Source organism: Salmo trutta, chromosome 18 (assembly GCF_901001165.1).
Source record: "Salmo trutta chromosome 18, fSalTru1.1, whole genome shotgun sequence".
NCBI classification, from domain to species: Eukaryota; Metazoa; Chordata; class Actinopteri; order Salmoniformes; family Salmonidae; genus Salmo; species Salmo trutta.
This window is the reverse complement of record NC_042974.1, coordinates 51880376-51941323: the sequence shown is the minus strand read 5'-3', so window position 1 is coordinate 51941323 and position 60948 is coordinate 51880376. Positions and strand designations below refer to the sequence as shown.

The window sequence follows — 60948 nt, the reverse complement described above, 5'->3', positions numbered from 1 at the left end:
CCTCCTCTCCCCTGTAACTATTCCCCAGGTCGTTGCTGTAAATGAGAATGTGTTCTCAGTCAACTTACCTGGTTAAATAAAAATGTTACTGGCCACATGATTTTTTAAATGATGAGTAATCCTAAAGATAGATTGTCTCAACATTACAGAGCAAAAGTTTGAAAAGGTTTGATATGTTTTGGGGACGGGGAAGGTTTGTTAGAAGTTATTATGGATTTTTGTAGTACAGAATTATACAAACCATGATCAATCGCACACTCCAGCACAGTAGGTGGCGGCAGGCATGCACCTTAAACGTGTTTGCGGACGGCCATTATACCATAAAGAAGAAGAAACAATGAAGCCAAAGATTTATTTTTAAGCGAATTGAACGCACCCCAATCGGTGGGGCGAAACAGAAACTGTCAGCTGAAGAATAGAGGATGCGTGTTGGTAAGTTTGTAGGCTGTACAATACAAGGCTTTCCATATTTGATCATACTGTACAATAACTTTTATCGTAAACATAGGTCGCACGTTTATTGCAAGTGTTCGTTTGAAGTCACTTGTTTAATTGTCGTTCGTCCGTCACCATTTTTTGCCAGTCTTGGGCGGCCAAATTCAATGTCGTAGAAAAAAAACTTTACGTACACTAGGAGACTTCAACTGGTGACTATCCGGGAGAAAAACATTTAATAACACTGTTTGCGTAAATCTGACAGATGTATTGACGGCACAAACAAACAATATTTGCTTACGTTTCGGTATGAATCGCCTTAATCAGAGCCTCTGATTAAATTTGTTTCTCCCGTAAATAAATCGGTCAGATTTACGCCGCAACTGATTGCTCCTTGTTCTTTATTCTCCCGGATAATCTTCAATAGAAGTGTTCTGGGGTTAATTCATTTTGGGGGGATTTTGAAATCCCTCAGTCAAGCACCAGCTGATTCCCTTTTTTGTTTCAACTGGGCAGGGCTGAAGCGCGTTTGGGTAGTTTATACTTTTTTCCAAAGTTCTATGTCGTGTTTAAAAGTGCTATATATTTATTTTTTTAACTATATGGATTTACATGTGGTTACCGTCGGGATAGATGATATCGCGGCTACCAGTTAAAGTTTATATATTGGGAAGAGTGGATTTTGTCAGTTTAGAGTGGAGTTGTTTATTTGTCGATGTGTGGTGACGTCATCAAGCAGCTGGTTAGGTTCTGAGAGCTGGGGAGTCTTGAGTAATTAGATGAAAGGTGACTTATTTTTTTTTTTTTTAATCTTTATTTAACTAGGCAAATCAGTTAAGAACAAATGCTAATTTACAATGACGGCCTACCCCGGACAAACCTTAACCCGGGCGACGCTGGGCCAATTGTGCGCCGCCCTATGGGACTCCCAATCACGGCCGGTTGTGATAGAGCCTGGTTCGATTCCAGGCTCTATCAGTGACTCCTTTATCACTGATTTGCAGTGCCTTAGACCGCTGTGCCACTCGGGGAAACGAAGGAAGTTTAAGAATGCATTAATAATGGACATTGAACAGGGCTCAGTTTCCCGATAGCGATGGAGTTTAGTTTATGCCGGGCATACATACATTTTCATGATCGGGGGGAATCCAATGAATTTGGACTAGGATCAGTACTCCGGGATTCTGGTAGTTTGAGCGGGTGAAGGACTACCGACTTTGGCTGTTCCGTTCTCCAGACACCTGTCAGATGTCAGTAAATGTTGGCTGTGCATATTGTTGTATGGCGAAGAGGAAATGAACAACAACACGCACCATGCGGACTGCGGTGATAGAAGACAGATTGGTGGAACTGTGGAGAAAACCCAATGCCTTTTCAATGGGAAAGTTCGTTTTACATGGCCCAGTGCCCCGGTTGAGTGGATTTGTTGTTTTAGACCGTTTCAAGTGAAATTTCCACCGAACCGGGCCATGCAAAACGAACTACCAATATTACATCTGCTTCCCTACCATGACAAAAACCAATTATCATTATTATTGCATATTAAGTCTATATTCTGGGCCTCGTCTCGTTTCTGCACAGAATGTGCACACTAATAAAGCAGCTCACTGTTTTGTGTATCAGATTTTTTTTTTTCCTACGACAACCGAGACGCAGGGTATGATCAACTAGGGAATCATCGTAATATGTGAGCACCCACGTCCTGGGGTTGAGGATGGACGGAATGAAATATTTGGGAGCACGTCCAAAAGTCGTGTAGTGTTTTAACGATACATATTTCCTTCAACGGCCGAATATGACGGATAACATACGTTTCCCAAAACGCCACACAGAGAGAACGTTCGCTATGCGTTAGTAACTTGAGCTAGGATCAGTACGTCAGGACTCGCGGGTCAAAGGATGCACCGGTGATGGCGGTTCCGTTCTCCAGAACCCAGTCTGATGCACTAGTGTTCAACTGCAACACGCAATTCCGGGGTTCCTGCATGAACACCCCATTGGACCCCCCCTCTAGCACAAGATCTTCATGCTTGTGTGACACTTTTTTAAAATATTAAATCCATGTTTTGTATCGAGTGACATACCTTTTGCATGTGTGTCGATCTTTGTTTTGGTCGCACTGTGTGACGCACTGTCAACTACGTCAACACGTGGCCGCGTCGCATAGAATAGTTCCTGCAAAGATGCTGGAAAACGCTAGATGCGGGGCAGCAAGGGTGCGTTCGTAAATTTACTCTGGCCATCCACACCGATTTCAGAGGACACTCGTCTCGTCTGAGTGTGCCAGAGCGAAGAATAACTGATGAATTTACGAACGCTCAACACCCGTTGAATATGGCCGGTGTCGGTAAACCTCGGCAAAAACGCGTAATTAAATGGTTGCCAGCAGCACAGTGACAGTCACCAGTGCTCTGGATAACATGAAAACAGCCTAACCAGCTCTGCTATAGTGTCTGGAAGTAGCTAGCCAACGTTAGCCAGTTAGCGTGGATGCTTGACTACCGTTGTGAGGTCAGAACGCACGTATAAACGCTACTCCCCGATTAGAGCCTCCCCAGAGCGCACATCTGGCACTCCAGATTGAATTTACGAACACACCCTAAAATGGCTAGGAACCTCCTCGACGTACAAAACATGAATTTAATGTTTTTTAATTTTCGCTTTTTTGTAGAACCCACTGCAACTGGACACGGACATTTATAAGGCACCCTTTCACCGATCGAGAACGAAGACGGTGTCGCAAGAGCAGGTTAGTTGAAAAATCAATTTCAACGTTTTGTATAAGCTAACGTTAACCTGTAATGGAAACATGGTTATTACATATCTGGCGTACATATAGCTTACATAACTTGTCAGTCATATATACCGGAGCAAGGTTGGTTTGATTTGTTGATTCTTAGTAGCCTACCCTTCTATTGACTTAGGCCTATACATTTAAGGGTTTAGGACAATATTTAGTGTACATTTTGATAAATGTTCTCAACAGCCTATTTTTTTTTTGCTAAGTCAGTTTGTATGAGGAGTCCTGTGCTTGGTGCATCTTTTAATCTTTGACCTTTGGCACACACAACCAAACCAGTCATTTTAAAAAAGGTTTGTCAGATATAAAAATCATTACATCTCCTTATTTAAACTTTCAAAGCTCAGATCTAGTATGATTATTCAGAAATAAAAATCATGTTTTTGGACTAGGTTTGGTTTATATTTCTGTATGTGTGCTCTCTAGTGTCTCAGGTATGGATTGGATAGCTGTGTTCACATCCTTGGAGACGGTGTGTGAAGAAAACATCACTGCTCTGTCTGGGCCTCCCGACTTGCCATATGGCAACGTGTCCAGACGCTTGGTGACATGCATGAGAAAGATTCAGGACCATGGTCGTGCCCTGGAACCTGTGATTTCTGGCATCACTGCAGTCTACCACCACTATGACTTAGACTCCGATACCCCTGGGAATGGGTATCGCACACTGGTCAAGGTAGGGTAGAATTATCACTCTGCCTCTCATTCTCTTTGACATAGAGGGGAAAACAGGAGGGAGCAGGGCCGGTCCTGGACGTTCTGCCGCCCCTATGCTACGCATTTTAACACATCTGGTTAGTAGGCTATATAATCAGTTCAATGTCAATAACATAGCCTAATATTTTCAATCTGATTACAGTGATAAAATCACCAATGCCCTGGACGTTCTGCCGCCCAACTGACATCTTAGACATCCTATAGAATCTAAGCATGGCACTTTCAAAAGTTACCTTTCCACCCAGAAAGAGGCTCAACCGCTGGCTACTCGTCCGTTGTATAACCCAACAACAGAAGTGCTTCCCTAAAAGCTGCCTGGGTTTAAACAAACATCTTGTCTTTTCAGAAAGAGAAAAGACAGAATAGCAAAGTCTCTCTTGTTTTTTGTTTTTTTTGTTTTTTTTATTTTTTTAAATCTCCTCAAATATTATAGGCTGCAGTTTAGCTTCAGATTGTCATAGAGAGGAATCAATATATCCCCATATTGATCCGAGTCACGTCTTTCACAGGTATTTCAGAGCTTGTTTCTACCATAAGGCATCAGAGTTAAGCATTGTTATAGAACGCTTGATATAATCTGGATACATTTTATGTATTTATTTCAAAATGTAAAGCAAACAATACATACCCTTTGTTAAAGAAAAGGGCAAAAAGGATATGTGATACCCTCACTCAATTCAAGCCCTGGTTTTAGTCAAACACACCAAGCCCTTCCCAGACACGGAGGTATTTAATCAGCGCATGCGACAGTATTGGAGTATTTGGCTATACCAACATCTATGGATAGGGTAATTGTCTGTCAAACAGGTAGGCTTACCACTTATTTTTTGGAAGATAAAGAAATAATCTCCAATTATATATGTTTATGCCAATAGAAAATGTTGGTGGACGTGTGCACATACAGAAGGTCCCTTACCAGGCAGAAGGGAATTTGACTTTAACCCCTGCATCGGAGAGTTACAATTTTGCTATCACTACCACCTATATGAGGAAAACAAGTTGCATGTTTAAATTTAATTATTAATATTAATTTTTTTCTACCATGTTTTCTCCCCAATTTTGTGGTATCCATTTGGTAGTTAGTCTTGTCTCATCGCTGCAAATCCCGTACGGACTCGGGAGAGGCGAAGGTCAAGAGCCGTGCGTCCTCCGAAACACCCCAACCAAGCCGCACTGCTTCTTGACACAATTTCCACTTAACCCGGAAGCCAGGCGCACAAATGTGTCGGAGGAAACACCGTACACCTGGCGACCTTGTTAGCGTGCACTGCGCCCAGCCCGCCACAGGAGTCGCTAGTGTGCGATGGGACAAGGACATCCCTGCCGGCCAAACCCTCCCTTAACCCAGACGAAGCTGGGCCAATTGTGCACCGCCCCATGGGTCTCCCTGTCACGGCCGACTGCGACAGAGCCTGGACTCGAACCCTGGACTCGAACCCAGAATCTCTAGTGGCACAGCTAGCACTGTGATGCAGTGCCTTAGACTACTGTGCCGCTCAGGAGGCCAGAAAACAAGTTTCTTATTAATAATATCCCACCTGTTATCACACATGGCACGACTCCATAATTGTTACAATTACAATAAAAATAACACTTTTTTTTTTTATATTACATATTTAACATTTTTATATTCCTGTAGAACTGTAAAACAGTAAGATCATTTGAGCTTTGGAAACAAGTGCTTTCGTAAATGCATGACAGGCCTTGTTTCACTGGAGCAGTGTAAAATAAGCTTTGTCAATGACCCAGCCTTAATGAATTTTGTTTCTTTACATATCAAATTTATTTCATCTCCACCTAGTGGCCTCTCCTCTGCTGTGGTGCTGCGTTGCAGTCAGCGATGTTTTCAATTGGTAGCTGTCCATGGTCCTGAAATCAAATCGTCTGAGTTTGATTGGACCCCAGCCTGATCTCAGCGCCTTCCACCTCTGGAAACTATCTAGGTGGTCATGTGACTTCTCATGCGACTTCTCGAGGTGGCACAGATTCTTCCGGTCCCTGATTTCATCCCTGACCAGCACAGATTTGCACTCGTCTGAAAAAAGTTTGCAGCGAAAACAGAAGGCTGCATCATTTTTGTTGGAATAGACAAGCCTTGGTCTCTCCACTCTCTCCCCGTTCGCCATCCTCCTATTGTAGTGGGCCACCGAAAACTTTCGTTGCTCCTCATCTCCTGGGAAATTCCCCTCCTTATCCTGATGTGGCCCAGCCTGCACTAACATCCCATAAAGATCCATTTATATATTTTGGCCACTCACCGGGATCTTTTGTTTCTTTGTCTGGGAGTCGGATTTAGCAGCAGCACCACCACTGTCATCCGGGATGGGGAGCGACGAGTCTGGGTCAAAAATAGTAGGATCTTCGCCGGCATTGTTTGGAGGTGTGACTAGGCCTGGTGCGACCACCTGTACTTGTCCAGCCAGAGAGCTGCCATCATCGGTGGAAGGGCATGGCTCGGACGCATCCGGTTTGCCCTCTTCGCTGCTAGAATCAGCGAACGGGGGCACATCATTCTCAGCGAATAAATGGCCTGTCCTCGTAGGCTTGTCATTCTCCCCAAAGGCTGATGGACATTGCTGCACGCTGATAAATTTCACCAGCAAATTTCTTTGGTTTAGAGATTGTGCCTCTTTTCTCATAGTTTAAAAAAAAAAAATTCGCTTCCTGATAGTTTTTGTCTTTTAGACATGGTAGAAAATTGTTTCAAATCTCTATAGATGACTTTTAGCTAAAATAATATCCACTAGTAGTAGCTAGCTAAAGTTAACAGGCTAGGTTAGGCTACTGCCTTAATCACTAATCGTCTTTGTCACACACAAACATGAAAAAAATAACTGTCAGATTCAATGTTTCACAATTGGATAATCCCATATAGAACCCCCACATCACCATAGCTACCAAGGATAGTGGGAGTGAACTTTGAGAGAAGTGGGAATGGGGTGCCGCGGGTAATGTAGTAGCCGATCAGGGGCGGCAGCCAATTGTCAAAATGCTGCCCCAAATTCAATTGTATTCATATTTCAGAGCCAACAAAATATAATCCAATTTCACAGGTGTTGCAGTCTTGCCTTCTGCACATCATCCACAATGGCCGCTACATTGCCTCTAACTGCCACAGGGCCTTCTTCAGGGCCGACCACAATGCCTCAGAGATGGAAGCCTATGGCAGTGTCCTGTGTCAGCTACGGGCCCTCCTCTACATTGCCCAGGGAATGCTCCACGACAACAGTCCCGGGCAGCTGTACGGAGAGCAGGACGGAGAGCTGAGCAGGAGGTTGGTGAGGGAGTATGCCTCCATGCACAAGGCCTGCTTCTACGGACGCTGCCTGGGCTTTCAGGTCAGTCACCCCCAGGGGGAGATGCTATAGAGCGGTGGTTCTCAACCGGAGTACTAGAGATATATTCCCTCTGTAAATTGTATACCCTCACTGTAAATCAGCTTTTCTCCAGAGTTTTATGTTCACTATGTTTATATTGTATATCCTGTATGTTGACTTGCTGTCTGTATTCTGTCTGTACATCGTTTATTGCCGGCAGCAACTATTCACTAAGTCAAATTCCGGGTATGTGTAAATGTACTTGGTGAATGGATAGATTCTGAAATATTTCTTCCCCCTCTGCTTCCCCAGTTCTCGTCTTCCCTTCGTCCGATCCTGCGGTCATTAATCATAAGCATGGTCTCGTTTGGCGAGAGTTACGAAAAACAGCATTCCGGGTTAGGTCAGTCTCTGAATTCTTTGGGCTGTATGAAGTTGTGAAACTATACATGTTAGTTGTCATAACAACTGACTGATTATCTACCTTGTAGGGCCTATTGCAAGATTTGTGGTAATCCTTTGGCATTTTACAAAGTTAGTACATAGTGTGCAGTGCTATACTGACTTCCCATTTGCTCTCCTCCATATCCCTCAGGCATGGCAGCATTCTCCCTCTTTACCTCTGGGAAGTATGTCATTGATCCAGAGCTGAGAGGAGAAGAATATGAGCGGATCACCCAGAACTTGGACATGAAGTTCTGGAAGTCCTTCTGGAACCTCACCGAATCAGAGCTTGTATCGGTGAGGGGAGGAGGTTCTTAACCTCTCTGGGGTATGCGGGACACACTCGCCAACAGCCAGTGAAATAGCAGGGCGCCAAATTCAAAACAACAAAAATCTCATAATTCAAATTTCTCAAACATACAACTATTATATCCCATTTTAAAGATGCACTTCTTGTTAATCCAACCACACTGTCCAATTTCAAAAAGGCTTTACGGCGAAAGCATAACATTAGATTATGTTAGGACAGCGCCTTGACAAGAAAAACCACACAGCCATTTTCCAAGCAAGGAGAGGCGTCACAAAAACCAGAAATACAGCTAAAATTAATCACTAACCTTTAATCCTCATCAGATGGCACTCATAGGACTTCATGTTACACAATACATGTATGTTTTGCTCAATAAAGTTCATATTTATGTCCAAAAACCCCATTTTACATTGGCGTGTAATGTTCAGAAATGTTTTGCCTCCCAAAACTTCTGGTGAATGAGCACATCAATTTACAGAAATACTCGTCATAAACGTTGATAAAATATACAACTGTTATTCAAAGATTTATAGATACACTTCTCCTTAATGCAACCGCTGTGTCAGATTTCAAAAAAGCTTTACAGCGAAAGCAAATTTTGCAATAATCTGAGTACAGCACTCAGACACCAAAAGAAGCCATACAGATACCCGCCATTGGAGTCAACAGAAGTCACAAATAACATTATAAATATTCACTTACCTTTGATCTTCATCGTAATGCACTCCCAGGAATCCCAGTTCCAGAATAAATGTTCGATAAAGTTCATCTTTATCTCCAAATACCTCCAAGTTATCCAAATGCACTGTGCTCGCGCAGTTAGTTCAGACGAAAAGTCAAAAAAGTTATATTACAGTTCGTAGAAAAATGTCAAACCATGTATAGAATCAATCTTTAGGATGTTTTTATAATAAATCTTCCATAATATTCCAACCGGACGATTCCTTTGTCTTCAGAAATGAAAAGGAACATACCTAACTCTCACGGGAGCGTGCGAGATTGAGCTCATGTGATTTTTCTCAGTCGTCTGACTCCATATGCTCTTATTCTCTCCCTGTTCACAGTAGAAGCATGAAACAACGTTCTAAAGACTGTTGACATCTAGTGGAAGCCTTGGGAAGTGCAAAATGACCCCATTGACACTGTGTATTAGATAGGCAATCACTTGAAAAACTACAAACCTCAGATTTCCACACTTCCTGGTTGGATTTTTAAGGTGTTTGCCTGCCATATGAGTTCTGTTATACTCACAGACATCATTCAAACAGTTTTAGAAACTTCAGAGTGTTTTCTATCCAAATCTACTAATAATATGCATATCCTAGCTTCTGGGCCTGAGTAGCAGGCAGTTTACTACGGGCACGCTTTTCATCCGGACATCAAAATACTGCCCCCTACCCCGATGAAGTTAACTAATTATACTTTTCTTACTAGCACTGACTTTGCTGATAGTTTAAACTTTTCCTCAGTAAAGCCGCTATGACTGTGGTATGTGGTTGTCTTACCTAGATACCTTAAGATTAATGGACTAACTGTAAGTCTCTCTTGGTAAGAGCATCTGCTAAATGTAAAAATATACTGCATATCTTTACTTTATTGTCCCCATGGGGAAATTTTGTTGCAGTGTCATGTACATGTTTAAAGTGGCGTTTAAATACAAAACAAATTGACAATACAACTTTCATAACAGTTACATACCAATAAAAAGAGACTAGCCTGCTGGCCTTACTGGGTCGACAGGAACATTATCCCTCCTAAATAGCTTGGGCTATCACACCTGGCACAAATTGTCTAGTTCTGTTTTTCCTGCCGAGTGGTGCCCTATACCTGCACCCAGAGGGGAGTAGTTCAAAGTCCAGGTACAGGGGGTGGCTTGGGTCTAAAATGATTTTGTGAGCCTTGCGGAGGGCCCTGACCTTAAAGACCTCATCCAGGCCTGTCTGTTTGACTCCAAGTACCTTGCTTGCTGTGGTGATAATCCTTCTCAGCATATTTTTCTGGCTGACAGTGGCATTGCCAAACCAACAAACAATACAAAAAGTTAAAATACTCTCAATGAAAGATTTGTAAAACAGATTCAGTATAGTACAGTGTACATTAAAAGATCCCAGCTTTTTGAGAAAGTACAGTCTCTGTTGACTCTTTTTGTAGATCAGGTCTGTACATTTACACCACTGAAGCTTATTGTCCAAGAGGACACCCAGATAATTGTATTCCTCTACAATCTCTATGTTCTGACCTCTGATAGATGTTGCAGAGGTAGGTGTTGTACGCTTCCTGAAGTCTTTGCACATCTCGTTTGTCTTATTGGTATTGAGGACCAAGTGTGATTCATCACACCACTCTACAAAGGGGGAGCAGTGTTTCTCCTACTTACTCAGTCTCTCCTTGCTCAGTTCATCTTCCTGTTTGTTTCCTTTTATGACTGTTTGCAATGTCCTCCATCTTTTTTGTCCATCCATTCCACAGGGCTTTGCCAGTTTAACCTCTACCCTAGTGCAGGTGAACCTCACCCTGACCATACCCCCTGAACCGCTACTCCTCCCCCTGGTTTCAGACCCCCGTCTCTCTACCCCTGTGTCCCCGCCAGTGGCCCACTGGGGCCCTGGACCTGTCAACATGCGCCTCATCTCCTATGAGCTTCGAGAAGGACAGGTGAGAACTCTGCTCTTACCTTGTGCTTATTATCTGCTGATTTCATCACAGGTCTACACTGTTTTATCAATCATATTACTCTAAAAAGGGTTCAGTTAGGATGTATACATCTTACCCTCTCTCTTTCTTCAGGACAGTAAAGAGCTGCTAGCCTTCGCTCGTACAGAAGCTCCACCCATTTCCCTATCTTTAGTACCGTTTGGTGCCCAGAAGCGTCCCCCCTCCCCCTGGCTGTTGATCCACTTCCATGGAGGAGGCTTCGTGTCCCAGACCTCCAAATCCCATGAGGTACATAGGCCTGGGATAGTGGTAGTGGTGTGTCGCCTGAAATTACTTATGCTAAACCCAAACCCTAGTTTCACAGTAATTAAGTGGAGCTTGGGGCTCAGCACATACCATGTATACTTTCATATTGTTTAACCTTGCTGTTTAATTTTCCTGTCATATCTCCATCTCCCAGAACTATCTGAAGAGCTGGTCCAAGGATCTAAATGTCCCCATCCTGTCTGTGGATTACTCCTTGGCTCCTGAGGCCCCTTTTCCCAGAGCCCTGGAGGAGTGCTTCTACGCCTACTGTTGGGCCCTCAAGAACTGCCATCTTCTGGGTCAGTGTCATTACCACTGTGTTAGAGCTAAGAGCCAAAGGAAATGGTTTCTTAGCTCGACAGAGGACCCCCAGGTCAATCATATTGGTACATCTTTTAATGCAGTATAACAACAAAACTTCTCAGACCCGCTGGTACTGATTGGTCTGTTCCTCTGCCCTAGGCTCCACTGCTGAGCGTGTGTGTCTGTGTGGGGACAGTGCTGGGGGGAACCTCTGCATCACTGTGTCCATGAGGGCCATTGCCTGCGGTGTGCGCATCCCTGATGGTATTATGGCTGCATATCCTGCTACCCTGCTCACCATTGAAGCCTCGCCCTCCCGCCTTCTCACCAGCTTTGACCTCCTGCTGCCCTTAGGGGTGCTCTCCAAGTGTATCAACGCCTACACAGGTAAGGAAGTGAAAGGCATGAGAAGGTATTAGTCAAAGGTTATGTAGAAGCTAGTTAAAGTCACACTCCAGTCTTATTTTAATTTTTTTTAAACATTTGTCATTTAGCAGATGCTCTTATCCACAGCGACTTAGTTAAATAGCTAGGTGGGTCAATCACATATCACAGGCATAGAAAGTACATTTTTCCTCAAGTAGCTATCAGTACCTTACTGTATTTATATGTGTGGTATTGTTTTCAATATGAAAAGTTAAATTACATTATTTCTCCTTTTTTCCAAATGACCTTGTCTTTCTCTTTTTCACCCTTTCCAGGTGTAGACTCTGAGACGGTTCAGCCTACAGAGGGGATGAGCACGTTGAGCGCTCTAGGTAGAGACACAGCCTCGCTGATCAGTGACCTCTCACACGGGGCGTCCAAATGGATCCAGTCCTTCATTCCCGCAGAGGTCCTAGGGTCATGGTCATCGTCACACCGGAGGTCCTTGGACAACGAGGCCCACCAGAGATCAGTGTTGCCATGTTCATCCGACTCCTCCTCAGACACCAGGGACTATCCAGAAGGCTTTGAGCCCCTGCGCTCCGAGCGCCCGTCTGTGATCCAGACCTCTAGCTGTCCCACCGTCAAGAACCCGTTTGTGTCACCCCTGCTAGCCTCTGACGACCTACTGCGAGGACTACCACCTGTACACTTAGTGGTGAGAGAGGAGGGATGGGGAGGCGGAGAGTCAATGCATTTAAGACGGGGTTTTCCAAACTCAGTCCTCGAGACACAATGGGGTGCACGTTTTGGTTTTTCCCCTGCACTACACAGCCAATTCAACTAATCATCAAGTTTTGATCATTTGAATCAGCTGTGAAGTGTTAGGGCAAAAACCTAAACGTGCACCCCTTGTGGTCCCAAGGACCGAGTTATGGAAATGCTGATTTAGGCAGACGGGTTTGTAGGTTGAGAGGGATGGAAAAGATAAAGAAAGAAAAGCCAAGACACATTTTACTGCAGCAGGCCTATTTTGTCCTTGTTCACTGGTCTCTCACTCCACAATTGATGGTCTTTCCACTTTAATCTCTGAGTTTTCTGTAGTTTTTACTCCCCCGTCTGTCCCCACAGGCCTCTGCACTGGATGCCTTGTTGGATGACTCTGTGATGTTTGCCAAGAAACTGCGGAATATGGGCCAACCAGTGACCCTGAGGGTGGTGGAGGACCTCCCACATGGCTTCCTAAGCCTATCGGGATTCGCAGAGGAGATAAAGGTGGCCTCCGACATCTGCGTAGAGCGAATCAGAGAGGTCTTCCAGCAGAAAACTCTGCCTTCCTGTAGTCGCAAGTGACCAATGTTTGAGAGGAATAATAATGTGGCTGACCAGCTGCCTAATAAAACCAAGGGGAAAACTAGTTGTTGTCCTCACGAAAGTGAAAGATAACACCCTTGCCTTTCTTGCACTTGCACTTTTCTTACTAGCACTGACTGATAGCTGCTTTATTGAGGAAAACATTTTCTAATTATGAGTGATATTTGAAGTTACTGGTTAAAGAGCATCTGCTGAGGGAGATGTCAGTGTACACAGTTTAGGGGGGGGGGGGGGGGGGGTTTGGTCCAGGAAAGGGTCATGTCATTTGTAATCAATTAAATGTCATATTGCTTAAGGTTTGAGAACAATACCGAACAAAAGTACAATTTCGCAGATTTGTATTGAGTTAAAAAAAAAAAATGTAAACACTGAGTGTCAGAGGGCGAGAGAGACGTTGAGTCTCCTGGGAGGCTGTGGCTTTAGCGAGGGGCTTTGTGTGGGCTTAACAACCGTGTCTCTCTCCCTGTGGCAGAAAAGATGACACGCTAAGACACCTTCACCTCAGGATCATGGGGTTAACCTTCCCATCCCTGTGAGCCTCAGACAACAATACCACAATGATGGGATGTCCTGTATACCCAACTGCACACACATGCACTGGTGGCAGTGCTGGAATAAACCTACGACCTTACACATACACACACAGAGTGAGAGCCCTTAGACAACAATAACAAGGCCCTTGGATGCCCACTGAGCTCAGAGGAAGGAGGATGCCCTCTACTTTATGCTTTAACATGCTGGCTCCAATTATACTGAACAATAATATAAACGCAACATGCAACAATTTCAAAGATTTTACTGAGTTACAGTTCATATGAGGAAATCAGTCTATTGAAATATATTCAATAGGCCGTAGTCTATGGATTTCACATGACTGGGAATACAGATATGCATCTGTTGTAGAGGTCAACAAATTATGATTTTTAAACGCCGATACCGATTTTATTGGAGGGCCAAAATTTAAGAAAGGCATTGATGTTCATGGTTAGGTGCATTTGTGCAACAATTGTGCTTTTTTTCACGAATGTGTTTTTGTTTAAATCATCCCCCATTTGGCTAAGTTGAAGTACGCTGTGATTCGATGGTAAATTAACAGGCACCGCTTTGATTATTTGCAACGCAGGACAAGCTAGTTAGCCTAGTAATATCATCAACCATGTGAAGATTGTTTTTTATAAGATTAGTTTAATGCTAGCTAGCAACTTACCTTGGCTCCTTGCAGCCACAAGGTCCTTTTGATGCTCCACTCGCGTAACAGGTGGTCAGCCTGCCACGCAGTCTCCTCGTGGATTGCAATGTAATCGGCCATAATCGGCATCGAAAAAGGCCGATTACCGATTGTTATGAAAACTTGCAATGGGCCTGATTAATCAGCCACGCCAATTAATCGGTCGACCGCTAATCTGTTGGTCACAGATACCTAAAAAAATAAATGGGCCTCGTGATCTCTTTACGGTATTTTTGTGCATTCAAATTGCCATCGATAAAATGCAATTGTGTTTGTTGTCTGTACCTTATGCCTGCCCATACCATAACCCAATTGCCGCCATGGGGCACTCTGTTGTGAGGCCGGTTGGACGTACTGCCAAATTCTCTAAAATGATGGAGGTGGCTTATGGTAGAGAAATGAACATTAATTTCTGGCAACAGCTCTAGTGGGCATTCCTGCAGTCAACATGCCAATTGCATGCTCCCTCAACTTGAGACATCTGTGGCATTGTGTTGTGAGAAAACTGCACATTTTAGAGTGGCCCTTTTATTGTCTCCAGCACAAGGTGCACCTGTGTAATGATCATGCTGTTTAATTCTATTCTGATATGCCACACATGTCAGGTGGATGGATTATCTTGGCAAAGGAGAAATGCTCACTAACAGGAATGTAAACAAATTTGTGCACAAAATGAGAGAATTAAGCTTTTTGTGGGTATGGAAACTTTCTGGCATCTTTTATTTCAGCTGATGAAACATGGGACCAACACTTTACATCTTGTGTTTTATATTTTTGTTCAGTGTAGTTGCTTATATCTCGTGTGCCCGATGATGCCCCTCATCCCTGATTCTGTACTGGGCTTGCAATATCAAGTGCGCCAAGTGTGATCTCAATAAAATGATTCATCGTCTAGTCTTTCTCAAACCCCCGCCGGTCCATGGAGGAATGCATGCTGGTCTGGAGTATATTCGTATTGAATATGATTTGTTTTTTTTGTGGTCTGCGGCATATTTGACTCAAATAAATACTTGCCTTAGGCCTACTTGCACAATGCACTGAACTAAGCACTTGCCGCACTAAACAAATTGTGTTGGCATGACTATGTTTAGCAACACCACACACACACACACAAGCTAGCTCTGCTGCGCAGCCTGCATTCTTTAAAAAAAGTTCTACCTTCAACTAGGAAAGTCAGTTAATTAAGAACAAATTCTTATTGACAATGACGGCCTACCCTGGCCAATTGTGCGCCGGCCTATGGGACTCCCAATCACGGCCGGATGTGATACAGCCTGGATTCGAACCAGGGACTGTAGTGCCTCCTCTTACATTGAGATACAGTGCCTTAGACCGCTGCGTCACTCGGGATCCCAAATAACAGCTGCCCGACCAAACCGGCCTGTGTGATGTGTCAAGATGCTATTGTAAAGAACCTGTAAGGCCACAGAAACTCGCACGTTGTTTGTTGACTAGCGTAAACACTGATTTCTCATGGAATAATCACATTTTATTTTATTTGAATGAACATACAGTGCACACCATGCCTTCCCAAACACTCTCCAACATGCCTTCCGCATCATAACATACAGCAACTAATTTGCTTAACATTGTGTGATAGGCTGAGAGACTTTAGAATGAATAAAACATTACATTACCCCCTGCTTAAACTGAACACCCTGTGTTTAATAACCTGGGTAAACACATACAAAATACCCTCTGAGAAGTGCACAGTAACCAAACACATTCAGAATGCATTGACTGTGTTCAACACAAAACTCTCTTGCCAAACAGGCCTCCTAATAGTTATTTGGGGTCTCCCCCCCCCAGACCCATGTGATCTTCTGCTGCAATTGACTCAGGTGCTTGACCCGTCTCAAAGTAGACACTTTTTCTCTTGCAGGTGCACAGGGCAACTCAGTGTTCACGTCCGTTTGCGTGGTATGAGTCTCTGTGTCCAGTTTCCATTCCACTGAGGCATTAACATCCCTTGGAGCCCACAGTCTCACAATGTCCCCCACCCTTCTCCTGAAGGGTAACCTAGGCAACATTGGTTGCTCTTTCCTCGAAGCACCCTGTTTCCTTGAGGGGTAGGTAATATTTCTGACTAGTCACAAAAGAGTCAAGTGTTCAACTCAGTCTCTTGTCCCATGACCGTGACCTCATGCTCGGAAACAACCCCAAAGTAAGGTTTGAGCCGCTTGTAGTGTACCACGGCATGATAAGGTCCATTACACTGTACTACTTCATACAGCACCTCTGACAGTTTCTTTGCAATTTTGAAAGGACCCTTCAATTTCTGTCTCAGTTTGAGTGACAACCCCGTTTTCATCTGGTAGTCTCTAAGCCACACATTAATTTTCCTCATACTTCTGGGGTGTCCCCTTTTAGAATCCAAGTATTGCTTTTGTTTACCTGTGGCTTTTAGGGGATTTCTCTTTACAGATTCTCTTACAGTGCTTAAATACACTTTCACCTTTTCCACATACTGAGAAAAATACTGTTCCCCTTCATTTTGTGTTCCCATAACCACATCAACCAGTAACGTCATTTCAGTACCAAACAGCACCCTGTATGGTGTGAAACCGATGGAAGATAAGACTACTCCTCTATGAAATCATCACATATGGGAGTATCTCATTCCAATTTCTTTAATTGTCATCAACAAAAAAGTGTCAGCATGTTGATCAGAGTTCTGTTCACTCTTTCCATTAAACCATCTGATTGTGGTTCGTGTTTTGTTCATTTGTAAAAGATTGCACATCTCTCTAAAAACAGTAGATTCAAAATTTCGCCCCTGGTTGCTATGGATAGAACGAGAAACGCCTAGCTTCAACACAAATTCCTCGACCAGTTTCTTGGCCACTGTTACTGCTTCCTGATTGTGTATGGCATAAGCCTCTAACCACGTACTAAAATAATCTGACACTACCACAATGTGTTTGTTACCGGACCCATTAAGTCTACAGCTATCCTCTCAAAAGGGCAGCCTGGGACAGACCTTGTCATTGTTGTTCTGGGGGCTGGACCCTGTATGCGGTGCACACCACACAGTCCTTACACCACTGCTTCATGGCTCTGCCAGCCTGGCCAATAAAATCTTGTTTTCATTTTATTGGTGAGTTTTTCAACTCCTAAATGGCCTCCTGTTCTATCATTGTGGATAAAGGGAAGTATCTCATGTACGAGCTCATCTGGTACAACCCCTCTCCAGATGGTGCCATCTGTCTCATCGTTTTGACTCAAGGCATAACACCCCATTCTTCACATGTAATGCCCCCCACACTTGTTTGAAAGGCCTGAAAGGCTGTGCTCTACCCTCTTTTTCTTCATTTATTAAACTGGGAGACCACTGGGTCTCTATCCTGTGCTTCCAACAGGAAAGCTGCATTTGTGTGGACTGCCTGGCTTGTTTGAGCTCCAACTACAGGCTCAATAGGGATATCCTGAGGATTGTTTACGATGGCTCTCAGATTGACAGTGGCCTCCTGTGAGACGGCTGTGTCCACACACTCTGTCTGTGTGTGTTGGCGTGACACACCATCTGCATTACTGTGCAGTCTCCCTGGCCTGTGGACAATATCATAGTCAAACTTGATCGAGGTCCTCTAACCATCTAGCCAACTGTCCCTCAGGTTGTTTGAAGTTACTCAGCCACCTCAGTGAGCTGTGATCAGTTCTCAGTAGAAATTTCCTCCCCAGCAAAAAGTGTCTGAAATGTTTAAGAAACACTACCACAGCAAGAAGCTCCTTGGTAGTAGAATACCTCCTCTCTTGTTTTGACAGTGCCCGACTGGCATATGCTACTACTCTCTCTCTACCCTCATGTTTCTGGGAGAGGACTGCCCCTATGCCTGTGTCACATGCGTCGGTATCCATTATGAAATCTAGATTTGGGTCCGGGAAAGCCAGTATGGGGGATGTGGTGAGCTTGGACTTTAAAGTAGCATATGGACAGTTTCTCTCAGTCCCGGGGAGCTGGTTCACAGTCATGAACATGGACAGTTTGAATCTGACCTGGGATTTTGTAGTCGCTAACGACGCAGACCAGTGTGCACCGATAGGGACAGACTTCCTGGTAAAATTACGGGGCTGTACTTGATTTGAGAAAGAAAATGTGTTTTGGGGAAGCAGATTCTGTTGATTTTCAGGGGAGGGGCAAGGGGAGTGTGTAAAGTGGTGGGGATGAATGACACGATTATCCCCTCCAGAAGTGAAATGTTTATAACTGGTAAAGTTGAGGGGACAGTAAACTGAGGGTCTTCTGAGCCCTGTGTTAAAGTCACTGATACAACTAACCTGTTTGTAGCATGTAGCGTGTGCAGCTCAGTGAAGGGGAAATTGCCAGTGCATTTGATGAATGTAACTCCAGAATCACAGTTACTGAGGGAGGGCACTGAACTGGGGGTTTTCTCTATCTGGGAGAAGGGTAGTGAAGACATTATCGTTGCTAGCCTACAGGATTCTAACAAGCCGCCATACTCTCCCACCACAGTAAAGTGGGATGTAGAACAGTTTTAATGCAAGAGCTGGACATAGATTGCAGCCAGCTAACTGAGGTGCAGCTGAGAGCTGTAAAGGAAATGGTGGAGAGGGATGTGGGAGTGTTTAGCACTGGTGATTTTGACTTGGCCTGCACAAAACTAGTCCAGCATAGGATTGACACAGGGAACAACAGGCCGATCAAACAAGCGTTGAGGTGGGTTCCTGTTCATCTGCAAGCAGAGTTTGACAAGCATGTGCAGGACATCTTAGAAAGGGGAATAGTTAACCTATCCAGCAGTCTATGGGCAGCACCAGTTGTGTTTGTAAGAAAGAAGGACGGCTCAATTAGGTTCTGTGCGGATTACAGAAGGTTAAACGAGAACACTGTTAAAGATGTTTATCCACTTCCTAGGATCGACGAGACCTTGGACTCACTTGCCGGTGCTCAGTGGTTTTCCACTTTAGACTTAGCCAGTAGGTACTGGCAAGTCGAGATGCACCCCGAGGATCATTGCAAAACTGCTTTTGTGGCAGAGGACATTTTGAATTCCAGGTCATGGGGTTTGGGTTGACAAATGCTCCAAGCAGCGTCCAGCGTCTCATGGACCTGGTTTTGGCTGATTTACAGTGGACAACATGTTTGGTGTACTTAGACGACATCATAGTGTTTGGTCGTACATTCCAAGAGCATGTGAAGCGTTTAGACAAGGTTTTCAGCAGATTGGAGCAGGCAGCAGGTTGGAATATTATCGCTTTTTTACGAGAAAAATACCATAAAAATTGATTTTAAACAGCGTTTGACATGCTTCTAAGTACGGTAATGGAACATTTTGAATTTTTTGTCTCAAAATGCGCTCGCGCGTTACCCTTCGGATAGTGACCTGAACGCACGAACAAAACTGAGGTATTTGGATATAACTATGGATTATTTGGAACCAAAGCAACATTTGTTGTTGAAGTAGAAGTCCTGGGAGTGCATTCTGACGAAGAACATCAAAGGTAATCCAATTTTTCTAATAGTAATTCTGAGTTTAGTGAGCCCCAAACTTGGTGGGTGTCAAATTAGCTAGTCTGTGATGGCCGAGCAATGTACTCAGAATATTGCAAAATGTGCTTTCGCCGAAAAGCTATTTTAAAATCTGACACCGCGATTGCATAAAGGAGTTCTGTATCTATAATTCTTAAAATAATTGTTATGTATTTTGTGAACGTTAATCGTGAGTAATTTAGTAAATTCACCGGATGTTTGCGGTGGGTATGCTAGTTCTGAACATCACATGCTAATGTAAAAAGCTGTTTTTTGATATAATATGAACTTGATTGAACAAAACATGCATGTATTGTATAACATAATGTCCTAGGAGTGTCATCTGATGAAGATCATCAAAGGTTAGTGCTGCATTTAGCTTTGGTTTTGGTTTTTGTGACATATGCTTGCTTTGAAAATGGCTGTGTGATTATTTTTGGCAGGGTACTCTCCTGGCATAATCTAATGTTTTGCTTTCGCTGTAAAGCCTTTTTGAAATCGGACAATGTGGTTAGATTAACGAGAGTCTTGTCTTTAAAATGGTGTAAAATAGTCATATGCTTGAGAAATTGAAGTTCTAGCATTTTTGAGGTATTTGTATTTCACGCCACGCGATTCCACTGGCTGTTGACATAGAAGTTAAGACAATTGATGTATGGATGACTCATAGTGAAGACTGGGTTTGTGCAGATAACCAACAATTTACAACGTTTGGAATGAGACTGGCGTGAGGTAAATAATAATTCATTAATTCGAAGACTAATTGATCAGATATTAAAATATCTGAAAGTTATATTAGGAAAATTATAACTTTGTAATCTGAATATTTTCCTTGGTGCCCCGACTTCCTAGTTAATTACAGTTACATGATTAATCAGGTTAATCGCGTAATAATAATAATTACAGAGAGTTATTTGATAAATATGTCTTCAGTTTTAATGATGCCAAAGACACGACACTGCTTAAATCATGCTCAAAGTCATGAATGCACTCACCCACTTTACGTTTTCTGTCCTGAAAAAATGCCCGATTCCAGTCAACATGTTCCGGTGGCTCAAAATGCCTCTGCACAGCCACTTTCACGCTGTTGTAATCTTTCTTTGTATCTTGAGGTAAAGTACTACAAAATCTCCAAGCATTTCCCCTCAGCAACAGCCTGAGAAAATTCAAACGATCTACCGCGGGCCATCCATTCACTTGCGCTGCTAACTCAAATTGTTCAATCCAAACAGTCCATTCTCCTTCTTTCCCCTCGAAAGATTCTGGCATGAACACCGGACGGTCAATCTGCCTGTCCATGGCACCTGGGTGATCCGGCTGTCGGTCAGTCGATGTTCCCAGGTTGTTCGACTTCTCCCTCCATTTTCCCACGCAGCTAACCAGCTAAAGTTAGCCAAGCTCGCGAGTTGCTGTTAGCTAGTTGACGTGCTGATCCCACCGCTGTCACCAATTTGTAACGAACCTGTAAGGCCACCGAAACTCGCATGTTGTTTGTTGACTAGCGTAAACAGTCTAGGACACTGATTTCCCATGGAATAATCAAATTGTATTTTATTTGAATGAACAGACAGTGCACACCAAGCCTTCCCAAAAACTCTCCGTCAATATGCCTTCCTCATCCTAACATAGAACAACTCATTTGCAAAATGTGTCTGATAGCCTGAGAGACTTTTCAATGTATAAAACATTACACTATGAATCCATCAAATGCTAAAATGCCCAGACATTTATAAACAAAGCATCCACATTTCAAGAACATACCAGAGATGACCAACCAAACAAAAATGCTACACAATAATTTCACAGACGAGAGTTTACTGAAGGATTCATACTCTCATAAAAAAAAGTTGGTCATGCCCTCAGGCGTGGATGCTTATCAAGAGGGTTTAGGCCCAACTGCTGCTACAAAGATCAGGGAAATCCCACTTTCTAATGACCGTGTCATACATAGAATCCAGGATATGGCAGATGATATTGAATCACATGCAGGTTTTAGGCAGAGCCTGCACATCAAATCGTTTTTGTAATCCAATTAGATGAGCCGACTGACATTTTAAATGCCTACGTCTTGTATATATTCGCTACATATAGGAAGAATACATTTTTTTGCAGAGTTGCCTCCACTGCAGGTGAAATATTCCACATTCTGAACGAGTGCATAACGGGACATGGATTACGATGGGACCGTTGTATCGGCATCTGTAGGCCTAACAATGTTCCCTCTAATTATTTTCATCACTGAGCAAATTTCAGATCTGCTGAGTGCAAACTTGAAAGTTGGGAAAATTCTGTGCAACTTCCAGCGAGCATTTACTGTGAACACTGAGGCTATACCCGCTTTAAATTAGTTTTAACAGTGGCTATGTAGGTTACTGTGGCTATTTGATCATAATGTAGACCTACCAGAGTGGCCTACCATCGTAAACAATGGAGAACATGCATCGCATAACATTTTAACATGGAAAAAGCTGTTATATCATTCAGCCTACAGTAGCAGCTAATGTGTGGTGTTCAATGTAGACCTACATTCTATGAGGCTTTTGAAGAAAAAAACATGCAGGGCTTGAAATGAACCTGTTTATCCACTTGTCCTTCAGACAAGGTGACTTAAAATGTTGTATTGTTTGATGCAAGAAACCCCTTTACACAATAAAATGCATTATTATTCCCATACCATTATTACAGCGAATCAGACAAATTGTGCTACCCTTTGCCTATTGGCTACTTAGCTTTTTCAAGCCTGCCTCAAAAACAACACTGCCCCTTTAAGACAAAAACGAAAGCCTGCATCTGATGGTCAGTCTCAGCGGAGGGAGAGCGCAGCAGACTGAGGGTCCGCCTCTCAACATCCCTCAGCTCTCCCTTTCCTCCACTGACACTGACAAAAATGGGACACCGTCTTTCAGATGATGGCGAAACTCGAGTCGCACCGCATTATTTCTGCATGATGCACATATTCATGTTGTTACTCCTATGAACAGAGATATTAAAAAAGACCCAAGCCACTAATAATAACAGCACACTCCTATATATGCACTTTCCTATTCATTCATTACTGCTGCAGTGCTTGTAGCACTGAAGAAATGGGAAGAAAGCGCATTTTATGGCTCATAAAAGTGTTGAATACAAAGTGTTGACAGTGCTGAGTAAGAACTTAAACATGAACTCACTCACTGTATTCGTTGACAGTCTCTCTCTAGTCATCTCTCTCTAGTCATGTTTTTAAACGTTTTGAAATCTCACAGTATCAATTTTGCTGTACCTTTCTTTTATGCCTGCTACGTCACTGCAGACGCCGTCATCTACGCCATCCGGTAGGCTTTTAGTGCACTTGATTTGCTCTCTGGGCCCACATGGAAGGCAGAGTTTGTACCTTCAGACACATGAAATGTTTCAAAATGCAACAGTTCGACTACACCGCGCGCAGGGCAGCTTTAATAGGTTGCACCTACCGTCAACAGCCTAGAAAAATAGAACGCATAGAAAGTAGAACGCTATATTAGATATGTGGCAGTGGAATATGGGCCCGAGGGCACACACTTCTTGTGAATTCTGTAATGAATGTATTGTAATATTTTTAAAATGGTATAACTGCCTTAATTCTGCCGGACCCCAGGATGAGTAATACATGCAAATACATAAATGTTTGGCTATGGACTATGAATGCTTGGAGATCCGCCAGTCTTGGTGACCACTGCTCTAGAAAGTTCAATCTAGTGCATCTCTCTGTGGGCTGATATTTCTGCGCGGCAGTCTGTGGGCTACTGTGTGCGCGCAGTTTAAAGCGAATATTGCTGCTCAACCTATCCATGCAGGGACGCATAAGTGTCATTTACCAAGCAAACGATAAAATGGCCGATTTCAAGAAAAAAACTGGGCTTCTGGGGAGCCCGAGTGGATAGAGGCATTTTCAATATGTTCCCACTATTCTCAGCTCTGGCTGACGTGGGTGATGTAAACATGGATAACGTGGGGTCACATCTGAGCAAAACTCTGCTCAAATTCGAAGATTGTAAAGGGAACTATTCTGATCCACGGCCGGGAAAGTAGTGGATGCCAACACTGAAGAGACCACAACTTGTTACCGGTTCATGATGATCAACTATTGGAGCTGTCCTGTGACCAAGGCCTGCGCGCTCGTTTTAACGAGATGCGCCTGTCCACATTCCGGTGTTACGGTGCAGAGAATACGCGAGACAATTTCTCCTCTCTTGCTGCAAAAAAAATCTAAATATCGCAACAGACTGGCTGAAACACATTGACACCTCTGGGGTGTAACTGGCACATAAAAAGTTTGAGAAATGCTGGCCTGGGTCATTCCTACAATGCAGTGCCTTTTGGACCACATAACTTTTGTGAAAAAAAAGTATAGAGTACAAGTCAAAAGTTTGGACACAGTACTCATTCAATGGTTTTTCTTTATTTTTACTATTTTCTACATTGTAGAATAATACCGAAGACATCAAAACTATCAAATAACACATATTGAATCATGTAGTAACCAAAAAAGGGTTAAACTATATATTTTATATTTGAGATTCTGCAAAGTAGCCTTGACAGCTTTACACACTCTTGGCATTCTCTCAACCAGCTTCACCTGGAATGCAGTCTTGAAAGAGTTCCCACATATGCTGAGCACTTGTTGGCTGCTTTTTCCTTCACTCTGCGGTCTGACTCAGCCCAAACCATCTCAATTTGGTTGAGGTCGGGGGATTGAGGAGACCAGGTCATCTGATGCAGCACTCCATCACTCTCCTTCTTGGTAAAATAGCCCTTACACAGCCTGGAGGTGTGTTGGGTCATTGTCCTGTTGAAAAACAAATTATAGTCCCACTAAGTGCAAACCAGATGGGATGGCATATTGCTGCAGAATGCTGTGGTAGCCATGCTGGTTAAGTGTGCCTTGAATTCTAAATAAATCACAGACAGTGTAACCAGCAAAGCACCCCCACACCTCCTCCTTCATGCTTTACAGTGGGAAATATACATACGGAGATCATCTGTTCACCCACACCGCGTCTCACTAAGACATGGCAGTTGGAACCAAAAATCTCCAATTTGGACTCCAGAGCAAAGGACAAATTTCCACTGGTCTAATGTCCATTGCTCGTGTTTCTTGGCCCAAGCATGTCTCTTCTTATTGGTGTCCTTTAGTAATGGTTTCTTTACAGCAATTCGACCCTGAAGACCTGATTCACAGTCTCCTCTGAACAGTTGACATTCATATGTGTCTTACTTGAACTCTGTGAAGTATTTATTTGGGCTGCAATGTCTGAGACTGGTAACTCCTCTACAGCAGAGGTAAATATGGGTCTTCCATTCCTGTGGCGGTCCTTATGAGAGCCAGTTTCATCATAGCGCTTGATGGTTTTTGCAACTGCACTTGAAGAAACTTTCAACGCTCTTGAAATGTTCCATATTAACTGACCTTCACGTCTTAAAGTAATGATGGACTGTTGTTTCTCTTTGCTTATTTGAGCTGTTCTTGCCATAATATGGACTTTGTATTTTACCAAATAGGGCTATATTCTGTATACCCCACTATCTTGTCACAACACAACTGATTGGCTCAAATGCATTAAGAAGGAAGCACACAGGCACACCTGTGAATTGAAATGCATTCCAGGTGACTACCCAATGAAGCTGATTGAGAGAATGCCAAGAGTGTGCAAAGCTGTCATCAAGACAAAGGGTGGCTATTTGAAGAATCTCAAGTATAAAATATATTTTGATTTGTTTAACACTTTTTGGTTAGTACATGATTCCATATGTGTTATTTCATAGTTTTGATGTATTCACTATTATTCTACAATGTAGAAAATAGTAAAAATTAAATTAAAACCCATGAATGAGTAGGTGTTCTAAAACTTTTGACTGGTAGTGTATAAACAGGGGGTACCGGTGCCGAGTCAATGTGCTCTGTTGTGGTATTAAAAAAAGATTCTGCTTGTCTCCAGTCATGTAAAATTGATAAAACACACTTTTTTCTCCTACTGCAAATATGATGATAGATTCATGCGGTACTTTTATTATAATATGTATATTTTCATCCTTGTCCAAGGTGGTCTGCAAATCCACAACCGTCTGTCTACTTTGCCATGTAATGCTTACAAAACAAATAACAGTGTCTAATATTGCATATCTAAGGCTCTGGTCTGTCGTAGGAGTGAGGGTAAATGGTAGGCATGTTTTCTACTATCCAATTTGTTTTAAATATTATTTTGGGTGGAGGGGAGGGTGAATTTGTTTTATCAAGCTTTCAGGGAGGGTCAGGTTAAAATATATTTTACTGAAGTAAGGGCCATTCATTTCCATTTCAGAGAGATCCGATTTTCTGCAGGTATACCTCATTATAAATAATGTACAGCCCCTACAGTGCATTCTGAAAGTATTCAGACCCCTTGACTTTTCCCACATTTTATTACATTACAGCCTTATTCTAAAATTGATTAAATAAATAAAAATCCTCATCAATCTACACACAATACCCCATAATGACAAAGCGAAAACAGGTTAGACATTTTTGCAAATGTATAAAAAAAGATACCTTATTTACATAAGTATTCAGACCCTTTGCTATGAGAGTCGAAATTCAGCGCAGGTGCATCCTGTTTCCATTGATCATAATTGAGATGTTTCTACAATTTGATTGGGGGCCACCTGTGGTGAATTCAATTGATTGGACATGATTTGGAAAGGCACACACCTGTCTAAATAAGGTCCCACAGTTGACATTGCATGTCAGAGCAAAAACCAAGCCATGAGGTCGAAGGAATTGTCTGTAGAGCTCCAAAACAGGATTGTGTCAAGGCACAGATCTGGGGAAGGGGACAAAAAAAAATCTGCAGCATTGAAGGTCCCCAAGAACACATTGACCTCCATCATTCATAAATGGAAGAAGTTATGAACCACCAAGACTCTTCCTAGAGCTGGCCGCGCGGCCAAACTGAGCAATCTGGGGAGAAGGGACTTGGTCAGGGAGGTGACCAAGAACCCGATGGTCACTCTGACACAGCGCCAGAGTTCCTCTGTGGAGATGGGAGAACTTTCCAAAAGAACAACCATCTCTGCAGCACTCCACCAATCAGGCCTTTTATTGTAGAGTGGCCAGATGGAAGCCACTCCTCAGTAAAAGGCACATGACAGCCCGCTTGGAGTTTGCCAAAAGGCACCTAAAGGACTCTCAGAGCTCAGAATGGGGCAAAGGTCACCTTCCAACAGGACAACGACCCTAAGCACATAGCCAAGACAACCAGGATTGGCTTCGGGACAAGTCTCTGAATGTCCTTGAGTGGCCCAGCCAGAGCCCGGACTTGAACCCGAGCGAACATCTCTGGAGAAACCTGAAAATAGCTGTGCAACGACCTTCCCCATCCAACCTGACATAGCTTGAGAGGATCTGCAGAGAAGAATGGGAGAAACTACCCAAATACAGGTGTGCCAAGCTTGTTGTGTCATACCAAGGAAGACTCGAGGCTGTAATCACTGCCAAAGGTGCTTCAACAAAGTACTGAGTAAAGGGTCTGAATACATATGTAAATGTAATATTTCTGTTTTTTTATTTGTAATAAATTTGCACAAATTTCTAAACCTGTTTTTGCTTTGTCATTATGGGGTAATGTGTTTAGATTGATGAGGGGGAACAACTATTTAATCCATGTTAGAATAAGGCTGTAATGTAATAAAATGTGGAAAAAGTCAAGGGGTCTGAATCAGGGGCGGAAATCCCGGGGGGGACGGGGGGGACACGACCCCCCCATCCTGGGAAAAATATGATTTGTCCCCCCAATATATCACTGAAACATAACTATGTAATTTAAATAATATTAATAATACGCAATGAAAGCAATTGTGCTGATTATAGACACTTAATAGCGCATTTTTAACTTTCGAAAGATTGCGACCCCCCCCACCCTTTGCCTCACAATGGTTTGATCCACTGCCAGTTCCTTAGTTGGCAAGGTAACAGAGGGGTCGTGTCTACTGTCTGAAAGGCACTCAATGCACGTAACTAACATGAGGTTCATCCAGTCAATCGCGCCAATACAATGTTTTATTTTATGTTGGCAGGATTCACACACACACACTAGCTGAATATGCAGAGCTAGTGCGCAAATATTAACTATTAAGCTAGCTAGTACCTACTCCATTTATGTGGCGTCGTCAAAGATGGAATCTTTGCTATTGTCAATTTATTCCAAGATCAGCATGCAGATGATGTAAGTTAGTGCTTCAAAGTCCCTGTGATAAGGTTAGCGATAAACTGAAGTCCAAACTGAACAGAACTACACTCTCTTCTGCCATTGTCTTAAATATATTTAATGGTCTCGTTGCAAAAGCTAAATTGTCGCAAGGGAACTTTTATTTATTTTATTTCACCTTTATTTAACCCAGGTAGCAAAGATTATAGCAAACACCACTGAAACGGAATTGGTGCTCGCTAGCTTTGCAAATTCAGCTATTGTTGGAAGCCAGCCAATATGAAACAAACTATTAAAATTACAAAAGGTTGCAGCATATGTTGTGTAAATGGTGAACTCATACAGCTGTCAACTCTTGTCACTGCAATCCGTTTCACATTTGCTAGCTACCTTTTAGATCGAAGCCCAAATAGAATGATAGAAGATAAGATGATAGAAGCCCATCTCCTACTGTAAATAACCTACACACTGTGTGTGTGTGTAGCCAGCCAGCCAGGTAGAAAAATGGCAGAAAAATAAAAGACGGACATCAGAGTATTTTTCAGTACACCAAAACGCAAAGTAAGAACCCTAGTAGCCTAATATCTCAAAAACTAGTTGATAAAATGTTCATAAGAAAGAAATGAAATTCTAATGGAAATGTTTCACAATGATGTCATTAGGCAGAGCAGGCAACAGATGGCACACAGACAGCAGAGTTGGGGACAGATATGCAGGGACAGACTGGCAGAGACAGGGAGTCTCAGGTAAGTTTGTTGAGTCTTTGTTTGGCAACATTATGAAAGGTTCTCAATTTTTTTGACTTGTAAAATAGGAACATAATTGTAAAATGCCATGGATACCCCCACTCTCAACTTAAACTGGTGACTGAACTAAGATTTGTTAAAGGCAATGGTATTGCTGTTGTGATTAGTTGTGTAGTTTTGGGTACCGGTAGTTAGGAGTACGGCAAACACCTTATTTCTTTGGTTCCTCAATATACATTTACCATATTACAATGTAGGCTGTGTGTTACAGCACTACTTTTGGTGTCCCCCTCAGGAATTGCTCTTGAGAAAATGTCATGTAATTGTCCCCTCCAAAGTTGATATCAGATTTTCGCCCCTGGTCTGAATACTTCCGAATGCACTGTAAATTACTAAAATGTAAAGGTAATAACTGATCGCTGAAATAATATTTTGTCAATTTATAGATTTGTTTAGTAATAGCCTTTTATGGAGCTAAGCATACCGGAACATATGTACTAATAAAGCAGTTATAACTACTTTATGCATTAATATTTTGTAGCCAGTCAAACCCTCTAGAATAACATTTTTAAAGTGACGTATGAGAGTCAGAGGCACCGTGCCGAACTAAGGACGCCGCGGGAGGACAATCTTTTCTCCCTGTTTTGCTTTTCCTCGGAAAAAAAAAGGAGAGGGGCTGTAGCTATGGAGGGGGTAACTGTAGGGCAGGTATTTGACGCCGAATGCATCCTCAACAAACGCCCAAGAAAGGTATGAAATAACGTATTTTATCATAATATGGAAACATTAGACCCTTTACAATTGTTTAACTCTTTGCCACTCTTCTCATTTGCAGGGGAAGTTTGAGTATTTGGTGAAGTGGAGAGGGTGGTCGTCCAAGTGAGTAGCTATTTAGCAAGAAGCTGGCTGAGCTAAACAATGACAATGTAGCCCATGATCCCCCTGCAACCCCGTATTTATTTCATAGCTACGCAATATTTACATTCATATGATAATATTCCCGTCGCATGTGGTTTTGGATAGACTGCAGGATGCATGGAAGAAAGATGATGGTGTTAGCCGTTTCGGAGTCTTGTTTTGTTTTCTTAAGCCCGAGCAGCTGATGATACGATGCCAAACCGGTATCTAGTAACGTGAGCAGGCATCCTCCTACTACGGTAGCGAACTCGAGGACCGGAATATGTGACGCCCACTATTTTCATGCACCGTGCTTGCGTCGTGATCGTTTACCAATAATGTGGCTGAATGGAAATAGTTGAGCAAACGCTCCAGTTTTAGCCATTTACATTTAGGCTAGCCCTGAACAACTACCCTCTCAAGATTTGCATTATTCAGACAATTTTCTTAATATTTTATTTAGATACAACGTCAATTAGGCCTATGTTTGTTTTTTATAGGATGCTACTATGTGTGACATTGCATCTGAAAAAGGAGATAGCAGACTGAAAACAAATGGGCAGAGATTTAAGGGTGTGACATTTATAATTGCAATGTCTCTCTAGCTACTGTTCTCTAATAAACGGTTTTCTGGGGTTTTCTTTACAGGCATAACAGTTGGGAGCCCGAAGAGAATATTCTGGACCCCAGATTAATGGCTGCCTTCCACAAGAGGTGTGTTATTAATATCATATTGGTTGATGTTTGACCAGAACATATTCATTCGTACTTATTGTAGAGCACTGTCCGTGGTGTATTAGAGTTGCCCAGATCAAATGCATCCTTTGTTTCCTTCCTCCCATCCTTGAAGCTATAATTTATATCTGACATAACCAAATTGGTGAAATAATTTAAATGCAACACTTGCTTTTGGTTATTTAGTTATTATATTAGTAGTGACTCCAAGTAAGGAAGGATGTATTTTTAAAGTCGCAGAACATTGGTAGTGACTGTATCTGACACCATGTGTGTGTACTTTCTGCAGAGAGCAAGAGAGGGAGCTGCTGTTCGGTAAGAGAGGGAAAAGGCCAAGGGGGCGCCCACGGAAAATTCTGGTAATCAACACACTGTTGCTGCTATTCAAACGTATAAGATGTAGTTGTGACAACAAATGCAGTAAATTGACTTCCTTTTGTCATCTTGATTATAATATCTTCCCAGTGATTGCTTTCATTACATTTCCAAACAACAATAGTAACATGAATCCTTTTGTTTGTTTGGATGATGAAGATACAATCTGACGTCACATAATGCATGGTTACATTACAAACCTTTCTGTCTCCATTTCTTTAGGAACCAGAGCCAACTGAAACCAAATCCGACCGGTCCTCCTCATCCTCTTCATCCGGCCTGTCCTCCTCTCCCTCCGCCTCTTCCTCAGAAGAGGAAGATGAAGACCACGGGAAGAAGGCCAAACCAGGTCCTCGGCGCCGAAACCTCAACCTCCACCCTGTCCTCCAGACGAGGCCCCATATCGTGGTGGCCAATCAGGAGCCCATCCGGAAAAAGCGTGGGAGAAAACCGCTTCTCCCCGAGCTGAGGGCTTTGAGACAGGCAAATACCCGGCCGCCCCTGCCTCCCCCTCCTCTTTCTCGCCACCACCAGGTCCTCAGGCCCCCCCGTGAGCCCCCCAAAGAGGAACCTCGAGGGGGGGTGAAGAAGCCTCTACAGCCGGCCAGTTTCACCTACACCAGCCTGAGCGCCAGCCGGGGCTCCAGAGATGAGACGGCACCCCAGCGGGTTGCTGGAGGGGCCTTCTTCCAGGCAGGGGCCTCCAAACCTGGGCTGTTGAACTCCATATGGCCGGGTCGCTCCATGTCGACCATCACCCCCTCCTCTCCATCCTCCTCTTCTTCTCTCAGCAGACCTCCCCCACCTCACAGTAAGGGATTGTCAGATCTGAAGCGCTCCCTCTCTGTCTCCGACGCCAGCAACAGCAGTGGCCGAGCAGAAGGGCTTAAGGTGGCGTCCTCTGTAAAACCAGGGGTGTCTACATCAACATCACTTAGTCTCCACAGCTCCAAGTCCTCCAGTGGGTTCGGTGGCTCTCCGGCGGCATGTAGCCCATCTCAACGCTCCCCAGCTGGGCAGAGGAGGCAGCATGAGGGCCCTGGAAGTCAGGCGGTGGTGGTGGTTCAGCAGCAGGGAGCCAAGCTCTCCTCCTCTCCACCTCCCTCGGCTAGAGACCGCATCAGTCAGGCCCTCAGCCTCCGAGCTCTCAACCTGCAGAGCGTCAAAAAACGAGTGCCCGGCAATGGTCTCCAGGGATACGGAACCTCCGGCACCACTGGAGTTGCAGTTTCAAGGTCGAGCCTGAGAAGCGGTGCCAGCCAGGCAGGAAAAGGAGCAGGAGGAAGCATTAAAGAGATGCACACATCGTCTGGGCTAGACCAGAGCCTGGCGTCCGGAGGGTTAGGGGCAGGGGTGCTGCGCTCTGGAAGCATTCCACAAGCCAGAGAGGAGAGGGGGGAGAGAGGGAAGACCACAGGGGCAGAGACTGAGAGAGAGATGGACAGCAAGGGGCCAAGGGGTGTAGGGAGCGGTAATGGAAGATTGGAGAGAGGGGGGAGTGTACAGGGAGGTGTGTTGTTGGCCGGGGGAGGTGGATCAAGCGCAGCGAGAGAGGAGGACAGGAGGTCAGAACAGAGTCTTAACGAGCGGAAATCCCGGAGCGTCGAGAACTCTCGGACCCTGAACGAGCTCAGCACGGGTGACTCAGATGACACCAGCAGCAGCGAATCAGAAGAGCCCGACTCCTCCCCTTATCCCAACAACAACGGGCCCCGTCTGGTCTCTATGGAGACGGAAATGGAGACGGACTGGCGGCCGGCACTTAGCCTTCTAGAACACGTGTTTGTCACGGACGTCACCGCCAACTTCGTCACAGTAACAGTGAAGGAGTCCCCAACCAGTGTGGGGTTCTTCAACGTCCGCAATCCCTAAAGCCTGTCCATGTACACTACTGTTCAAAAGTTTGGGGTCACTTTGAAATGTCCTTGTTTTTGAAAGAAAAGCTACTTTTTTTGTCCATTAAAATAACATCAAATTGATCAGAAATACTGTGTAGACATTGGTAATGTTGTAAATGACTATTGTAGCTGGAAACGGCTGATTGTACGCCTATGTAGATATTCCATTTTAAAACAGAGGCCCATTATCAGCAACCATCCCTCCTGTGTTCCAATGGCACGTTGTGTTAGCTAATTCAAGTTTATAATTTTAAAAGGCTAATTGATCATTAGAAAACCCTTTTGCAATTATGTTAGCACAGCTGAAAACTCTTGTCCTGAAAACTGAAGATCTCGTACAACGCTTTGTACAACCTCTTCACAGAACAGCGCAAATTGGCTCTAACCAGAATAGAAAGAGGAGTGGGAGGCCCCGGTGCACAACTGAGCAAGAGGACAAGTGCATTAGAGTGTCTAGTTTGAGAAACAGACGCCACACAAGTCCTCAACTGGCAGCTTCATTAAATAGTACCCGCAAAACACCAGTCTCAACGTCAACAGTGAAGAGGCAACTCTGGGATGCTGGTCTTCTAGGCAGAATTGCAGAGAGAAAGCGATATCTCTGTCCGTGTTCTTTTGCCCATCTTAATCATATTTTTATTGGCCAGTTTGAGATATGGCTTTTTTTTGCAACTGCCTAGAAGGCCAGCATCCCGGGATCGCCTATTCCATGTTGACGTTGAGACTGGTGTTTTGCGGGTACTATTTAATGAAGCTGCCAGTTGAGGACTTGTGAGGCGTCTGTTTCTCAAACTAGACACTCTAATGTACTTGTCCTCTTGCTCAGTTGTGCACCGGGGCCTCCCACTCCTCTTCCTATTCTGGTTAGAGTCAGTTTGCACTGTTCTGTGAAGGGAGTAGTACACAGCGTTGTATGTTATCTTCAGTTTCTTGGCGATTTCTCGCATTGAATAGCCTTCATTTCTCAGAACAAGAATAGACTGACAAGTTTCAGAAGAAAGCTCTTTGTTTCTGGCCATTTTAAGCCTGTAATCGACCCCACAAATGCTGATGCTCCAGATACTCAACTAGTCTAAAGAAGGCCAGGTTTATTGCTTCTTTAATCAGCACACCCATTTTCAGCTGTGCTAACATAATTGTAAAAGGTTTTTGTAATGTTCAATTAGCCTTTTAAAATGATAAACTTGGATTAGCTAACACAACGTGCCATTGGAACACAGGAGTGATGGTTGCTGATAATGGGCCTCTGTACGCCTATGTAGGTATTCCATAAAATATCTGCCGTTTCCAGCTACAATAGTAATTTACAACATTAACAATGTCTACACTGTATTTCTGATCAATTTGATGTTATTTTAATAGACAAAAACGTTGCTTTTCTTTCAAAAAACAAGGACATTTCTAAGTGACCCCAAACCTTTGAACGGTAGTGTACATGTACAGGATGCCCCTAGACACTGGCCATTGCCCCTCCTACTGGTTAAAGGGACATTACGCATTCAAATTAAAGTTTGACAGACATTTTCATGCTTCTAAAGTAGTCTGATGTTAAGGTAAAACAGCGATAGCTGGATCTACACAACCTATGTCATGTGACATAGTTTCATTAGAGTACTTTAGAGGTCTGAAAACAGCTGACACTTTTATTTATGAGTGAAATGTCCCTTTTTAAAGTAAGAATCTGGTGGGAGGTTAAACTCACTGAGCTTATCCTGGATCTGTGCCTAATGACAACCTGTACCTGGAGGGATGAGGTACGACACAACATTAGGCCTGATTCCAAACCCATTCCTGGTCCCTTAGCCCATTGACTGCCCCCTTGAAGATTTTCAAGGATCGGATATTAGACATAAGTCAGGGAGGCTTGGGCCTGGTTCCATTTCTGCCCTCAACCCCTTTGCCTAGGCCTTTCACTTTTCTGCATATTTTTCTCATACATATCCAGTCTTACATACATATGTATTTAGATCTGCGAAGGGGAGTCAACAAGGGATAGAGGAAAGAGACTTTTGGTATTGGACCCTTGCCAATTGAGGACTTTTGTGAGGACATAGCTGTCTGTGAAGCTATGCCAGCATTTACAAAGAACTGTCAAGATATTGGCCAGTAAATGGTGACATATCCCATCTTACTTTTTTATTTTTCTCTGTCTGTTTGTCTTTGGACACCAAAGGAGTCATGAATGTGAATTGCGTATTTAAAAAAAATCGGTTTTATTTTTTATCCTGTCCGTCAGTATTTATCTTGCACTACAGTATGTTATTTCAATATTTTAAGCTAACTATATCCATCTGAAACATACCCACTCATCTCAAGCAGGCATTTAAAAATGGTAGTTATTTACCAGTGTTAGTCCTATCTGCCTACCTGTGGTGAAGACCATTTGAATACAATCACACTCAGTCATTGACTGTAAGAGCATCATAGGAGTGAAGTGTTTTAATTTAATTTATATTTGCACATTTGTTACTCTTGATATTAATATGTATCTGTAACTCTGGTGCTTATTATGGCTTCAGAAACTCGTAGCCTGTGTGCCTCCTGCCATTTCTAAGGTATTGGAATAAACCGTGAGTATTATAAAAGTGGGTGCTTAACCACGCCAAAATGCTCTTGTTGTTATGGTTAAATCAATCAAATGTGTTTTATAAAGTCCTTTTTACATCAGCAGTTGTCACATAGTACTTTTACAGATACCCGGCGAACCTCCCTAGAAGGAAGGAACCTAGGAAGAAACCTGAAGAAGAACCAGGCTCTGAAGGGTGACCTGTCTTCTGGCTGTACTGGATACGTTGTTGTCAGTGGAGACTGCTGAATGGAGGGAGGAACGGCTCATAGTAATGGCTGGGATGGAATTCAAAGAATGGTATCAAACACGTGGTTTCCATTCCACTGACTCTATTTCAGCTATTATATGAGCCGTCCTCCCCTCAGCAGCCACCACTTGTTGTTGTTGTTTTCGTGATTGGTAGGTGCTTTTCTGTCATACACATCTTCCAAGTTGGTGGTCCCCAAATGTCTTTGGAAGCACAGTTCACAAAGCTACCAGTAGATGTCACTGTTGTATAGCACTCACACCACACCCCTGCATCTCCCAGTGCACACTATATTGTACCCATGCAGTAGACATACACTACATGACCGGAAGTATGTGGACACCTGCTCGTCGAACATCTCATTCCAAAATCATGGGCATTAATATGGAGTTTCTACCCCCTTTGCTGCTATAACAGCTTCCACTCTTCTGGGAAGGCTTTCCACTAGATGTTAGAACATTGCTGCGGGGACTTACTTCCATTCAGCCACAAGAGCATTAGTGAGGTCGGGCACTGATGTTGGGTGATTAGGCCTGGCTCGCAGTCGGAGTTCCAATTCATCCCAAAGGTGTTCTTTGGGGTTGAGGTCAGGGCTCTGTGCAGCCCAGTCAAGTACTTCCACACTGATCTCGACAAACCATTTCTGTATTGACCTCACTTTGTGCATGGGGGCATTGTCATGCTGAAACAGGAAAGGGCCTTCCTCAACTGTTGCCACAAAGTTAGAAGCACAGAATCGTCTAGAATGTCATTGTATGATGTAGTGTTATGAGTTCCCTTCACTGGAACTAAGGGGCCTAGCCCGAACCATGAAAAACAGCCCCAGACCATTATTCCTCCTCCATCAAACTTTACAGTTGGTGCTTTGCATTCAGGCAGGTAGCGATCTCCTGACAGCGGCCAAACCCAGATTCGTCTGTTGACTGCCAGATGATGAAGTGTGATTCATCACCCAGAGAACGCGTTTCCACTGCTCCAGAGTCCAATGGCGGCGAACTTTATACCACTCCAGCTGATGCTTGGCTTTGCGCATGGTGATCTTAGGCTTGCGTACGGTTGCTCGGCCATGGAAATCCATTTCTTGAAGCTCTCGACAAACAGTTCTTGTGCTCACGTTGCTTCCAGAGGCAGTTTGGAACTCGGTAGTGAGTGTTGCAACCGAGGACAGACGGTTTTTACGCGCTTCAGCACGCTGCAGTCCCGTGCTGAGCCGTTGTTGCTCCGAGACGTTTCCATTTCCCAATAACATCACTTACAGTTGACCAGGGCAGATCTAGCAGGGCAGAAATTTGATGAACTGACTTGGTGGGAAGGAGGCATCCTATGACGGTGCCACGTTGAAAGTCACAGAGCTCAGGGGACTCCTGAGTGGCGCAGCGGTCTATGGCACTGCATCGCAGTGCTTGAGGCGTCACTACAGACCCGGGTTCGATCCCAGGCTATGTCATAACACGGCCGTGATCTTGAGTCGCATAGGGCGGCGCACAATTGGCCCAGAGTCGTCCGTGTTAGGGAGGGTTTGGCCGCGGGGGCATTACTTGGCTAATCGCGCTCTAGAGACTCCTTGTGGCGGGCCAGGCGCCTGAAGGCTGACTTCGGTTGTCAATTGAACGGTGTTTCTTCCATGTTAAGTGGGCAGGTGTTAAGAAGTGCGGTTAGGTGGGTCATGTTTCAGACGACGCATGACTTGACCTTGGCCTCTCCCGAGCCTGTTGGGGAGTTGCAGCGATAAGACAAGATCGTATTTGGATTGCAATTGGGGAGAAAGGGGGTAATATATATATATATATTAATTTATTATTATTATTATTTTTTATTTTTTTAATGATTCTAATTAAAGTAAGGCCATTCTACTGCCAATGTTTGTCTACGGAGATTGCATGGCTGTGTGCTCGATTTTATACCCCTGTCAGCAATGGATGTGTCTGAAAAAGCAGAATCAACTAATGTGAAGGGTGTCCACATACTTTTGTATATTTAGTGTATATTACCTGTGCGTGCACACACAGAATAATATCTCAACACACACACAAACACACACACTTATTCAATTCACTCACTCATATTCTCACACAGTGTCCTCTGCCACTTACACGCTGTTAAAGTGTGTGTTGAGGAGTGTGTGAGTGACAGAAGCTATCATTCCACAAAGCTGCAGATTCTGTGATTTATGGCCAGGGCCTGTCCAGCTCTGTGGAATTTTCCCAAAATAAGTTTGTGTAAACAGAGTGCGACAGAGAGCCCCTCAGAGCAGACTGGTATGCATAAACAGTTTGAACAGTGTGGGGCAGTGTAAATCCCCCCCACCCTCCCCTCCCCCTCTCTCCAGTCTACACACAAACACACACACTCTTGAGTGCTCACAACGCTGCACACACACCTAGACGGACATAGAGACACAGACAAAGTAACATACCTTAGCAGGCACGCAGTCACAGACACGCCAACCCACACATATAGATGCAAAAAACAGACGCAGTGACAGACACTAGCTAACACACACACACACAGAAAGACTTATCAATGTAATATAGCGTAGAGAAATGTAAACCCCCTGTCTTTTCCCCCTTTAGTCCCTACCGGCAGGTCGCACTGTCTGGGGTGGAGGAGTTTCCCCCGGCAGATACACACACAGACTACCATCCGTCTGGGATGGAGGAGTTTCCCCCGGCAGACACACACAGACTACCATCCGTCTGGGATGGAGGAGTTTCCCCCGGCAGACACACACAGACTACCATCCGTCTGGGATGGAGGAGTTTCCCCCGGCAGACACACACAGACTACCATCCGTCTGGGATGGAGGAGTTTCCCCCGGCAGACACACACACAGACTACCATCCGTCTGGGATGGAGGAGTTTCCCCCGGCAGACACACACAGACTACCATCCGTCTGGGATGGAGGAGTTTCCCCCGGCAGATACACACACAGACTACCATCCGTCTGGGACGGAGGAGTTTCCCCCGGCAGACACACACACAGACTACCATCCGTCTGGGATGGAGGAGTTTCCCCCGGCAGACACACACACAGACTACCATCCGTCTGGGACGGAGGAGTTTCCCCCGGCAGATACACACACAGACTACCATCCGTCTTCCGCTGCACTCTGAAACAACATCACACTCTCACTCCTTCCATCTCTCGCTGCCTTTCTCTTTCCCAACTCTTTCTAGTATTTTACGCTCTCTTCCATCCCTCTCTCCATCACACACACACACACGCACACAGAGAAAGAAAGCACATAATTGTGGATCGGTCATTGTATCACTGTTCAGGAATGCTGGCCATAACTGAGGCATGTCTGATTTGGAGATGGGCTTTTTCTAACACACTGTTGATATGGAGACACTGAGTCAGCTCTGCCATTGACACACACACACACACACACACACACACACACACACACACACACACACACACACACACACACACACACACACACACACACACACACACTGGCTCCACCACTCCTGTGACACACCTATGACAGGTTATGACACCCCTATGACAGGTATGGAGAAACAGGAATGACAGGGAGTGGGAGGGTTAGGAAAAGTCGGATGTCACAGAGAGACGTTCCAAAGTTTTCACTTCAATGTGAGGAGACAGCCTGCATCTCCACCCACCCATGGCCAAGCCAGGCTGCCGCCAAGCATCACACACACACTACCTGAACGCAGGCTGGCAAGCGCAGACAAAACCAACCTTGTGGCAGCTTCACACACAGCAACTCCAGCAACCTGCCTCCAAGCCCTGTTGTCTGTGCGGTACTCTCGAAATACCTGACATTGTTTCGCACCCCCTGTTTGCCCACACCCTCCACATAATCCACAGCATGGATGATAGATACTGTACCTCTCATTGATAGAATGTCATTAAACTCCAGAGCAGAAAATCACAGAGAGATCTCAGCCCCTATTAGTATTCCCTGTATAGTGCACTACTTTTGACCGGGGCCCATTCCCTATTTAGGAAATAGGTTGCCATTTGGGATGGAACCAAGTTCTTAGAGCAGGTTGACACCTTTTTATTCCGCTTTTTAAATGTGATTTAGTTGACTCCCCTCAGTTTCTCCCTTAGAGCAGATTAGCCTTTAAGAAGTACCAGCTAAATGAAGTACGCACTAGCTGGGTGGAAGTGTGCAGGGCTAGTTTTGCTGAAGCTAAAGACATTTGAGATCGAAATCCACCGTAAGCATCTAAAACATTGTTGGATGTGTTCATCACGTTTTATAAGAAAGATTGTCTCATTCCTGAACAGTGATACAATGACCGATTTCCCCCCCCCCCCCCCCCCCCACACACACACACAGAGATGCAGAGATGCAGACACACAAAAACACACACAACAATGCTCTTGTTTTTATGGTTAAATTTGTTGGTCAACGATCTACACAAAATACTCATGTCAAAGTGGAATAAAAACAGTAATATATATTTATTAGTTAAGTATTCAACCTCCTGAGTCAATACATGTTAGAATCACCTTTGACAGTGATTACAGCTGTGAGTCTTTCTGGGTAAGTCTCTTAGAGTTTTGCACACCTTGATTGTACAACATTTGCACAATATTATTCTTCAAGCTTTGTCAAGTTGGTTGTTGGTCATTGTTACACTGCCATTTTCAAGTATTGCCATAGATTTTCAAACCAATTTAAGTCAAAACTGTAGCTAGGCCACTCAGGAACATTCAATGTCATCTTGGTAAGAAACTTCCAGTGGAAATTTGCCTTTGAGTTTTAGGTTATCGTCCTGCTGAAAGGTGAATTTGTCTCCCAGTGTCTGTTGAAAGCAGACTGAACCAGGTTTAGGTTATCGTCCTGCTGAAAGGTGAATTTGTCTCCCAGTGTCTGTTGAAAGCAGACTGAACCAGGGTTTCAGCTCTGCTCCGTTTCTTTTTATCCTAAAAAACATCCCTAGCAAAGGGGTTGAATACTTATTGACTGAAAACATTTCAGCTTTTCATTTGTAAACATTTTGAAAATACATAATTACACATTACGGGGTATTGTGTGTAGGCCAGTGACGACAAAAATATCTCAATTTAATCCATTTTAAATTCATGTTGTAACACAACAAAATGTGGAAAAAGTCAAGGGGTGTGAATAATTTGTGAAGGTAGTTTAGCTGGAGTTACACTGAACAAAAATATAAACGTAAAGTGTTGGCCGCATGTTTCATGAGCTGAAATAAAAGATCCCAGAAGTTTTCCATACGCACAAAAAGCTTATTTCTCTCAAATGTTGTGCACAAATGAGTATACTTCCTTGTTAGTGAGCATTTCTCCTTTGCCAAGATCATCCATCTGACTGGTCTGGCATATCAAGAAGCTGATTAAACAGCATGATCATTACACAGCTGCACCTTGTGCTGGGGACAATAAAAGGCCACTCTAAAATGTGCAGTTTTGTCAAAAAACACAATGCCACAGACGTCTCAAGTTTTGAGGAAGCGTGCAATTGGCATACTGACTGCAGGAATGTCCACCAAAGCTGCTGCCAGAGAATTGAATGTTCAATTCTCTACCATAAGCAGCCTCCAACGTCATTTTAGATAATTTGGCAATACGTCCAACCGGCCTCACAACCACATACCACGTGTATGGCGTCGTGTATGGCGTTGTGTGGGCGAGCGGTTTGCTAAAGTCAACTTTGTCAACAGAGTGCCCCATGGTGGCGGTGGGGTTATGGTATGGGCAGGTATAAGCTACGGACAACAAACACATTTGCATTTTATTGATGGCAATTTGAACGCACAGAAATACCGTGACCAGTACCTGAGGCCCATTTTTTTTATGTATCTGTGACCAACAGATGCATATCTGTATTCCCAATCATGTGAAATCCATAGATTAGGATCTAATGAATTTAATTCAATGGACTGATTTCCTCATATGAACTGTAACTCAGTAAAATCTCAGTGGGCATCCAAGGGCCTTGTTATTGTTGTCTAAGGGCTCTCACTCTCTGTGTGTGTGTGTGTTTATATGTGTAAGGTCGTAGGTTTATTCCAGCACTGCCACCAGTGCATGTGTGTGCAGTTGGGTATACAGGACATCCCATCATTGTGGTATTGTTGTCTGAGGCTCACAGGGATGGGAAGGTTAACTCCATGATCCTGAGGTGAAGGTATCTAGCGTGTCATCTTTTCTGCCCACACAAAGCCCCTCGCTAAAGCCACAGCCTCCCAGGAAACCCTACGTCTCTATTTCTCTCTCTGACCCTCTGTTTTTCTTTCTCTGTGTAACTGTCGCTCTGCGCCCTTTAATCCCCTCTCAGTCCAACACCGTATGAGAGCGTGTGAGCGAGAGAAATAGAGCGAAAAAGAGCGATCATTTGTACCAATTGGGCTTAAGTTCTTTTATATATTTTTAAATTCTATTAACAGTAATTTCAAGTGATTGTAGGTGATTGAAAACAGCATGCAGTCAGAGCAGTGTGCAGGCTGAAAGCAGTTTCATCATAATATCTGCCACTAGGGGGAGTATAATGCTGGAATATGACAACCTAAAATAAACATTACTTTGTAATTCAAGTCGTAGAGTAAAGTCATCAGAAATTTCAGTAAGCTGTCACTGAATAAATATCAGTGTATATATATATATATATATACACATATATATGTGTATATATGCTGTTTAAATATATATATATATATATAAAAAGTGATCAAAACAGCATCAGAAACTTGACTCAACTGCAAAATAGCCTTTGCAATTTATACAGTTGAATTGCTTAATTCATTGCATGATAATTTTGTGGCCTACAGCTACCATTTAATTAAATTACTGATGAGAAGTGATTGCCTTAATTGCTAAATGTATCTTGTGAACCTACGCATGATGTGCACACACACTTGTGGAAGTGCTGGTGACTGCTTAGGTGTCTGTCAAACCAATACTGCTCCAGAGCAGGCCTACAGCCCTCAAGGCTCCATCCACACACACACACACACACACACACACACACACACACACACACACACACACACACACACACACACACACACACACACAGATTTTGGCTGCCCTTTAAGTTTTGCTCTATCATATTTTGTTGACAGTACACAATCAATTCATATTTAATGGCGGAATGTAATTGTCTCTTGTAGAATTTACTTAACTCGGTGGAATTTGATGTGCACCAGATTCATTCATGTAGAAATTAACTGACAAAATTTCATTTGGTCAAAGAGTTTGTCTTTTTGGGGGGCAGAGTGTATTAGAATAATACCCAGCATGCTCTGCAACATTTTGGTAATTTAGCAGACACTTTTATTGAGAGCGACTTTATTTAGTGCATTCAACTAAGGTAGATAAACAACTACATGTAAAAGGTTTATGTAACCGTTACTGAGAATGTCATTATGGTTAAACTGGTCTGTTGATTAGTTTACTGTTCCTTAAACGTTAGGTAACATTAACATAACCACATGCAACATATGGATTTGCATTAGTGATTCAAAAGTCCCAAAGCAAAGTTACACCTCACTTTCCCATTTTTGGAGTGATTACATAAAACTGATCAGAATTCCAAAGAATGCCGAAGTCATGTCTCCAGGGTGTGATGTAATATGGAGGACCTGGCAAGCCAGTCTACTCCCTATAATGTAAACTCCAACAGAAATAACTTTAAATGTATAACTTCAAATTAAACCAAATCGTTTGATTACTGGTTTGATTAGTCATGATTACTGGTTTCAATGACATTGTCACCAAACTTACAAGCAAAAACTTTGAATGTATTGTTACAAATCAACTTGCAAGGTTGCTAGCATACTAGCCTTTTAACTTTAACCTTTCTAGCCTGATATTTTTAGCCCTACCAGCCTGAATGAGTCAGCCAGTTGCTATCAACACCCAGCTTACAGCTACATTAAAGTAAACCAAAGTTTTGGAAATACATAATGCCATCTAACCACATTTCAAAGAATGTTAACTGCATATAGCTATCTTACCAAGCTAGCCAGCCTGCTAACATTAGCTATTTAGCCATCTAACATTAACGATTTGCCTTGCCAGCCTGATCAGCAAGCTAGAGCCCAACGTCCGGAGACCAGTTAGAACACAAATGACCCAACAAAACTAAAACATTAGTGCAAAAGTGCAGAGACTTACAAATTGATGGCTGGGGACGTTCCGATGGGAAGAGTCAGGGAAAATCCAATAGCTATTGGGAGAAAAATCTAAAATAGATAGATTCCAGATGTCAGTCAGCTAGCGCGCTAGCACTAAGCAATAGCCTACTTCAGAGAGAACATGCCAAAAAGTTGACAAAACAGAAAGGAGAACTGACAAGGTACTAACGTTACACAATTAGAGTAAGCAGGTATGATTTTCTCTTTGGTTAATAAATATGTAATAACCCCAAAACATAATTATGTTTGTACTTATAGGCATCCAGATGGTGACTACAAATAATTAACTTAGTCTTTGACCACACTGTGTTACATTGGTGAATAAAAACTCATGCTTCATACCCTTTAAGCCCTGCTGGCTAAGGAGCTGGCAGAGAAGCTCATAAGGGAGCCAGAAGCAGATAGGAGCTGAAAATAAGAATTTGTTCTTAACTGACTTGCCTAGTTAAATAAAGGTAAAATAAAATCAAATAAAAAGGCTCCCCATTGTTAATTGGAAATAAAACTTTTGAATGTAAATAAGTGTTTTTTTCCATTTAGTAGTTCTAAAAATGTTTGTGTAAAAATAACCTGTTTCCATTAGGTGTAAGTACTGTCTAAAATTGAATTAACTAGATCCACATGTATTTTTTTTGACTTTTTTTTTTGAGTGCACACACAAACACACCAGTCTAAAGTCCCGAAAGAATCAGGGCATGATGGATCTCTGCATCTGACAGCCAATCGATTTGGAGCAGACAGTTCTCACGGCCCGCTGCCAGAGACGTGTGTGCGTGTGTGTCAGCACTAATCGGAGCAGACAGCCCACTCAGAGAAAGCAGTTCAAGACCTCCACACAGTCCTCTTCTCTGCATCTCTTCCACCACTTATCTAAGGTTTACTTCAGGTAGAGCCAGACATTTATCTTTCTCTCTTCCAGAGAGAGACGGAGAGAAAAAAGGGGAAAAAAAGACCAAAGGAAAATAAGTTGATGACAGACAAATAAATGTCCCCTTGTGTGAAGCTGAAGTGTGTATGTCCTAGAGAACACACATTAATTGTGACTGTGGTATTCCAAGATAACACAATGGAATATTTGAGGGGGCAGATCATGATGGGCAGGTCTGTGTCGACATGTTTGTGTGTGTCAGTGTGTATTTGTGTTTGCATGCGTGTGTGTGTGCGCACACTTGCTTGTTGTGTGTGTATATTTTGGTATCAGGGATAGCAGTAGGGCTAACAAGCCAGTCATAGTGAGAAAATGACAACAGGCTGTAGCAGCTTATCGTGACCTCAAAGGTCAGAGAAATATGGCCAATGGGGTTTTGGTAGGGCCATGCAGGAGTCAAACCCACAACTCTGGTGTTGAAAGCACCATACCTCAACCGACTGAGCCATCCACTTCATAGAGGACTCATAAAGGCTTCATGGGGCGTTCATAGAAACTTCTCCATAGCTGTGTCAGTCAGTCTGTCTGGATTTGTTAGAAGGCAGTCTGCCCAGAGAGACTCAAATCGTCTTATTAATATTCTGAAGAGATAATTGCTTAGCGTTTCTCAGCTTCGTGCAAAGAGAAGGAATGCCAGCTTTTCTCCCATCAAAATGATGAATATAACTGGATGTTAGAAAATAGGAGTGTAGTAGGCAAATATTTAGGACCGAAATGTCCTTCCGATGAGAGTAGATGAGGTGACATCTGATGTAGTGCTAGGAGGATGTATGGTGGATTGTTGCATGCGTGTGCCTGTGTGTGTTTGTGTGTGTGTACGTGCCTGCGTGTCTATGTGTCTATGTGCATGCTTTTGTGTGTGTTTGCAGCCAGCCCAATGACATGCACACACGACCAGTCAGTCCCAGAGGCACACTGTTGTCTCTCCTCTGGCCAGGTCTTAACAGCCAGTAGTAGGTAGAGCAGTCAGTCTACAGCATTACTCTCTCTCTCTCTCTGTGTGTGTGTGTGTGTGTGTGTGTGTGTGTGTGTGTGTGTGTGTGTGTGTGTGTGTGTGTGTGTGTGTGTGTGTGTGTGTGTGTGTGTGTGTGTGTGTGCCTGTGTGTGTGTGTGTGTGTGTGTGCGCGCGTGTGTGTGTGTGCGTGTGTGTGCCTGTGTGTGTGTGTGTGTGTGTGTGCGTGTGTGTGTGTGCGTGTGTGTGTGTGTGTGTGTGTGTACGCAGCATTAGTTTCCCTCTGTGTGAATTCCTCCATCGTCCCTAAATGTGACAGCTAGCTATAAAACTGTTCAAGTGAAGCATTACCGGCTATAACTGCATTTTCCTACTGAACTGAAACAGATGAAAGATGATGTGAACACACTGACTGATGTACAGAGAATATCTAGATACAGTTCTTCATCATCTGTGGCCTCGTTTTATAAAAGTTAAGGACCAATAATAATGATATCTAATGAGAAGTTAGGGTTTCATTTCATTCATTGACTAATGAGTGCGAGAAATGTTGCACATACTTTAAGAACTATCATATGCAGTATTGAGTTAGTGTTCTAAACAACAGCAGCATTCCCCTTGTTTTGCATGAATGGTTCGAACGCTGTTTCTGACAGGTGTTACTTCTGAAATGCTGAGCTCTTGAAACGCTTGACAACATTCTATGTTATTTTGCCACCTTCACTGGCTATAGAGCGCTCGCGCTTCAAGCATCAGAAGACTATTCTGTTTTGCAGTCTCTGGTCATTGAATGGAGTGCTGAGAATCGTCACACAGAAGCTGCCCTGATTGAGACACTCCCTATCAGACCTGGCAGTGTGCCAACCACCACACATCTCAAAACACACACACACACACACACACAGACACACATCAAAGCCTGGTCTGACCTCGGCCTGCATACCTGCCTACAGTCCACCGATAACAGTCTTATTTGAAACCCAAGAATACCCACCTCTCACCTCTCTTCCTCTACCCCTCCTTTCATCTCCACCGCACTGTCTTCCACTAATCCTCCGTTGCTTCCACCTCTCTCCACTTCCCTTCTCCATCCTTGATGATTGAGAGCAAAGCAAGATGGGCACATAAAATATGTGTTTTAAGTTGTCTCCAGTGACTTTGAGTGTGTGTGGATGTTGGAAATAAGACAAGAAGAGATCAGAGAGAGAGATTTCCGGTGCTTATTGTGGTAACTAATTGAAGTAAAAAAAAAACGATTTGATGATGGAATTTGTTCCACTTTGAAAGTGTTGGATGTTATTGATTACTGTAGCTCTAAGAACGACTAATTGCAACAGCATACAAAGGTAGAGAAATCCCCCTTGGCTCGTAAACCTCATTAAAAGGGTTGTGGACATGACTTGCAGAGAGTTACAAGCTTGTGGACGTCATCAATGAAATCCTTGCGATTCTAAGGGGAAGTTTGGGATAAAACAGGCTTTGAACTTTGAGGAGACAAAGGGGGAAAAATGATTTAGATGCTTGAAGTTGTATTTTTAGTATTAGATAGTGGTTTTAGTTTACTTAGCGTGTGGGTGCAGCATGGGTGATGAAGGTTGGGGGGGTAGAGGGGGAGAATGGCATTGAGTCCAGTCCAGAAAGAGATATGATCCAAATAGAGATCCAAAACAACATTGTGATCCTCACAACATGGCGCTAAAAGGATGTGGAATCGGAACTGTCAGACCATCACTCCCCATTCCATTCCCATTATGATTTGTGTCAGAAAAGTACTCAACACTTCAATCATTAACACTGGCAATAAAATCTCACATCCTCTGTCTGTTTCTCTCTCTTTCTACCTATCTCGCTGTCTGTCTGTCTGTCTGTCTGTCTGTCTGTCTGTCTGTCTGTCTGTCTGTCTGTCTGTCTGTCTGTCTGTCTGTCTGTCTGTCTGTCTGCCTCTCTGTCTTTCTCTCTCTCACTCGCTCTCGCCGTCCAACTGTCACGGCATGGCGGCGTGACCTGCATCCCAAATGGCACCTTATTCCCTATTTAGTGCACTTCTTTTAACCAGGGCCCATAGGGCAATCCAGGTTACATCCCTACATTATAATAAACATGCTGGTTGAAGTTCATGTTGGTTAATCCCGTAGCTGCCATCAATGTAACGCCAGCGCGTTGTAACGGTGTACAATATTGGTGCTGTAGTAATGAGCATTTATCACATAAATAATGAAACAAGTTGATTGGCTGTCCTTTCCTGTGTTATTCCAGTAAAGAGATTGGATGTCGTTCTTAGGACACTCATATTGATATAGTATAATATACTATTGATAAAGTATAACCACATACTATGTCCTCTGCTTTAGTTTCAGAATCCTTGTTTGATTACTTTGGGCCGAGATTCCAATACGTCCACACATTAGCATTGCTGCTGCTGCAGAAAACTGCTGAAATTAAGAAAAAAACAAAAATGTCTGGACGAAAGCTGGAAAACTTAAGTTGCACTTGTTAGAAATATTCAAAGGTGTGTCTGGGCTTTCGGCACCTCTTAAAGCAGGCGTACACTAAGCACACTGACATATAGAAAAATACACAAGTCCCTGGCAGGCCACTAGTGTCTCTACAAATTCATCTCGCTCACCTTTCCTGAAACCACTTTTACAGTAAAATATATAGTATATTGAATTAGTAAAAGAATCCAGCAATAGCTTTCATCAAGAGGTAGTGTAATGAAATGAAGCAGTGTCGACCAAATCAGACCAGGTCCTGCTCTTTCTTATGTTAAATGAGCTGTGCTCCCGACTTGGGATTCGGATGGCTTCCATTTCCTTTACTTCACACACAGTATACCTGGATTTCAACAGTGAATTCCAAAAATTCTGATTGAATGAAAGATTGGTGTGCTGTGCCCAACTTAATGGTCTTTATGCAAAAAGTCTGTAGGGTTGTAAGGGCAGATTATGGAAGAGAAAATCCCACATTCACTGAGAGTATAGTCTCTTGATATTTCATTCAATTTGTAGCAGAAGCAGAGGTCACAATTCATGGTTTGAAAAAGATTGAGTGGGATTTCCCCATTGGGCATTCTCATTACACAAGCAGTTTTCTGATAGAATTCCCACTTACTGAAAGTAGTCTAGATAGTTAATTCATTCTGTAGCAGTAGCAGAGGTCGCAGGTTTGAAAAAAAACTGCTTTCAGTGAGAGTTCATTTCTCTTCTATCTCAAAACTGTCACCGGGTGAGATGAGAAACTGTCACCGGGTGCGATGAGAATGGTCATTGGGACTGAGCTGTATGTCCTTTGTTTAAATGGAACACCATCCTACCGATGTCTAGGCTATTATAGAGTAGCATGCCTCTGTCTACCAAGGGGTCCGGACCTTTCTGGAAGGTAACCTAGTGGTTAAAAACGTTGGGTCATTAACCGAAAGGTCGCTGGTTCGAATCCCTGAGCCAACTAGGTTAAACAAAACATTCTGTTGATGTGCCCTTGAGCAAGACACTTAACCCTAAATGTTCCTGTCAGTTGCTCTGGATAGGAGTGTCTGCTAAATGACTCAAATAAAAAAAATGAGGTAGTGACCTTGCCATATAACTGCAGGATTGTTGGTTCAAGGCCTTTGGAGTTGACGTTAAAACCAATGTCTTGCCATCTACGGTTGGAGGAGAGCAACCAGGAAAAGGGCTGAGGAGAACAGGGCAAGTGAATCATCAGTGAACACAGAGAGCATCTACTGAGCGGAATAAGGGAAGAGGACCAAGAGGTGCCAACATCATGTAGCTACAGGGCAGATGTTGAGTGCATAAAAGGTGCCATGTGAGACATGTATATGTGTGTGGTCAGCAGCTGAATAATCAAACACAGTACACTTTCCCTAAACTTTTCCTCCACAGGTCTGCATGAGCTGTAAGGCCCATTTCTTCCTGTTTTGAAACAGTAGGGGAAAAAAATCTGGCAAAACTGACTGCAAATTGAGGACAAAGGAGATGTAAATCAAAGATGGAACACATTTTTCTAACAAAACAAAACTCCTTCCAAAGACTCATTTGAGTGGTTTTATTTTAACTGGCAATGACTACATGAACAGAGAATAAATAGCCTGGTAGTTACTGTTATTTTACATGGTTTACCCACAATTGTCCCTTTATTTAGTATCACAAGCTGAATTTACATTTTGGCTAATTTTGACACAGAGGTCCATAAACCACTTATTTTCTTCCCAAAGAATGGAAAATATCTGTAGTACTTCAATAACAGTATTTTAATGCTTCACAATGCGAAGTGCTCTTCTTCAGTATAAATATAAAGATACATCACATCCAAGATATGTTCAACAAATACAGTAGACGGTGGTTATATAATAATAATAATAATAATAATAATACTGACCTTTTTACAAAGTTTGTCATCATAAAATAAAATGGGACCACATATACATAAAATATACATTCTTGCACTTGACAGTGCATATAAAAATAATCATGTAACTATGATTTTTTATTAATCTTTTTAGAAATAATAACAATACAAAAAGATCATTTCAGTTTATTTCAGTTCGTGCATGAGCATTTGCACTCAGATATAATGGGGTACTGAACTGGTATCCAAGCGCATTTCAGACCTCCTTTTCTCTGCAGGCACCTCCATCGTAAGATCGTAAAATGGGCCGATTTGGCAGGTTTGCAAACCATCCCTTCAGGGACCGAACAAGAACGCTTATTGTAGCAGCTCCCCACCTTCACGTAGCGCGGCCAGAATCTGTTCCCGAGGTCGTTCCATGTATAAACAACTGGACAGAACGCGTAAGACCACAGCCACAGTTGCAGCCTTCTTCTAAGTTTTTTACTGGGCTTGTGCTTCTTGCCGTGCTGGATCTCAAACTCCATGGCTTTGATCTCCTTGGGCATCGCGCCGGACGGCTTCTGACGTATCTCCGAGTCGCTCAAGTCCTCGTTGCCCGAGTACTTGTCCTCTGGCGGGGTAATGGACATGAAGTGTGGGTCGAAGTGACTACCCAGGGTGGATCTGAGTTCGGTCTCGTTCAGGTCCCGTTCTTTTGGATCCAGGACAGGGTCTGGGTCCTCTTTGAGCTCCACTATGGGGAGAGTGTCGCTGGGGATGGGACGGAGGAGGTAGTAGTGTTGGCACATGCCCTCCTCAATCCTTAAACCGAGGGACAGAACCAGCATGGACATGGCCAGAAAATAGTACGAGTTATCCATATCTCTAGTAACAATAGTTCCAAGTTATATATAGAATATACAAAGTCTAATCCTTAGAGGTTTGAAATTATCATCCGTTTTCCCCGGAGGGAGAGAGATTGCGTGTGGATGAGTCACGATGCGCCCCGTAGTCCAGCGCACGTCGTCACGCACGCGCTCGACCCGGTGATCTTGTCAAACTCCACGAAAAACTTGCCCTCAGAAAGTTTCGGCTGGCTGGAGCCTATTCACCATAGCAACCGGCAAATGCAGTCAGAGAGGAAAGTTGACGCGCTGAGCCAGTGGAGTTTCGCTGCGTAACTTGAGTCCATGACACGCGTCTAAATGGTTAGAATGAAGTCCTTCACTTTTTTAACAAGACGGCAAAACGCACTTTCAAAGTACTTTCAACGAAAAGGTTGAACCATACCCATTAGTGTCAGAAGCATGAGCCGACTTGGCTGCATTTCCCCTGGGCTTTCCCGTGCATAAAATGCGTCAGGTCCTGGTTTCTCTGCTTTCTCACTAGTCTCAGCGTTGGATCCTGTTGGTTTCTGGGTGTCCGCATGTTGTCTGGGGCTAGGCGATGCACTGGCCGGTGCCGGACGCCAAACTGAGCCGCATCTGGCTCGGACGATATATCCACGCGCGCCGTGATGTAATCCTTCAGACTACACCTCCCTCTCTCACTCCCTCTCTGTCAATTCAATTTAAGGGCTTTATGTCTCTCCCTCTATCGCTCTCTCTCCTATCCCTCTCTCTCCCTCTCTGTGGGTCTCTGTGCTAACCTAGAGGCTGGGGGCCAAAAAGACCCTACACCTCCCACTCTCCATCTCGCTTTCCCTCCCCCTCTTTCCCGAGGGAGGCGAGGCGTTTGGGGGGAGTCCGGCTCCCCACCACTAGTAAAACGCAGACATGAGTAGCCCATATCTCTCTAACTTTATTTACACAAACTTTATTAATGTATGTTCATAATAAAAATAAATATGACACGCACCCAAACCTGGCGCATTAAATTCTAGTGCAATAACACATCATTTAAAAAAGTGTCTGATTCGTCTCATAGATTAGAATAGGCCTACCGGCGGTGTCATAAATCAAGCGACAGTTCAAGTTCAACAGCGGAGGTGCCGAGAGCCTTCTCTTCTAGACAGACAAACTGCGATTTTTTTTTTTTACGAGGGCGCCTGTCCTGAAGACGGCTGGTGCCAGAGCGATGTTTATTTTATAACTCTCTCCAGTTAGATGCTCTCAACGTGTGTTTAGACTTATCCAGGACGGGGGAGAGTGAGCAAAGTAGGCTACTCCATTTCATTACCAATATTATTTATCCTTTTTATTGGACAAGGAAGCCTCTATAGATTTGTTCTTCTTCTGTTCAGGACACAAAGTGGACAAAGTGTTTAATTGACAGAAACACGACTCAATTCATTAGGGTCAGGCGGGACTTTTAAGGAGGGAAAAGGTGACAAAGTATACCAGGCTGACATTGTAAAATCCTTTTATAGGCTCAGTTAATTCCGGGGTCTAATAAATGAACGGTAGAAGCAGAGAAAAGTACTTAAACGGTCACAATTCAATTAGTCAGACGGACTTCCACGGAGCCATGCGCCAGGCCTGGCTCGCGCTGCCTTCTCTCGCCAAAGGCAAACCATTGGAATGTTTGCGCATGTAGTAAAGGTTGAATTATGGCCCAGATAAAAAACAACTCTTGTCTACGACGCTAATGCTGAAAAGTCCAGCGCCCAGATAAAGGGGCGTCTGTGCTCTCTCGGCTCAACCGCACGAGACATGGACAAATAAGTCCTAGAATGTCAGGAACTTGTTTTAGTTCCAACTGCGAGGGCTGCGGCGACCTGACCGCGGGAATTAATAGCGTTATTTCATAGTGACAACTTGCTGACACAATGTAGTACGCTACTAGACAGGCCCTGCCACACTCACCTAGTGTGGTGGCAGTGGATACATTTTATAGGCCTATAAATTCTAGATTTCTAATCAACATTTTCTAATCATTGGTGTCTCAAACGAATGAATGCAAATGATGGGAATTCATTTGCATTCATTTGCAACTTTTCTTTCACCTTTTTATACTATTTGACTAGGCCACCAGCATACATATCAACTGAGTCACTTTCTACAGGAAGAACTAGAGAACCAATCTCCCAATGTTCTTTATTTTGTAGCCCAACCCCCTCTCTTCCTCATTCACTTTTTAAATTGACCTTGGCCTAATTTTCTGGCCTAGTAGTGTGACAGTATGTGAAGGGAGGCAGGCGCCAGTGATAGCCTATCTCTCTGTACTAAGGAAGTTAAGGGCAAAACGGTGATTCTCAGATAAGGGTCTTTCCTGTCAGGCTGCATAGGGACCCTGTCTATGCCACCATGACAAAGTGGCCAAGCGTCTCACGAAACCTACTGACCCCAAGGGGAAAATTGAAGTTTTATTCAGATTCATGACTGTATATTAGCGAGTGGGCTATGCTCCTAACACGGAACCCAAACCAGCTGCGCGCATGCGCCATCGTGCATAAATGTATTTTGTCCCCCCACAACAAACGCGATCACGACACGCAGATTAAAATATCAAAACAAACTCTGAACCAATTACATTAATTTGGGGACAGGTCGAAAAGCATTAAACATTGATGGCAATTTAGCTAGCTATCTTGCACTTGCTAGCTAATTTGTCCTGGGATATAAACATTGAGTTCTTATTTTACCTGAAATGCACAAGGTCCTCTACTCCCACAATTAATCCACACATAAAACGGTGAACCGAATCGTTTCTAGTCATCTCTCCTCCTCCTAGGCTTTTCTTCTCTTGACTTTATATTGTGATTGGCAACTTTCATAAATTAGGTCAATTACCGCCACTGACCTCGTTCATCTTTCAGTCACCCACGTGGGTATAACCAATAAGGAGATGGCACGTGGGTACCTGCATCTATAAACCAATGAGGAGATGGGAGAGGCAGGACTTGCCGCGCGATCTGCGTCACAAATAGAACTGACTTCTATTTTAGCCCTTGGCAACGCAGACGCTTGTTGGCGCGTGCGAGCAGTGTGGGTGCAATAATTGAATAATATAGATTTCTACATTTATTTTGCAACGCTTGTGCACGCGACGCGAGCTGTGTAGTCAGCCTGTTAAAGCTAGAATCCTTAATTGAAACAATAACAAAGCAACACCCCGCCTCTGTTTTGGTAAAAAGCTGAGGGATGGGTCTGGAGAAATGTAACCACTCTCAAATTCATAGGCAGAGCTATGGATGCAAGGACTGACCATTCATGATATCAACATTATAGTTTTAACCATGTTTTGAGGCTTTACATTTTCATTGTTTACAAACATTGGAGTAAAACAAGCTTATGGTGGTTATGGCGTTGAACTGAGGTGTTTTTAGTGCTCTCCTGCCAATTTTGGCTAAACTTTTGAATTATTTTAATCTCTTATTTTAAATCCTCGTAACACGAACAACAATTTCAGGCATATCTACATCCGTTATGGATCGACTAAAAATAGTCCTCCTAAAACAAGAAGAACATCTCACATCGACAACGTGGTCCAGGCTAGGTCAGTTAGCCCTGCTAATTCAGCCAGCTCTTCTAACCCAGTTAGCCCTGCAAGCTCCTGACACCACGAGTCTGACATGACAACCTAAACTACAACCAGAACCAAGGGATTTTGGAAGCAATCTCTGTCATGCGGGCAGACTTTTCCACCAAACTCGAAGGTGACCTAACAGGGATTAGTGAGGTTAAACGTGACCTTCAAGCCTACGCTTGGACGAAGCAGAGGAACGCATTAGCATGGTGGAAGATACCGTCATCACTGTCAAAGCAACGACTGAAAAGTTGGAAAAACAGGTGGCAGACCTTACTTCAAAACTAAGTTCGCTCGAGAAACACCACAGGAGGTCTAAATTGAGACTAGTTAATCTACCCGAAAAAGTGGAAAATGAGGCATTGGGGCCTGACAACTTTCAAGACCTCCTGCGCATTGAAAGAGCCCATCGGCTTCCGGCTCCTACAGGACCAAGTAACCACCCCTCTCCTCTGGTCCTTATCATGAAGTTTCTCAACTTTCAATATAAAGTCTGAGTGATGCGGAACGCCAGGGCTAAGGGCAATGTGATGTATGGGGACCAAGAGATCATGTTCTTCCCTCACCTATCTGTGAACCTGCACCGAAAAAGAAAAGGCTACGACGGGGTCAAATGCCAGCACAGGTCCCTCAACATTGCCTATGGAATAGCCTTCCCAGCTAAACTATGTCTGACTTACAATGGACGGTCACACGTTAGAATCTCTCTCTCAATCCGAGGCGTTCATCCGTGGCATACAACGCGATTCTTCTTCCTAGTCATGTTGCCGCTGTGAAGTTTACCACCACTCTGGACTATGGAGAATTTAACCACCTTGGATTATGTGACTGTTGGCAAGCTAACTAACATTAGCCAATTTATTAGCTGCTACTGTAGTACTGTAGCTAGCATAACATTTAAGTGAATAATATGGCAAGCTAGCCCACTCAGTTTCCTTATATTATTTGTAGCCTGTATGTGCTCATCAGTTAGCTCAGTTTCTTCTAAATGACAGGCGAGATAGCTGTCCATTGAACGTTGGACGTCATGTTTGTTTACTTTTGTTATATTGATAATTCTCTTCCATTGGATTACATAAAACACTGTAAAATGCCGGCAAAGATGTTTAGCTCCATGTCAACGGACTCAAAATGTCTAACATTACCTCGCTTATTTAGCCAGTGAGCCAGCCTTAACACAGTGGGACCTTATTCATTCATCCTGCACCACGAGAAGCATCAGGACAACTTTATATGAAGACTTAAGTTTCGATCATATCCTTGAACTAAAATGATTGACAGTCACGTGCAAGCCTGACATCGACATCATGTGCAAAGGGCCTTTGGGTAACGTAGCTGTTTTAGGTGAAGCTATATTTTGCTACTTTTCAAATGAATACTATGTGATATTTCACATATCATCTTGCTAGATATGCCTTTTGTTGTGATATTTCACATATCATCTTGCAAGATATGCCTTTTGTTTAGTTTTTAAGGAGTAATGGCCAAGAGAAGACAGGATACACTTTGTTTTGTTTAGCGTCGCTTAGGTTAGACTACTCCCTTTAATGAATCAGTCGTCCACCAGGCTACACTCTACGATTAGGGGGAGGTGGGAGAGGAAGCGTTGGGTGTCTCGGTTAGGGAGACAAGGGAATGGGGTTCAGTGTTTTACTATTAGGATAGATTTATGTTTGTTGGTTCTAACAGATCTTTACATATTTTTCTCACTACAAAATATTCATGGGGTCCTTGTGGTTACTAAACATTTTAGATATGCCTTTATGATATAGCTTATCCCATGTTTACATATTTGGTTAAATTACTTCAAATGTAAAACTGAAATTTACTTTGTGGAATGTCCGTGGAGTTTGTAAACTATCCAAGCTTAAACAGGTTATTACTAGGCTTAAACAACTTCATTCATTCACCTCCCGAGTGGCGCAGTGGTCTAAGGCACTGCATCGCAGTGCTAGCTGTGCCACTCGAGATCCTGGTTAGAGTCCAGGCTCTGTCGCAGCCGGCCGCGGGGCGGCTCACAATTGGCCCAGCGTCGTCTGGGTTAGGGGAGGGTTTGGCCGGCCGGGATGTCCTTGTCCCATTGCGCTCTAGCGACTCCTGTGGCGGGCTGGGCGCATGCAAGCTGACACGGTTGCCAGGTGTACGGTGTTTCCTCCGACACATTGGTGTGGCTGGCTTCCGGGTTAAGTGGGCATTGTGTCAAGAAGCAGTGCGGCTTGGCTGGGTCGTGTTTCGGAGGATGCACAGCTCTCGACCTATGTCTCTCCCGAGTTCAGTCTTGTCCCAGCGATGGGATAAGACTGTAACTACCAATTGGATACCATGAAATTGGGGAGAAAAAGGGCTAAATAAAAAAAGACAACTTCATTTATCTATTTTGTTCCTACACGAAACTCACTTGTTGAAGGATGAGCTACTTGAAGTACGCAGGAGATGGCAAGGGCAAGTATTAGCATCCTGTTTCTCCTCTCATTCTCGTGGTGTTATGGTTTTAATTCACAAATCTGTTCCGTTTCAAGTGGATAATACTATAACTGACACGGCTAGTCGATACATTTTGATACAGGGAACTCTTTTGAATGAGCATATTCATCTGGTTAATGTTTATGGTCCTAATGATGATCATAGCTTCCCTTCCTGGTAATGTCCTAATGGCAGGGGATTTTAATTGCACTCTTGTTCCTCATTTAGATCGCTCCTCTAGTTTAGACACTTCCCAATCGCAGAGTAGAAAGAAATTACAGCATTTCATTAAGGACTTAAATCTATGTGAACCTTGGAGGACTCAGAACCCAAGTATCATGTTACTCGTCAACATTTAAATCAGATTTTTGGATAGACTACTTTTTAGTTTCTTGCTCATTGTAGCAGGAAGTGGATATGATAGTATTGTTCTAAGTGACCATTCCCCTGTGTCATTATTCTATAGGGATACAAAACTAGTAAAAGGATCCTCTAGATGGCATTTGCATCCGAGGTGGTTACAGGAAACAGACTTCTTACATTACGTCGGAGTGCATATCGATGTTTATTTTACATTGAACACTGACCGAACGTCAGCGAGTACCAGATGGGAGGCTTTCAAAGCATATATTAGGTGGCAAATGATACGATTTACTAGTTTCAAATCAAATCAATTCAATCTGGAAATGAGAGCGATGGACAGCAAAATCAGAGAGTTGGGGAGGGAAGCTTTTTTGGATAACTCAGTAAAATTAAATAAGGATTTTTTTATTCTAAAAGCTCAGTATGAAGTACTCTCCACCTCAAAGGCTGCAAACAGTCTTTCTATGATCAAGGTGAAAAAACTGGTAAATAGCTGGCCTGGCGGATTAAGAAGTTAAATTCAGACAGAGCCATTAATGCAATTCATAATTTACAAGGACAATTATCAATGGATCCTGCAGAAATAAACCAAACATTTGCTTCCTACTACAACACACTTTACAACTCTGAATCTCCTGAGAACTTCAGACATCATTTTTGGATGGTCTTGATTTTCCCTCTATTTCAGAAGACACAAAATTGGATCTGGAAAAGGAATGGTGTTGAAATATCTCATGCTATTTCCAATATGAAGGAAGGTAAAGAGGCAGGTCCAGATGGGCTCCAAATGGATATTTATAAGACATTTCAGGACAAACTTCTAGGCCCACTTTTGGATATGTATGCTGAATCATTTCAGCAAGGTTGTTCCCCCCCTCTCGAAGGAGTGCTTTAATCACTCTCATTCTGATGCCTGATAAATCCCCAACAAAATGTGAAAGTTACAGACTGATTTCTCTTCTGAACTCCTACTCTATTTTTTTCCTGAAGCCTTAGCCAGGACATTGGATATAGTGCTCCCATATCTAATACACAAAGACCAAAATGGCTTCATGGAAAAACCGTCAAGGTTTTCACAATGTAAGGAGAGTACTAAACATAGTGCACATGTGTGAAGGGTCCCCTGATACTGCCATACTCTCACTTGATGCAGAGAAGGCATTCGATCGAGTTAAGTGGTCTTATTTATTTTAAGTGCTTAAGAGATTTGGGTTTGGGAACTGCTTCTGTAAATGGATTAGGATATTATATACCGACCCCACTACAGAAGTTGCCACTAACAACTTGATTTCACAACATTTTAAGCTTTTTCAGGGCGCGAGACAAGGATGTCTGGCCAGTCCAGGCCTCTTTCTTTTAGCAATAGAACCCTTTGCCATTGCAGTAAGGGCCCACCCGTCAATTAGTGGAATTAAAACATTGGATGTTGTACATTGAGTGGCCCTGTATGCCGATGATACCCTCTTATTCCTAACAGATCTAAATAATTCTCTCTCTTCCTTCTTCAATTTAATTAATAACTTTGGTCAGTTTTCTGGGTTTAAAGTTAATAAAACCAAATCTTCTATCCTTTTCCTCAACAAGCAAGAGAGACTGACACTAGTTGTACATCATCCATTTGTGAATACAGAACAAGGTCTCACATATCTTGGTATTAAAATCACACCAGAAATTAGTTCAACAAATTATGAGTTCAACAAATTATGAACCCATGGTAACGAGTGTAACAGAATCCATCAACAGATGGACATCATTGCCTATATATATTATTGGTTGAATAAATATAATTAAGATGAATATTCTGCCCAAATGTCTTTATCTATTTCAATCAATTCCTCTTTCTCCACCACCTTTATTTTTCCCAAAGAGCAGAAGGACATTCTCAAATGTTATCTGGAGCAACAGAAAACCAAGGCTTATACTTCCTCTTCTTTATTTGCCCTATGATAGAGGGGGGTTGCAACTTCCAAACCTACAAGCCTACTGGGCTGCACAGCCCTCAACTTAGGGCTGCAATATTTTAGAAACCATACTTACTGTACCCTGGCTGCAGACTGAAATGCTGCCCACAAAAGGCTTAACTTTGCATGGATATTTGTACTGTGCTCCCTTTAAGAAACTAAAGAAGAAAACTACTAATCCCTTTGTTAAAAACACCCTAATTATATGGCACGAAGTACAGCAATATCTGGGCAAATCCCCCGTATTATCCAGTTTTACACCAATTTGGGGCAATGACAATTTCACACCTGGTAAAAATGACTTGGGGTTTAAAGAATGGGCAAGAAAATGTATTGTTAAAGTAATGGACATATACAATGAAAAAGGGCTCATGTTGTTTGAAGAACTAAAGGGAAGATTTAACGTACCACAAAAGCATTTTTTCAAATACTTACAATTGAGAAGCTTTATTTTTTCCAGTCTAAAACAATCTGCCCCGGAACCTCCTTTGACCACTTTAGAAATGCTCTCTGTTGAAATGTGTTATGGGAGAGGTCAAATGACATCATTATATGGGAAAATGGTAGCTACTCATAAAGACAACTCTGATAGTAAGAGACTTCAGTGGATACAAGATATGCAGGAAGATATTTCAGCAGAGGACTGGGGTATGAAATGCTCTAGAGCTCAGATACAGACAATAAACACCAGCCTGAAATTGTTGCAATATAATTGGATAATGAGAACATATATCACCCTGTAAAGCTCCACAAATTTGACCCTAATATCCCAGACCTGTGTGTTAAATGTCAAATGCATTTAGGCACCTTGTATACCTGTGGGAATGTGCTGAGATACAAACATTTTGGAGCTCAGTACTGTGCTATATCTCTTTTTACCCAGAGAACATCTCTTTACATAGGAGAGAGAAGAAAATGGTTGACCTCTGTCTATTACAAGCTGCTGTAGACATTCAATTGCTCTCCACTGGAAGTATGTCAGTTCCCCCTCACTAGGTCATTGGTTAAAATAATTAATGTCAAGCCTGGCTCTTGAAAAAATGTACTTCTATAGTGAAAAATAAATCTGCGACTGCATATTATACTTGTTATCTATTTTTATTATTGGAAATGTTAAGACTTTATTATTATTATTATCATTTGTGAATGTTTGGTTGGGTCTCTTTGAGTTGGGGGTGGGGGTATGTGTGAAAATAAATACAAATAAAGTAGTTTTTTTTGTAATTGCTGATTGTCCTATTTGGAACTAATAAGTATATTTGTAAAAAAAAAAAGCTTATATTTTGAGGTCTGACGGGGTAGGACAGTTGAACCAAGCTCATGAGTCATTTCTAGGTTATATTCTTCAAGAATCAATGGGTATGGTATGTCATTAATTGATGGTTAAATTACTATCAAAAATGGATGTAGCAACTAAGGATTGCAGCTTTAAAGGAGCCAAGGGCTAAATCTATTAAATAACTGAACTTAACATGAAAGTTTGTATTTGTCCATAGATGGTGGCTTTAACTTTGTTGACCATACTGATTCATTGCAGAACACAGTAACTATTTCAGTACAGGCCTATTGTACAACTAACTTTTAAACGAACGTTCCAGTGCTGAATCAAAGTGTTTACCTGGTTTAGGTGGCCAACGTGCAGGCAAAATGGTGGCACACACTTTTGTATTTTAATTACATTTTGTCATGTATAGAGTATTAGCTTCCGTTATCATCAAACGAAGCCCCATAGTCATTACGACTTTCCGTATATTCCAATTTGCTCCTTGAGTGTGTTTTTTCCCCTCTTCTTTCCACTACGGATGGAGATCCACATGTTTTCAATCAGATTTTCCTTAGATTTTCCAGAGAATGACTGTGATACAGCCCAGCGCAGTAGATAACTGGCCGCTGTGGACACGTCGTCTGAAGCAGTGGCCGGCAATAATGCC

The 60948-nt window shown here is 43.1% G+C and overlaps 3 protein-coding genes across 3 annotated transcripts; 2 read left to right on the top strand and 1 right to left on the bottom strand.

The window, feature by feature from the left end:
- Positions 1-344: 344 nt before the first annotated feature.
- Positions 345-13387, top strand: LOC115153499 (hormone-sensitive lipase). Its single transcript, XM_029698993.1, has 12 exons — positions 345-432; positions 3107-3184; positions 3662-3911; positions 7006-7290; positions 7582-7672; positions 7865-8010; positions 10493-10678; positions 10811-10966; positions 11139-11283; positions 11447-11674; positions 11989-12371; positions 12785-13387. The coding sequence occupies exons 3-12, from the start codon at positions 3672-3674 to the stop codon at positions 13004-13006; spliced, it is 2082 nt and encodes a 693-aa protein (XP_029554853.1). The 5' UTR covers positions 345-432; positions 3107-3184; positions 3662-3671; the 3' UTR covers positions 13007-13387.
- Positions 13388-29032: 15645 nt separating this feature from the next.
- Positions 29033-32644, top strand: LOC115153497 (chromobox protein homolog 2). Its single transcript, XM_029698992.1, has 5 exons — positions 29033-29443; positions 29529-29572; positions 30239-30304; positions 30615-30684; positions 30923-32644. Exons 1-5 carry the CDS (start codon positions 29378-29380, stop codon positions 32570-32572), a joined length of 1896 nt encoding a protein of 631 aa, XP_029554852.1. The 5' UTR covers positions 29033-29377; the 3' UTR covers positions 32573-32644.
- A 16819-nt stretch (positions 32645-49463) lies between these two features.
- nog3 (noggin 3) lies at positions 49464-51287 on the bottom strand. The gene has a single exon (XM_029698991.1). It carries the CDS (start codon positions 50642-50644, stop codon positions 49973-49975), a length of 672 nt encoding a protein of 223 aa, XP_029554851.1. The 5' UTR covers positions 50645-51287; the 3' UTR covers positions 49464-49972.
- Between the last annotated feature and the right edge of the window lie 9661 nt (positions 51288-60948).

Excerpts from the sequence above, each read along its gene's own strand:
- LOC115153499 (XM_029698993.1), top strand. The coding sequence starts at position 3,672 with ATGGATTGGATAGCTGTGTTCACATCCTTGGAGACGGTGTGTGAAGAA. Across the intron at positions 10,679-10,810 it reads ATGAGCTTCGAGAAGGACAG|GACAGTAAAGAGCTGCTAGC; the intron begins GTGAGAACTCTG and ends CTCTTTCTTCAG. Across the intron at positions 11,284-11,446 it reads CAAGAACTGCCATCTTCTGG|GCTCCACTGCTGAGCGTGTG; the intron begins GTCAGTGTCATT and ends CCTCTGCCCTAG.
- LOC115153497 (XM_029698992.1), top strand. The coding sequence starts at position 29,378 with ATGGAGGGGGTAACTGTAGGGCAGGTATTTGACGCCGAATGCATCCTC. Across the intron at positions 29,444-29,528 it reads TCAACAAACGCCCAAGAAAG|GGGAAGTTTGAGTATTTGGT; the intron begins GTATGAAATAAC and ends TCTCATTTGCAG. Across the intron at positions 30,305-30,614 it reads ATGGCTGCCTTCCACAAGAG|AGAGCAAGAGAGGGAGCTGC; the intron begins GTGTGTTATTAA and ends TACTTTCTGCAG.
- nog3 (XM_029698991.1), bottom strand. The coding sequence starts at position 50,644 with ATGGATAACTCGTACTATTTTCTGGCCATGTCCATGCTGGTTCTGTCC.